This window comes from Mustela putorius, unplaced genomic scaffold, assembly GCF_011764305.1.
Source record: "Mustela putorius furo isolate JIRA1106 unplaced genomic scaffold, ASM1176430v1.1 tig00003853_pilon_pilon_pilon, whole genome shotgun sequence".
NCBI classification, from domain to species: Eukaryota; Metazoa; Chordata; class Mammalia; order Carnivora; family Mustelidae; genus Mustela; species Mustela putorius.
This window is the reverse complement of record NW_025422005.1, coordinates 69832822-69904910: the sequence shown is the minus strand read 5'-3', so window position 1 is coordinate 69904910 and position 72089 is coordinate 69832822.

Sequence of the window (72089 nt, the reverse complement as noted above, 5' to 3'; positions counted from 1 at the left end):
TTTATTATAAAATAGTAAATTTATTTTATTATAAAAATAATAACATTAAAGGAAATTTTCGGAGAAAACAGTTTTGCTTTACTATAATTTTATCACTGCAACATGTTTTGCATTTTCATCATGTTTTGTCCATAAATATTAGTATTTTTGCATACACACAATTTGGAACATTTTCCATTTTGCTACTTGGTCTTTTTAATGATCACTTTTAATGCTACATTAGTATTCCATCTCGTTAATTTACTATAATTTATTTAACTATTCCCTTCCTACTGGATATTTCAAGTGTTTCTAAATTTTGCAATGATAAATACCTCTGCTTTTAAAATTAGCAGACACAAATATAATGCAACAAGTAATTTTAAAAACTACTTACTTCCATAATTTTTACAAATGCACGAGCCATAAATACATCTGAAATCTCAGAATAATGAAGTTTTGAGCTCTGCTTGGAAAGAGGGGAGAGGCCTGTGGCAGCTGCTTCTCCTCACACTTTGATCTCTCTACACCATGTTGAGAATGTGGACTCCTTCGTGGAAACTTTTTATCTGGAAGGCTTGGTAGAGTGTCACCTCATAGTAGGCATTCAAGAAATGTTGCTGCATAACATAATTTAATAATAATAATAATAATAATAATAGAATATTGGGAGACAGGAACAATGACGGACAAATCTAGATGGTCCTGGAGGCACATTTTCTTCCTGTTTAGGTAGCTTAGCAGAGAGCTGTTTCGACTTAATCAGAGAAAAGACATTTGTTTGTTAGTGATCCTGCCAGCCAAAGCTGTTCCCAGGGACCTCAGAATAAAGTATATGACCTCGGTCCATGTACTTCTAAGCAATGTTTCTGACCTGAAGATCCTTCCCCACCCTTCTTAGAGATCTTATTTAGAGAAGCTAGGTGTTCTTTAGCTCTTCCTAGGCTAACCTATAAACATATACCACAGTGTGGGGCAAAGCTTGTTCTGTCTTGCTATGCTGCTTGGGAGAAAGCCCAGCCTGCTGGCTGAGGCAGGCCCTGCTTCCCTGGAACCTTGTTGTTTTCATACAAACGTATTTATGGACTAGACATGGATTCAGGGGAGTATGCACTCTGCTGCTTATCTGCTTCTAAGTATTTTCCAGATAAACCCCATATATTATCTGTGCACTGGGTGCCATTAGAGACCCCCTTGTATTACAGAGAGAGAGAGAAATAAAGTCATAGAAGAGAAATAGTTGCACTTGAGAGATAGGTTCAGACAAGAATCAGATCTAGAGACAAAAAAGAAAAACCAACAAAATCACGGAAAGGAGAAAGATAATCCTATGAAGATATTAAAATTAGTGAGGGTTGAAGTTATACCAATAGGTAGCAAGACTCGGGGTGTGGTATTTGTGCCAAGCTGGACAAATAGAGAAATAAAATGGAATAAAAAAATGCAGAAACATACCATACCAATGTATGGCCACCTACTCTATAACCAAGGGGTCATTGTGGGTTGGTAGAGGAAGGATGGTTCTATCAGTAAAGGATGAAATGGGATATCAGTATGGAAAAATAATCTATGTGAGACAGATAGACCTAAATGTGAAAGATAAAGCAATAAAGTTTCTAGAAGAAAACACAGAAGCATGTCATGACCTTGGAATAGGCTCTTGTTTCTTAAAGAGGACACAAAACTCACTAACCATAAAAATGATGGATACATTGAACTTCAATAAAATTTAAGACTCTTTTAATCAAAAACACCATTAAGAAAGTGAAAATGCAGGCCACAGAGAGAAGAAATTGTCAATACATAGCTGAGTGTTCAGTTAGAACTTGTATCCATGATGCATTATAAATTCCTTCTAATTCAATTTAAAAACAGGGACAGACAACCCAGTGAAGGGTTGGACAGAAAAATTAAACAGGCACTTCACAAATGAGAATACTGGAAAGGTCGAGAGGGCTACAAAACCTTGTGCAATATCATCTGGGAAATGCCAGTCAAAACTACAGTGAGATGCCGCTACACACCATGACCGGTACAGCTAAACAGACTGATGATACCACGTGTTGACAAGGATGTGGTGTAATTGGAACACATTCATTTTTTAATGGGAATGTAACTTAGTACAACCACTTAGGAAAATTGCTTGGCAATATATTTTGAGTCTAAAGATCTGTCTATTTCATGACTCAACAATTCCAGTCTTCATTAAAGGCCCAGAGACTTTACTGAGTTAATAGGACATGTACTGTCATGAACTATGTTGTTTATAGCAGCTCTAGCATTCTCATATCATCTTCCTCCTCATCAAATCAAAAAACAACTCCAAGTCCATCAACCACCGAATGGATAAACTGCAATATATTCCTACAATATAATACTACACAGCAATCAAACTATACGCAATTGCTACCTGCAACACCATGAATAAGTAACATGGATACAATAATGAGCAGAAGAAGCCAGATACACAAGAATATGTATCTTTGTATATCATCGTATATCATTGTGTATCATTGTATATCAACTGAGGTTCGAGAACAGCAAGACTGACTTACGGTGACAGAAATCAGAATGGTGACTATCTCTGGGGGTAGATTATTGACTGTGAAAGGGCATGAGGGAGACTTTGGTGATGAGGGAAATGTCCCATATGTTCATCTTGGTGATGATTATGTAATTTATAAGTAAAAATTTATTGTCCTATTACTTAAGATTTTCGTGTTTACTGTATATATGTTATACCTCAACAACAATAACAAAAGTTGTAGGTTTTTCTTAATCACATATTATAAATGTTCATTAATGAAGAACACCAAAGATGGAAATTGCCTGCCTTGTTCTGATCCCCATCTAAAGATACCACTGCAGAACATAGCAGCTACCTGGGTGTGCAGGTGAAGTAGCAGGTGATTCAGGGAAGATAACTAGTGGCTTAGTAAAAAACTTGCCCATTAAAAAAACAAAAAACAAAAAACAAAAAACCCAGAACAACACAACAACAACAACAACAGAGGAAACAAAACTTGGCTGTGCCTATAATGAACTCCTGATCCAGACAAGGTCCCAACAAATCCAGAGGGTGGGGAGATACTGGGTACATCATTTTAGTTAATGTTTGACTCTGACCTCTTCTCCCTCTGTCATTAGGACTATGCCCTCTGCTGACCTTTGCCAGATTCCTGCTACCTCCAACTCCAGCCCCAAGTTACGAATTCAACTGATAGTTCTACCGACAGATTCCTCAGTGAATTCCACACACCGTCTTCCTGCAGCCCCCATGTACAGTACGGGTGTTGTATTCTCTTCTTTTAATATTGTTTAACCATCTGTTAACCAGCCTTCTGCCCAAGGGGATTTGTGGGGCAGAATGATTTGAAGTTTCTGCCGAAGTGCTTTACAGTTGGGGATAGTCCATTAATTGTTGATTTTGTTTGTATTCAGCATTCTGCTTCTATCTGTGGTCTTAATTGATGTGAATGTGCCCAGGGGGTTGCGCTGGACCCAGCTGTATAAATCAAACAAATAAATAAATAAATGAATGAGTGAATAAATAGATAAACAAATAAAAAAATGAAGTAAATCTCCCCTGGAATAAATAGTTAACGCAGCTTTCTCAATCTCCCCCCCACCCCCAACAGTGCTTGTGAATGAGCCCTGGGGCTTATTTGTGAGAAATGTATCCAAAGTTTAAAGACATAAATAATAAGCATGCAGAGCTAAAGATGCAATCACAAAACTGTCTACACCCGTTCATTGTAGCATGGATGCTATGGGGAGATTTGGAACATTTCCTTTTACTTTGTTTCGCTTGCCCCTTTATTTCAGATTGTCCCGAGATTGCCATTTCCTCTGATAGTTTCTTTCACAGGTAAAACAAAAGCGAAACAAAATGAACAGGAGAATAGTTAAAGGAAATAAAATCTCAGTGGAGCAGCCCCATCCATGGGGCAATGGAAAATTTGTAAGAAGTGATTTTTTTCTCTACCAGTGGAATGGCTGAAATCTATCGCCATTCAAGTGTAGGCTGCTGAGTGGGCCCAGCTCGGAGTGTGAGCAAATACAATGAAACAGAGGCTTTCCACATGCATTGGGGCTTCTGGCCCCACCCAAAAAACACGCCCGGCCAGCGGCTGCTCCCTGAACTTGCACCCCAGAATGAGAAGCGAGGTGAGGCCGTCAGATCCTTCTAGTCCTCAGACCCCGGGGTGAGAAATAAAGGTTTGCTGTTGTGAACCACAGATGTGCAGGGGTGTGTTTGCAGGAAAAGCCACCTGATGTGGAGACCCTGGCTTCTGCAATTTTCCAGAGATGGACTCATGAAGCCTCAGAATAAGTAGTTTTGCTTATGGCATCTGATATCCACTGTCCCTCCCTGGGGTTCGTCACGCTTTGTTTCTGGAGGAAATTTCTGACTGTTAGAATCCCCTTTAAGTTGATGGCTGTATGTTGGGGAGGCAGTTTCTTTGTAAAGAACCTGGGCTTCAAAATTGGACAGGACTTTGAAGAGTGGGCTATCACTAACTAGCTGTGAGACCTTGGACACTGAACCCCAACTTCCTGATGTGGTAGAATAGAAACACTACTATACTTCAGCAGAGTCAGTGGGGTGCCTGACACCCAGTAAGGACTCAAGGAATGGCTCTCACTCTTCTTCCCTTGGACTTCATAATCTAACCCATCTTCTATAGCATGAACATCCAACTATCAGCACACCCTTTTTCAGCCACTGGTTTTGTACAATTGGTTCTTTGTGCCTTTGTTTAATTTTGTCCAGATTAAATCTGTTCTGGCTAGGTGTGGCTCACCAGGCCAGCCGGCGACTAGCTTTTTGGATCCTAATTCTACCACCTCTTGTATTCCCTGTAACTCTTGGCTTTGCCTCAGCCACAAATTTGATCAGTATGTTGTCCATTTCCTCATCTTAATTGTTAATAAATATACTGCAGGTGTTTCATTAGACAGGCTCTCGGAGTCCTTTGGAGTTGTAAGCTCACATGCGTTCACGCAACACTCAGATGTTCAAAGAAAATGTGGTTTCTTTGTTTCCAATAACTGATCTAATCTTGCTTATGAGCTTCTCATCCCAGTGTGTTACAGGTAAAAATAGCTTTATTTTAAACTTTTTCAGTTTTTGTGAGTGTAAGTGGTCATGTTCTGAGCTCAGTCTGGAGGCTGTGAATGCTCAGACTTTCAGATTTGTGGCTCTTCATTCAGGTGGCACCTGGGTAGCTTATGTGGCCTTGCAGAATTGGGATAAAGGGCTTGGAGCCTCCAAACCTCATGCTGGTCCTTGGGCTGGTCTCTCCAGTGGTGGTAGTTGGGGGTGGCTGTCCTCTGAGGTGTGCGTTGGTGTCCACACTGAAGTTAATGGCTGATGGAATTCAATGTCTCTTCTCTAGCATGGTTAAGATTCCCAGAGAGCTTGGTCACCTCCCTTGTCAACTTGGACCCATTTTACTTCACTTCAGCTCTATGTACCCTCTAAGCTCTGGCTCTGACTCCCACTGGGTCTCAACTTTGGAGACCTGTACACTATGGTCACAGGGTCACCGTGTCCCTGTTGCTCAATCCCCAGCCAGATTTTCAGCTAAAGTCTAAATCTCTTACAAGAGAAATTAAAGAAATGTTCATTAACAGCCAACTAGAGTAGATTTGATGTCCAGCTGTGTCATTTACCAGCTTAGTGAGATAAGAAAAGCTACATACACTATTCGCTCCTCCGTCAAATGGGGTTGTTAATAATACCTACCTTCTGGTTAGGAGCCTGATGAGGGTTCCAGGAGTTACTACATGGAAAGCGCTTAGAATTGTGCTTGGCAAGCACAGGGTACGTGCTTGGTGAGTATTTCCTAGTAGAAAATGAGGAAAGAGGATGTGGCAAGTTACTTAACCTCTCTATGCCTAAGTGTTCCCATATGTAAAACAAAGATCATAATAACTCCCTCATAGCTTTCTGTGAAAATTAAATGACTTAATATGTAAAGAAATTAGAACACAGTTTAGTACAACATAAGCCTTATCGCTGTTACTTTGCTGTCTTTCCTAGGCCACAGAAGAGCCCATGGCAACTCACTTCACTCTCCAGCTCAGCCTCACTGTCTGTGCACCCATGCTACAGCTGGCCAGCTCTTGAGAACAGGACAAAAGCCCCTTCTCTGTGTGGATTCAGCTTTCCCTTCCATCTGCCAGGCGTCACTCCCCTCCGAGACATCCTCCTCAGTCATGCGTCTCCCGGGCCACTTCTACTTTCTGCCTCCTGTTTCCCTTTTCCACCGACCAGACGGGATAAGCTCTCCTCTTCATTCTCTTTCTGGAAGGCACCTACCTTGTGTCATACTCTATTGTCAAGTTGCTTGTGTCTGTCTCTGTTTGTTGGTTAATTAAAACTTAATAAGATTAGGATTTCCCCTTTCTCTATATACAAATTTGATTCTCAGGTCTTTTTCCAGCCTGCTGACTCAAAACGGAAACCAGCTTTGAAATGATCACCCTCAGGTGGATAAATATCATTGATTCAATGAGGGGGATTTATAAGACAACAGGATAAATGGAAGATATAATATATGTGAAAGTATTTTTAAAATATCCCAGTGTGACTGACCACAGTGTCACTTAAGGAGCCTTCTGACATCTACTTTCTGGCTGCTGCTGATCACTACTTGGGAAATGTGCCCTAGAATAGCTGACCAAGGAGAGGGGTGAGGTTTATAGTGACAGGGTATCTGAGGATCAGGATTTATTTCCTGTTCCTGCCATAAAGAAACTGAAACTAATATTGGGCATCTGATTGGTGTCAAGCACTATACTTGGGGTTTTACACATATTCAGTAATTCAGGATCATGCATTGAGTCCCCTATACATTCCACGTGAGTTATAAAGTAGAAGGGATGTAGTGATGAGAAAAATACGTTCCCATAGAACTAACAATAGCTCAAATGATTGTCTTTGTTTACAGAGTGGAGAGATGAATGAACATTAAGTGAAGTTCATTGACTTGGTTAATTTCACGGCGTCCATCTAACTGCCAGGTCCGTGCTCTTTCCACAAGGTGTAGCAGTAAGCTTGACTATTGCACCAGGTTGACACAGACTCCAGGGACTTCTGTTCTGGAATCTATGGAAGGGTTGACTAAGAATTGGGGAAAAAAAAAACCCTCCAAAATTGAATGCAAAATTATGCTTCTGTGATGATATATATATATATTATATGTAAAATAATATATATATATATATATATATATATATATATATATAAATTTTTTTTTTCCTGAAGAGAGGGTCTCTAGCTTTCATCAGATTCTCAAGGAAGCTCTGTTAACACAGAGCTGCACTTCTCTGGGCTGTTTGTGGATAACTTCCCCTTGGCCTTACCACTGTTCTAAATGGGTATTTTCCCAGGCTCAGCTCCAAGCACAGCTCCAAGCAAATGAGGTTGCTGGACAATAATGGAGAAGCGCAGAAGTGGGGAGAAAGTGGCTTCAGAAGTTGATGCCGAGATGAAGCCCCGAGTCTTTCATACAGTCGATTGCCCCCCAGCCAAAGGGCAGCCCCTTGTCTTCCAAGTGCCACCTACTTGAATGCTGCCCTCGATGCTCACTGGAGCCCTGTCCCCCTCTGTAGACAACTGCCGATGTGTGTGGTAATTTGCAGTGATGATGAAAAGAACAACAGTCGCACTCCCTTTCTGTCCTCTACAGGCTGGCTCTGCCCTACATCCTAGCAACTTCACGACCCGCGCGAATGAGGCTCATCGGAAAAAAGAAAGAGGGTATGTCTGGGGCAAATGACCAGGGGCAGCCGGCTGCTGGTTCTGCTCAGGTTGCCAACACCTGCCTACTCAGCATGTGAAAGAGATTACCCATGCTCTCTGTAGTACTATTCTGTCTGTGGACTGGCATCAGGGGCTACTCAGGGAGGTGAAGGGAATAATCATTTCTGTTCTGAGGGGGGGCAGCCATGTCTGTAAGGTTCCAGGTGGAAAGAAAACAGTAGAGCTGATTATATACCCCTGGGTGCCCTGCCAGTAACCCTATAGTGACTCGTTTATTATTATCATTAGACTTTACATTTTCCTATTTCTTCCTTTCCCAGAAGCCTAAATATTCGTGGGTCATCTTCATGCATTGCCAACTGACTTGTGACATTGTCTATAATATTTTTTAATCCAGATATTATATCCCTTGAATGCTGAATATATTAGTTTGGTTGGATAACTTTTAAAAACGATATTTCTGTAGTCTTCTCCAAGCACCTCTAAATATAGAGGACAGCAACAACAAAACCTTCATCTCTTTTATTCTTGGAAATAGGATTTAACCAAGCCAATGTTTATTGTAGCATAAGATCTAGAAACAATTAGAGATGTCACATATATTTGCATTTTTGATGACATTTGCAATGTAAATGATAGAATAATGGAAGACTTTGGGAGAGACATTTGTTCCCCTCTGTGCCCCGTGTACATCTTTCCCACAGAGGACACTGATTTAAGGAAAGCAGCTCCAAAAACAGAATAGATAATAGAGGTGAGAATGTTATTTTAATTTTAGATTTATGCATTTCTCTTTTATTGGATGAGGTAGAAAGGCATAGAATAAATGTCACCCAAATGACAGGTGTTAAATGCTCTTAACGTGTGTGTGTGTGTGTGTATTTGTCTGAGCATGTGTCAGTGGTGGGGGGTGTTTTTAGGGGTATGTTCAAGTCTCAGGGTGTCTATGGCTGTTCTGTGTGTGTCTTTGGATGCATGTCTGTGGCTGTGCAGGTGGTAAGGGGATGGTTCTTGGGGAGCATCTGGGGGAATTATTTTCTGGGGTATCTGTGTGCACTGATGGTGGTGGCATTTTATGTATATGTATTTTTTTTTCTATGGGTGCATGAGTGGGTGCTTTTTTGGGAATGAGAATTTAAAATCAGAATCTCTTATAATTAGAGGGAGCTTTACAGGTCATCGAATGCAACAACTGATGTAGAAATCTCCTGTCTGTTGGGAAGATAAAAGATTAAGCTGGAATAAATGACCAAAAGGTCAGCACTACTCAGTGAATGGACATTTGATAAACACCAACCGTATATCAGGCACAATTCTTGACAAGGCTGATGCAATGATGAATGGAGTAGTCCCGGGCGTCAGGAAAGTTTATAATCTAGGGAAGAAGACAGTTATTCAACAAAAAAAAATCAATTATTTAATTTTGTGTCTGAAGAGCCATGGAGGAAAAGTAAGATATTCTAAGGATGCATATAAGAGGAGACCCAACTAGCGTGGGATTAGGAAAGCTTAAGAAAGGACGTGATGTTTAAATCAAGAAATCTCCAGTCACGCCACATGGCAGTGTTGTTCAATGTCCGCCCTCTCTCTCTCTCTCTCTCTCTCACACACACACACACACACACACGCACACACACGCACACACACACACACCCGTGGGAGTGGTGACCAAGGCCGTTCTCTAGCCCCTGCCCCTGATAGTGGGAATCAATGCCCCCCGCCCCGCTTGCCCTCTGCATTATGGTCGTAGTCTTCCATGCCAAGTCCTCAGTTACCTTCTGCCCCCCACACCCGAGCATCCATCTTCTTTCATCATCTAAGTGAAGAGCTTAAGTGTCTTCAGGGTACGCTGAATGCCAAAGCAAATGACAAGCTAAAAATTCACAATGGAAGTTGATTTCTTGTTTATGCAACAATTCAAAATAGGCGTTCCTGCTTTGACGCTCCCTTGAATGGCTCTCCGTTCACAGGAATGCAGGCTCAGGTTCCTTCCATATTAAGCTCCTGCCCCCTCACAATTCTCCGCTTTACTTGTAGGCAGAAGACAAGGACCGAGAACGGTGTATGCCTGCAGGAGGTTTTGTGGGCTGAGCCTTGGAGGGGAGCACATGCTGTTGGCTCAGGACTCCTCGGCCAGAATTCAGTCACATGCCCTAGACAACTTCAGGGAAGTGTGCCGATATAGCCGAGCTGCTTGCATAGTAGGAAGAGAGTTTGGGTGACTACTTGGCAGTCTTCACCACACTATGGCTGTTTCTGTGCAATGCCCCAGGGAGACTGTAGCAGCGCCATCAGTCTGGAATGGAGAGCCGGGTGTCCACTTTTTAGCAGGGGGAAGTGGATGACACAGGAAATCACAGGTAGATAAAAGACTTTTGGTGCACTAAGACCTGAACTAATTGCTGTGACAGTATAGATATTATCTTATCTTTCAAAGGACTTTTATTCTGTTCTGTACTTTGTAGATATTAAAATCTTTGGAGAAGAAAACATAATCATTTGTGTTTCAAAATTGTGATACATCTGAGAATCTGCTGGGGAAAAAATCCACTACAGATAGTTTCTTCTTCTTCTTCTTTTTTTTTTTAAGATTTTATTTATTTATTAGAGAGAGGGAGTATAAGCGAGGGGAGTGGTAGGGAGAGGGAGAAGCAGGCTCCCACTGAGCAGAGAGTATGGGGGGCGGGGGGGCTGGATCTCAGGACCCTGGGGTCATGACCTGTGCTGAAGGCAGATGCTTAACCGACTGAGCCACCCACATGCACCCAGATAAAGTTCCTATATTAATATTCCATGAGTTATGTTATAAATCCTATTATCAATTCACATCCTACCCATTTCTCATCTCTCCCTCTCTTTCTTTTTTCCCTGTTTATCAGGATTTTGGCATACACATAAACCATTCCTCCATACGTCTGGTTTAAAAGTATTTCAAAGAAATATTGAAATGTTGATAAATAGCCATGACCCTCAGAAGGAAGATGCCTTGTTCTGATAAGCAGCAGAATTTTCATGCACTCAACTATTAGGTGGCACAGTATTTAATAAACTATTTATAAACTATGGTTAATAAACCATAGTTTATTGTTTAACATGATAATGTCACTGCTAAGAGAGAAAACAAGTTCCTCCCAAAGCACCTGGAAAGCAACATTCATTATGCAAGTATCAGTTCATTGTCTCTTTGTCAAACCTCTTTTGATCCATTTGGGCCAAGGTGAGCATTCCCTCCTTTGTGCTTGCATTGTTTCTGGAACATGTGGGATTGTAATGATTTATATCTGTATTCACAATCAACACCAGAGCTCTCTGACAACAGGGAAAGTGTTCTTATTCCCCATTTAATATTTCAAATTCCTCCTTTGAGGATTGAGTCCCCTTTCAGATGACTATTACAGCAGGGGCTCAGGAGATATTTGAGGAATAAAGGAGCGAGCTGGTGAATGCAATAGACTGGTTTACGTGTAGCTTTAATTAGAGGAAATAAGAGCATCTCAAATGTTCAGCCCTGCACCTGCCTTCTCCAGGCTCCCTTGTTTCTTTGGGTGCTGGAGCTGAGATGGAAGCATCTGCAGGTTTCCCCAGCCAGCTGGTAGACCTGCATTCCTGGCTTGCCTCACCTGTGCAAACAAACACACTTACAGCAGCTCTGCGGCCGCTTACGTGGCCCTACCTGGGAAACCACGTTCTAGAAGTTTGGCTTCACTGGGAGGACACCACGGCAAAGAAAAATGCAGGGAGTGTGGCCTCTTGTCTGAAGATTTTTCTTTCAAGACAGTCAGTGAGGTCTTGTCAGATTTGCATGGCTTCTACCATGAAAATAGTAACCCCCAGCATAGGGTAACGTGAAAATGAATCCACGTAAAAGTTTAGCATAAAACTTGGCGTAAAGCGCTCATTCTGTCAATGCTGGCCGTTCTTCTGACGCTGTCACCACTGCTTGCTTTATCAGAGTCAGGTCAACATCATTCCATCCAGCACACCCTGATTCTGGAGAATGGGGAGAGGGCAGTCAGTTTCCTCCACCGTGGTCCTTCAGGTTTTATGAGCATTGGTTATTGACCACACTGGCGTTCTTTATGTACTACAGAGAGGTTCTCTCGATAACGGGAGGAAGATCTCAGCTTCCTGATAGCCATCCATTGGACCTCCCATTTAACACGCTGAAACAAGAAGTTGGCCATTCAGAATCCCATAAAGTGGTTGTCCCTGGGTAGTCTGTGATTGTGTTGAAATATAGAAACTCTAGCAAGACCCAAAGTTAATAAAATTGTGGGACACATAAAGCTCTATGATGGATGGCAACCAATAGTCCAATACTGTTTTATTCTCTCTAATATACTGTTTCTCTGCAAAGGCCAAGAAATTAAAGAACAGTTTTATTCTCCCCTTCCAGCCTGTGCAGGGTAATTATGTATTATTAATAATGCAGCAGCACAAATGATATTAAATGAACTACATTTGTTAATGCAGATCTTATCTAACTGCTTTTTCCATCAGTGGACTGTTTCTCATCAGGGGGCACTAATTAGCTGTAATATGTAGAAAGATGGGACAGAAATCCAATCAGATAAATGGGATCTATTTGGAGAGATCCAGGAAGGAGGAAGAAAGGCATATTCATGATTCTGTGAGAATTACTACAAGTGGAAAAGATGAAACTTTCTGCTGTTTCAACTTCATTTACATTTTGTGGCCACAGAAGTTAAAACGCGGGGCCGCTGGGTTACTCACGCTGCAAAGGCCTGCAAATAATTTCATTTATCATGACTGTAACGGTGTTGTCTTTTGCAGTAATAAAAGGGCATATGGCTCTATAAAAATCCAGCATGGTTTACATGGCCCTTGCAAACATTAAACCTAATGTATTAGGGTAAACACTGATGTTCTCCAGCTTTCCTTAACTAATGTGAGCTTACAGGAAACACTCGGGCTCTAAACTTTTTTTCTTAGAGAAGGATCACCTGAAGCCCTCAGATGATATATTCTTGATAAGTCCCAGGCTACCTATAAACCTACCTGCCAGATTCTCACCCCCCATAAATCTCCCGGGTAAGTCCCCATGTTGAAGGGTGGAGAAGTTAGATCCTTTTCAGATTTCCCATCAGCTCAGTTGGGGGGACAGGTGGCCCATCTCAGATATTAGGGTAGCACAGTTCATCCTGTCTGCTTACCTGAGCCGGGTCCGTACTCACCAGTGTCTGGGCCCCATCAGTGATCCATTTACAAATGATGTGCCTTACCAACCCGACAACATATTTATTACCGCTCTTGGGGGATTGTGGTCTCTTTAGGCCACCTTGAGTGAGCTGGTGGGGACTCAGGGAGGGACACGTATTCTCACTGTGAAAACAGATGTAAATATGAATTATTTCATGTTGGCTAGCTGAATTCCTCAAATGTAGAGTAAGTCTTGCCTGCTCAAAAGCTTGCTAAGAGGCAGGAAGGCTGATCATGGAAGGTAACTTTTATTTTATTTTATTTTATTTTATGTATTTTATTTTTTTAAAAGATTTTATTTATTTATTTGATAGAACACAAGCAGGGGTAGTGGCAGGCAGAGGGAGAGAGAGAGAGAGAGGAGCAGGGAGCCTGATGCAGAATTCAATCTCAGGACCCTAGGATTATGACCTGAACCAAAGGCAGCTGCCCAACTGACTGAGCCACCCAGGTGCCCTGGAAGGTAATTTTTAGATGAAGCACCCCCCCCAACATTTTTTGTTTTGTTTTGTTTTGTTTTGCCTGCCCCTTTAAGACAATTAGAACTTTCTAAATCCTAACCCAATAGGCACCTCAACATTTGAATCCCATGTATTAAAAAGATATATTTCTGGGAACTGCTGTCTCATTATAGGAACCTCCTGATCCAAACCGCAATGAGCACAACGAATGCCTAACGCTCCCGGGACAATAGTAATACACCGGGACCTCTGAGTAGCCGAACTTGCTTTATGAATCCTTAAAAATTATCAATTGAAAACATTGACTTTTTTCAGTTCTCAGTGGCTGTGCAAAAATGGCACGGCAACGTTTTGAAAAAAATTAGGACTCATGCTTTAACCGCCTTTAAAATGTGACATCATCGTCATCAGTTGGAACAGAATCGGGATGGACATGGAAGATTTTACGAGGCGAGATCCCACTGATCATTGGAAATGAATGAAATGTGACCTGGTCAGACAGGATGAGACCCGATGTCTCAGCGATCTGCAAATATTCACCACCTTTTTAGCAAAGTAATCATGAAAATTCAGGAGGCGTCATTATAATATAAAATCATCCCAGCATCAAGGGAAATATATTTGTATACCTCATGACAAAAGTTGAGTGGAAGCTCAGGAGGACTATTTACATTTATATATACTTATATCATGTAATTAAAGCCAACAGATAAACACATCAATATGTTAAAACAGATGTAAAAATATATAGATAGACAAATTGCACCGAAACCTTGATATTGCATCCAAATGAAATCCTGTATTCCAAATATGCCCCGTAGGAGTTTTGCTCAAGGCTATGCTTAGGTATACTCAAAAATTCCCGATAGTGAGTCACCAGGGAAAACATGTTCTTTTACAGATAATTGCTACTGGCAGCCAGAGACCTAGAGAATTTGATGTGCAGTAATGTGACCTGACTATGTATTAAACTTTTTTGAAGGACATGTGTAAAGTAATTTTTATGTCTCTCACACACCTTGGGTTTTTTTTTTTTTCCCCACTTGCTAGCACATTTTTAAACAACTTTCCTATTTTTAATATATCTGTTAGATTTTTGTCCTAATAGTTTTCAAGCATAAAAGATGTAGGTATTGTTTTCTTCCTTAAAAAGAGAAAGCAATCTGGAGACAAGTTAAAAATCCCATCTGAGTTGTAAAGAATATGTAAACAAAGCGAGGTTATTTTATTGGTAATGAACTTCAGGAAAAGCATGAGAAATAGTAGTTGCTTGTTCCCAGACAAGAGACATTAGAGATGAACTGATTTCTGTAAGGTTGGGAGGCATCTCTGCTGCTATTTAAGGCACTAATCACTAGCTTTTCATTAAGTCTAGGGACGTTTAGGAGATGGCTCTTGAGGTATTTTAAAAAGATACTGCTTAGAAGCTATAATTAATAACTCGAAAAAATTATAAATTGGCAAATACACATATGTGCAATGATACAATTCAATGAACAAATATCACTGCTGCTAATTACTTCGGTTCTATTGTGTGTGTGTGTGTGTGTGTGTGTGTTATTACACTGTTCTCATTTTATCGTTCAGTATTAACATGTAAACCTTAATTAAGCATAGCGTCAGAAGGTTCCAGGAATATAGCTAAAGATTTCACAAGGTAGTTCAGAGGCTTGTTTGGAAGAAATCCTTGGATCAACCAGGGAGTGTTATCTGTAAATAATGTGCTTTTGTGTTGAGAGTTACATGAATCATTACGAGCTGACACTGGAAATTAGCTTTTAAGAACAAAAATCCAAGGGGAGAAAAATGAACTCAAACCAGCATGTAGTACAAGAATCAGGTATGGGGACGGGCTGCAGAGGCTGGGAATGTCACATCAGTTCCTTTATGACAGGCGACGGCTCATAGATTTACATGCTTGTATTATGGTGCCAGGAAGATGAATATCCAAAATGACAACTTATCAGGAAAATGATGTATTTCTAGTTTCCATTAAGATCATTAAAAGCCACATTCCTTCTTCAGATATGCAAATGGATTTTCTATAGAAATCCATGAACAAGAGTAAGATTTGGCCTATGCTCACTAAAGTGCTGTAAAGAAAAAAATATAGATAGATAGAGAAAATTCTAGTTGATGGATTTTCTAGGCCACATCTTGATACCATTTTTTCTCTTGTGTTCTAGTTTTTTTAAGGTCAGTTCATATTAATGCAAAGGAAAACAGGATGAAACTAAGGTGAATAATTTCATCACATATTAGATTGTTGTAAAGGATGTAGTGGGATAAAATCAAGGGGAAAGCAAAATTTAGTCCCTCGAATTTCAGGTGACGCTCTAAGTGTAGCAGGGAAAACCAGGATGTAGTCGTTATGATGAATCATCTGCATCCCCTCAGTGAAACAGCGTGGGGTGAAAAGTCCACCTTTGCGGCCAGAATGCTCACGTCCATCACAACTCCCTACTCCCGCGCTCCGTAGCTGTGTGACCCAGGACAATTTGCTTCGCCTCTCTATGCCTCAGGTTCCTGTAACATGAGCATAAATATTGTGTCTGCCTTACGGAATTCTTGTGTTGTACGAGATCTTAAATACAAAGTATTTACTGGTACCCAGTACATAGTAGGTGCTGTAGAAATGCTTACTATTTCTTTTTTTTTTTTTAATTTTTAAAAGATTTTATTTATTTATTTGACAGACAGAGATCACAAGTAGGCAGAGAGGTGGGCAGAGGGGGTGGGCAGCAGGCTCCCTACTGAGCAGAGAGCCTGATGCAGGGATCAATCCCAGGACCCTGGGATCATGACCTGAGCCAAAGGCAGAGGCTTTAACCCACTGAGCCACCCAGGTGCCCCTGCTTACTATTTCTATTTTTCGAATCCTGAAAAACATCCTTCAGGACCTCACAAATTGGTGATTTGTGCCCATAGGTTTCATCTTCAGCGATGAAGTCACAGTGTTCTTTTTGGTTAAACTTTGTTAGGAAAAAATCTCTGTCAAAAAACATACAATATATGATGGGAATTTAATCTATGTCATACCCCCTTTTCCTTTTTAATGTTTAAAACTTGGTCTATTAAAATTCTATAAACAGAGGAAGTTTGACTTTGCCAGGTTTTGTTCATTAAGAGTATATCCTCCTTGAGGGCAGGGACTATATAATTTTATAAGTTCTTGTACAAACTGGGAGTGCCTCATAAATGTAAAACTGATCTCAAAACAGATTGTGTTGGATGAAGCAGTAGTATTTAAAGGAAAGACCAGTGCATAAAAAGGGAAAGCAGCCTTTTAAAAAGAGGTTAACTGACTTCATTATAAATGTATCCAAATTTTATGAAAACTCCATTTCTAGTGACCCAACCATGTCAAATCTCTTGAAAAACGTCTGAAGAATAATCTATTCCTGAATTTGTGTTCTAAAATTGTTTTTTCAGAGTGGTGGAAAAGCAAAAATCTTAAGTGTCTTTTTTTTTTTTTTTTAAGATTGTATTTATTTATTTGAGAGAGAGAGAGGCAGGAGAGAGGCAGAGGAGGAGGGAGAGGAAGAAGGAGAGAATCCCAAGCAAACGCCTTGCTGAGCACAGAGCCTGAGGCAGGCCTTAATCCCAGGACCTGAGATCAAGACCTGAGTTGAAATCGAGAGTCGAACATTCACCAGCAGCTACCCAGGTGCCCCTCAGGTGTCATTTCTTACCCAAGTTCTAGAATAGCAATGTCCAATAGAAATATCAGTTCATTTTAAGTTCTCTATTAGTGTATTGAAAAAAAGTAAAAAGAAACTAGAAGCTAGCAAAATTCATTTTAAGTAACATATTTTATTTAACTCAGTATGTCCCAAATGTTTCCATTTCACATGCAATCGAGGTAAGAAATTGTCCATGAGCTATTTATTCCATGTTCATCCTTTCCCATGCTACATCTTTTTTTTTTTTTTTTTTAAAAGATTTTATTTATTTATTTGACAGACAGAGATCACAAGTAGGCAGAGAGGCAGTCAGAGAGAGAGAGAGGAGGCGGACGCAGGCTCCCTGCAGAGCAGAGAGCCCGACATGAGGCTCGATCCCAGGACCCTGGGATCATGACCTGAGCTGAAGGCAGAGGCTTTAACCCACTGAGCCACCCAGGCGCCCCTCTCATACTACATCTTTGAGGTCTGGTGTGCATTTTCCAGTCACAGCGCCTCTCCACCTGCTCTGGCCACATTTCAAGTGCTCCTACTTTCCTGCGGTGAGAGGTTACCAGACTGCACATCCATGTTCTAGAACAAAGGATGCGGGGACTGTGCTTTAGAAAGGCAGCAAGATGGCATCTGTTGGCCTTGGTAAGAGCTGCGTTTCGAGTCTCTACTTACAAAGAAACATTCGTAGGGCCTTCGGCTTTTGGTGTCATTGGTATTGGACACATCAACGTTTCTGTTTGTTAATTTTTCTTTCAAGCATGTGCAGAGTACTCGTGTGCCTTTCTGATGTCTTGTGGCGAGGTCTGTTCTTATAGAACAAATGGAAATCGGCTTTGGAATTCATGTGCCTGAAGAAAACTCATCTCGACAGCTGCTGGGGCAGAGTCAAGCACACACAAGGTGAAAGAAAGCCACCTGGGATTTTTTTTTTTTTTTTTTAAAATATTGGAGGTGGAATAGGGAGATGGAGGGATGCCTCTTGGAGTGCTGGATGAGACAAACAAGTGGCACAAGGAAGGAACAAAGGATGCAGGGACAGCAGCAGGTTAAGGCCTCAGGCAGAGCAAATACAAGATTCAGCTGCTGCAGGTTCAAGCCTGAGGCAGGATAATAGAGCTGACTGTGGCAGAAAGAAAATCAGACTGTCAACAGTGCAGTTCATCCAGGAATGTAGACGGGTAGAAGAAGGTAGAAGGAATGAGCACCCTCTTAGCATCAATGTTCAGCTTCACTGCCCATGAAAGCCACCCTTCCCTCAGGAAGAAGTTCAAGACCCCTCCATTATGAATCAGGCCATACCTACCTCCGTCATGTCATGATGGGGACCCTGAAAGCTTCCTATTATTTACCTTTTTCTTTTCTAACTTGGCACACCAAAGGGATACAGGCGGCTGACCCCCAAAGCAAGCAAACACACCGTAAATGAAAAAAATATGAAGAGAAATAAAAACGTTTCTAAAAATATTCCTCTGTGAGGGGCCCTACGTATAAATGAGGAGAAACCAATAACGTCTCTCTTCCACAAAACAAATCGTCAGAGAGCCACCCCAATGCCTTCTGAAATGAAGCCCAACACTAAGAAAAATAAATCCTTAAGAAATAGAAAATATGTGGAAAACTGATCATACATCAGGGAGAAAAGCATGTTTCTCTTTTCCTTCTAGTAGTTACTTCCTTCACATCCACACACACTCAAGGGATGCAGGAATGTAAACTGCAGAGAACTGGTGAGAAAGCACTGATGGGAACAGCCTCAGAGAGCTGCAAGGCCTTCCCTCCCCTCAGGAAACCCAACAATGTGGAGTCAACACTGATGTGCTTCTGAATTGCCCTCACCAAATTTCATGGCGAAACAGTTCTTCAAAAGGCCCCCAGATAAAGTATGCTTGGCATAAAACTTAGAGAAATTACCTGATCTCACAGTAAAGAAAGAGTAGTATTGAGCTTTGAAATGAGTCCAAATATCATGCATGGAATTAGTTATGTTCCTGTTGCTGTTTCTTTCTCTAAATCTCTCTGTCCCCCTAACCACTCCCCACCCTCAAAGGAAAAAAAGAGAGACAGAGAAAGGAAGGAAGAAAGAAAGAGAGAAAAAAGGGGGTGGGGTGGGGTGGGGCACAAAATCTGCCTGACAGTAACTAGTTGACTTCCCAATTCTACTGCACTTCTTTTCGCTGAGGCCTTCCCTTGTAAGAATGACCTCTGAGGAGTTTTCTCAGTTTAATTCATGAGCCCCAAGATGAGAGACTCTAAAGTCATCACACAGCCTTGCAAGAGAAGAGGCCCTTTTATCTGCAGCAATAGGGGGAGGGGTGGTTTTACTCCCACTCAGAGGCCTATCAGAAGAGAATGGGGGAAAACTGAGCAAAAGGTTTGCCTGCATCTCAGATGAGAGGGGCCAATATGTCACTGATGCCTTGTTGCTCCACCTCAGGACTCAGTAACCAGCCAGCATCTTTGCTTCCTACGTCTCCTTATGTAGAGCAATGAAGGTGCCTCACACCCTTTCCCTGTAATCCCAACATTTTACAGTTGGCTTCTATCGTTCGGATCAACCTTTCTTACAGGTAAGAAAATGGAAGTACAGTGACTGCTATAAAGTCACCGCATTCTTCGTTTCCAGGATCTGGATCATAGGACCTCTGTGTCTCCCATTGCCCCTTCAAAGTACATCGTGTCTAAGCAAAGTGAGCAAAACACTTGGCAGTGGGTAGAAGTGGGGAGTAATGTCAAATAAAAGAGAAGAAAGATCAGATGAAAGCTAGAAAGACCCAATATAGATAGAATAATGATCTGGGCATACCCTTAATCCTAGGAATTGTTCTCTTACTTTGCAAGAGGATTTGCAAATATGATTAAGGTTAAGGGCCTTGAGATGCGTTGATTCTGGATTATGTGGGTGGGCTGAATCTGAGCCACGTAAATCCTCACAGAGAACCTTTTCAGGCTGCACAGAACCAGAGAAATGGCAGCATAAGAGAGAGTTTTGACTCTGCTGACTTTGAAGATGGAAGAAGGGAATAGTCTCTAGAAGATGGAAAAGACCAGGAGATCCACCTCCCCTTGAGCTTCCAGAAGAGAACATAACCTGCTCACACTTTCCTTTTAGCCCAGAGGAAACCCAGGTTAGAATTTTCCATCCTACATGGCTAAAGAGAATTAATTTGTATTGTTCAAAGGACCAAATTAGTGATAATTTGTTACAGCAGCAGCAGGAGACTCATACAGATGGATTTTCTCATAGCAAATATCTTCTCACTGAGCAATTCTAACTTTTAACAGTGCCGTCGGACCAGTGCTGGCAAAGGAGGTCCTGGGTGAGGGGATGGAGAGTGACAGGTGTGGAAAGGCCAGGAGGGAGGGGCCTGGGAATTTGGGAGGGTAGTAAGAGCAAGCAAACATAGTAACTGCAGTTTAAATCTATTGCCTGCAGAGCTGGGAGAACAGAGTGTTGGGGTTACCAGAAACTAGAAGCTCAGCAGAGGGCCCATGGAGCTGGGACGCATGCCCTGGAAACTAGGGCTGCTTCCTTACAGGGATGTGACGGTCTGGTCCTGGGTGTTTTGGTGAAAGAGCTGGAGCCTGGGAGGACTGCTGTGATTAGGGGGCATTGGGTGGTAAGGGTCCTGCTGGGGTGGTCCTGAAGGAGCGGCAAGCACCCAGAGGAAGCAATTCCCCCCTCATGGCCCTTATCTGCAGCTTCTCTAATGCCGTTCAAGCTGCCACAATAAAAACCACCACAGACTGGGTGGTTTACACCACAGACATTTATTTTCCCATGGGTCTGGAGGCCAGGAAGACAAGATCAAGTGTAGGCTGATCTGGCTTCTTCCTTGGTCTGTCTCCTTGGCTTGCAGACAGCTACCTCCTCACTGGTTCCTGAGAGGACCTTTCCTCTGTGTGCAAGAGAGAGACCCTGGGGTCTCTCTGTGTGTTCAAATTTCCTCCCTTTATTAGGGTAGCATGAAGACTGAATTGGAGCCCATTCTAAAGGCGTCATTTTGACATAATTACCTTTTAAAGGCCCTACCTCCAAATATAGTCACATTCTGAGATATAGGGCATTAGGACTTCAATGCACACATTTGGAAGGGGGCGGGAGAGGGGGACCAAATTCAGTCCAGAATAGTCTCCCTCTAGAAATTTCTGTTGGCGAAATTTAGCAGGGTGCCAGCTGACAAGTGAGAAATGTAGTTTCCAGAGTCCCAGCATCACAAAGGCAGAGTTATAAACAGGTGGGATTTGGAGATTAGCAACTGGCCAAGGAAGGGGCCGACAATGGAGAACAGCCTTGGGAAAACTGACCTTTGGATAGTGAGGTGGAAAAGCAACCATGCAGACCCAAGTGGGATCTATGCATATCTGGTGAATCATGGGACATATGTGACTGTGGGGGACAGCTGGCTGTTTCTATCCTACCCTTTCCCCCGTTGGAGGCCAGGCTTGGAGAAGCAGGGGTAAGAGTAGCAGTGCCGGTCCCCTAACCATGGCTCTCTGTGGAGCCAGATGGTGATTGCCGAGGAAGAGTTCGAATGGTCATGGGCAGGAAAGTGGGCCATCAAAGCAAGGAGTCAGCATCTGAAGCTGGCCCAGCAGCCCAGCAGCATGTCAGCAGATGGGAGAGAGGAGTCTCCTCGAAGCCCTGGACAGATGTGGATGTCAGCAGTCACTGCTGAAGTGGTTTCCATGGGCATCAGAAGAGGTCAGCCAGAGGAGGGAAGGCAGGCCCTTTGAGGTTAAACACAGCAGACAGATAGAAGAAGCGAGAGGATATGCACCGAAATCCATGTTGGTCCACTTTGCTCACTGCTTCTTAAAGGTGCCCCAAATGAGAGAGGAAGGTGACCCTCTTCCTTTTCCTTTTTTTCCTTTCTTTTTCCTCCTCGCTTTCCTCCCTCCCTCCCTCCCCCTTTCTTTCTTTCTCTTTCTTTTCTCTCTCTCTCTCTTTCTTTCTTTCTTTCTTTTTCTTTCTCTCTCTCTCTTTCTCCTTCCTTCCTTCCTTTCCTCCTTCCTTCCTTCCTAGAAGGGGAATCTAGAAGAGTTAAAGAAAAATCTAAAATAAGTTGTAGCCCCTGAAAAATCTTTGAGGGACTCTAGGCTCTAGAATTCCATGGAAAATACATGACAGATATCAGTCTTGGGCATGAGACCACTTTTCCCAATGTCATCGCCACTGCTTCTGTGTGCAGACCTCACAAATGACTAGATATTGTAGAGAATATCAGGTATAAAGTTTTAGACTAAGCTTATTTTTAAAAAGATCGAGAAGGAGGAATACAAACTTTGGTTCAATAGGATAAGCCTCTCATTCTACAAAATAAATGCCCTCTTGCAGGCAAAAAAAAAATAAATGTTGAACTTTTATTCATTTATTCAACCAACCTTTACTGAGTGACTACTATGTGCCAGCTACAGTGCAGACAGCTTCTTTCTTCTCTGCTGTCTACTTAAGGAACAGTTACTCTGATGACAGAAGGCTAAAAATAATAGCAGCTAACATTTCTTGAAAATATGCTACGTGCATACGTGCCATGTGGTTATCATGCTAAGGACTTTACATACATTACCTCATTTCATCCTCAGAATAACCCATGGAGATAGGTATAATTCCCACCCTTTTCCATTTGGCACTCTGAGAGTTTAATCTAACTGCTCAAAGTCACAGAGCAACTAAATATCAGAGTTAGAATCCAAAGTAGGTTTGTGTAATTCCAAAGTCCATGCTCTCAACTCAGCCCTTTTTCTTCCTCTATTATGGTTTCCTGGGCAGTGGTCCCCATGGTTTTTCATGGTAGTAACTACTACATTTAAACACCATACTTACATGTGAACTAGGGATGGCCAAGAATGGTCCACATGAAAGTTGCTAGACATAGGCTGCCAAATGCAAAATACATTCTAGAGAACACAGTTTTCTGGAGATGGGGTAGAATCCAGGGAGGGGAGAAGGGCGGGAGGGAGAAATCCCAAGCTAGGAAGAAATGTTTAACAGTACTGGATATATGCATGATCGTGATGGTGGTAATGATCTCGTGGGTCTATTCACATGTCAAAACTTATTAATTGTACATTTAAAATATGTGAAGAAAAAAAAAAGGCCACAGTACTGCAAAAAGACTGTAAAAAAGATAACGGCTATATAACAGTTGGCTATCATTGCCTAACATGTCACCCCTAACCTCAGTGGCTTGAAACAATAATCATTATTTTTATAGCTTATGTGACTGGGAGTTGTGTCTGGAGATTGACTGTTTGGGGCTGGGCTCAGTGGGGGCAGCTCTGTGTCAGTGTCTCATCCTACTTGCACCAACCACACTAGCTGGGTCTAGACTTCTCATGGTCATACAGAAGTACACAAGGTCAAGCAGCAACATAGGAGGTCTTTAAGGCCTTGGACCTGGCTTAGTGTTACTTCCACCTGCATGACAGTGGTCAAAACCAAATCCTGTGGCTGAGCTCGAAGTCAGAGGTGGGGGAAATGTCCTTCCCACAGTGAGGCCAAGACAGGAATGCAGATGCAGAAAGCGGTCAAGAATTGGGACCAATCATTCAATCTATCACGAAACATCAGAAACTTGCAGTGGTGGCTTGGAGATGGGAGTCTAGAGACAGTCATCTGCTTTTCTACATGTCAGTGTTTGAGGATGTCTCTGGCCAGCGGGAAACAAGATTCAGAAATAACAACCGATTAGGGGACTGTTCATATAGGGCTTTGCTGTTTCCAAAGGAGTCACTGGTATCTCAGAAAAGTGATGGACTCCCCCGAGAGCCAAGCCATCATACGGAACCAAGCGCTGGGGCAGAACACAAGTCCATTTGGAGAAAGAGCACTAAAGTGTTATTGTCTCAGAAATGTGATGAGTAAAATGCATTATCAAAGGTAATTAAAACAACATGAAGGAACCAACTTCCCTTGGTTAATTTATTCCAAGCAAAGAGAAAATCTCAGAACTAAATTTAGTGTTGGAGCCTTTTAAGTCAGCCTGCCTTTCTTCAACTGAAGCTAATTTGGAGAGTTTGGATTGTCCCGAAAGTTCTCATTGTCATCAGTGACTTAAAAATACTGCTACTGGGCAAGAGAAATCAATGATCTCTACATTGCAGGCTGAGTAATTACATAATAATGATTTGCATTAATGAAAAGACAAGTTGGTCCAGATCCAGATGTGCCAGTGACCATAGTTCCCTGCAACGTCTGAGCAGAATGCTGAGGTCGGAGAAATTTCAGCGTCAGTTGTGAGACAAAATGACTGGTTAAAAAGTCTCTCCTAATCAACATCACTTAATAGCGCTTTAATGACTGACTCATCATTTTTCTCCAAGTAAAAGTAAATTTAAATTTCAAAATAAAGCAAATTTTACTTATATCTTTGGCACAGGAGCAGATGTTTTCCTGACATGTGCACACAAGCTGTTGACTGTGACCTTGCAGGATAAAGCAGTTTTGAAAATTAGATTTTATCTCCCAATCTGGGGAAAACAATGCTGCAGCGAAGATTTAATAAAAAGTCATAGCTTCTCGCAGCAGTTTATTTCAGCAAAGTAAACTATTAATTAAAATAACAAATGTCAGCTGTTTTGGAGGCTGACAGTTAACACAACGCAGCATTTGCTTACCTTGACATACAGGATGCATGGGACACTGGAAGGATCCATAATTCATCCTAGGTACGGCTCTCTCATGTCCTAATATAGTGATAACAGCGTGATAAATTAGCTCCCGTTCAGCAGTTTCGTTAGCAAAAGCACGCGGGGACTTGGGGAAAACCCACCTAGAGAGGGCCTTTTGGCAGGCTGAAGGAATGAGTGCTGGAACAGATTGAGTGAAAGTTTCGTGGCATTCCCAGAAAACTCGGGTACCAAGAAAAACAGGTGGGGAAAATGTAAAACTAGGTGAGAGAAAGAGCAAAAGCGGTGCATGACAATCTGCTCTTGGCCACAGTGGGGGGTGGGGGGGGGCACTGCTAAGGGGAGGAGGGATTCTATCACCCCCAGGAGACCAGGTAAAGAGAGGTTAGAGGGAAAAGAGAGGGTGGGATTTCAGACTGAGGAGAGAACCCGGAGTGAAGTCAGGAAGGGGGATTGACAAACATCCTCCACTATCTCTAACGTCAACAACTTAAACTCTAAGCTGTTTCCTAATATGATTACACAGGTGAGAATAATACATATAAAAAGCTATTCTGATTCTCATGAGGCACACTGGTAGGGAAGTCGGTTATAGGGCTTTTCTATTCCACCAGCTCAGCAATACATCTATTATAAAAGTAGAGAGAAGAAAAGCCCTTTTGGTTAGGGCGCCCTGTAAAAGTGTATATAGGGAAGCCTGAGGAGGTGCGATGTAGAAATGGTAAGGAAATGCCTGGGCAGAGCAGATTAATTGGGCGGTAGGAGTGGTGTGGGTGTGGTGGGTGGCGTTGAGGGAAAAGCAGTTGACAATTTAGGTAGCTGAACTTAGGGAAATGCAAATCGCTTCAAGTAAAAATAGTTCTGCTACTTCTCTCTGTGTTGCAGAAAACAGAACAAAAGCAGGGATTCAGGGAGTCCATGCTTCTCTTTTAAAAGAAAAGAAAAAAATAATGACTACACAGGACCCGATTAAATTAGGAGATGGCCACAGGAGGTACCTGCTATTTTCTCTTTTATAAATCCCATGATGGGCCAGTGAGGGTTTCATTTTCTCCCCCATTTCTGGGATTGTTTTACTATGTTGTTACAGTAGAGACATCTTTATTTTCAAACTCACTTATTATCATTTCTACTGGAGTCAAAACTTAATGCATCGTTAAGCATGATCCAGTTCACTGGCCCAAAATGAACCAATAACGGTTCGAGTCCAGAACAACCCTTGTGCATCATTCCTGTTCCTCATTATTCTCTCTTTCCTCATTGGCTCAGGGACTTTAGCTAAGGTATGGGTTGTAGAGGAAAGGTATTTGGCATTCATAAAAATGAAGAACATCAGAGGCATATAAACAAGTCCTTTGGTCACGGACGTGGGCTTCAATCAAGCTAAAAGCCTGCCCCAAATTAATGACAGAAATCGACATGCAAGGCAGAAAGGAGGGTGAGCCAGTTTGGATGAAATCCTATCTGACCCTTTGTGAAAAATACAAAGCAAGCAGAATCTTTTCAAATGATCCAAGACAGTCAGCAACCTTCAACTCAGATGTTTCTTCTTGGCAGCCAGAATTCTTCGGTCCTGGGTCATGCCGTCTTGCTTAAGTGTGATAGAGCCGGCCCTGGGTGCTCTCTCCCAGGAGGTCTTCTCCAGTCACCGATCACGAGCAGGCTTTGCAGACCCACCTGCTAGCTTTGGCTTCCCCAGGCGGCGAGCTCAACTTTGCACCCACTGTGAATCTTACATGGGCTTCACGCCCACCTCCAAAAAGACCCCAAAAGAAGCCCCTTCAGTGCGAAGCTCTCGTTTCTCCCTTTCCTATTGCTAACACACCATGGAAGTTCCACACCATGGAAGAGTTGGGTCGGGATGGTGTTGTTACAAACTTCTCGAGCACCAGAGAAAATCTGCGTTCCCGTACGCATCTCCTGAAAGCCGCCTGAATCAAGGGTGGCCGGTATGGGATGATTTCTGCTTTCTCCCTTTCTTTTCCCCCTGCAAATGCTTCTGCAACACTAAGTTATCCCATTTGATGGGCAATTTGCTTCTGTGCTGTGCTGCCATTAGCACTTGTCTCTGAAGCGCTGCTTCTCCCTCAAGGGGCTTTTCCACCGGAGTTCAAATCTGTGGCAAAGTGCTGGCTGCAACCTTAAGTTTAATGCTTGTGTAAGATATGCAAGAAGGAAAAAATAAAAATAAAGGCTGGAATACCATCGAAAAACTAGGACATGAATCTTTGTATTGCGTTTATTTAGGGAGGAAAACTGAATTCTGTCCCTGCTGCAGTTTGCGGATGCTTTCCCTCTGTGTAATCGCTGAGGAATTAATGTGATTTAATAGCCACAACAATAAATATAGCCTTGACAAGGTGATTATCCCATAAGACTAAACTCATGATATAGCATAAATCAATACCAGCCCTAAGTATGTCTCCGAAAGGGGTATATATGTCTACATTCACTGCTAGATGTTGAACTAATTTTGGAATTAGAAGCTGTATGAAATGCAAAAGCTATTTTTCTAAGTGAAAAATTACAGAATATGTATGACGATCACTCAGAATATATATTGCTCATAAAATGAGTAGAAGGAAATGAGTAGGTGGGAGTAGTCAAACTTTTAAAGCTCGCTCAAGTTCAAATCTCTGCCCCTCAGGGCGTACTGCTCTCGATGCCAAACCCACTCAGTTGGGCTGGGGCCCCTGACCGCCCTGTTCTGCGCTGCCCTTGGACCCTCGGCCCATCTGAGAGACCCTTCCTGCAGGGACTAGTCATCTCAGCCGGTGCCGGTGAAGCAAGTCAATCGCATCCCTTGCTTGAGAGAGCTAGCTCTGCCTTGTGCCATGACCTCTTAGAGTCTCTGTGGCTGGAGATGAGTCATACAGAAGGGGGTATTCATCAGGAGCAATGTGACTTAGCTCTTCAGGGGACGTTTCCCCAGGGATCCAGGCACTTCCCAGTTTTTGAAGGTCAGCGTGAGTGACTCTGAACTGTCCTCTTCCTGAGATAATCCCAGTTGAGCTGGCTTTTCTGGAGGCCTGAATCTGTGCATTTTAACAGCCCCCCCCCCCAGGGAATTTGGGTGGAAACTTACTTGGAGGCCAACGGCCCCTCAGCCCTGTCAGTCCTGTTCAGACACACGGAACCCTCCCACGCCTGGCTGCCGCCGAGGGGCCTCTGCCCGGCTGGAGAACACTGGTGCGTGCCAGACCTCTCCCAGCCTCCGGAGCAGCTCTCGCGTGGTGAAGAGGGCCCTAAAAAAACTATTTAAAGCCTTAATATATGAAGTGCCTTCTCTGAGAGCTGAGTTTCCCACTGCCAGATAAGTACCGCCTTAACTACATTTTTGTGAAGTAGCTGCAGTGGCACTCCATGCTTGATTATGTTAATCCTTTAGGGATATTCGAGAAAATATCTGCAGATTCTTCCTATAGGAGAGTAATCAAGATTTGATTCAGGTATCAGCCACCCGACAGGCTTTCTAACTGACATGTTCTCAGTGTGCCACATATTGTATTTTCACTTTTCAACGGTGTACATTTTTTCCTTTTTGTGCCCCCCTCCCGCCGTGCACACAAAGATTTCCTTAGTCACAAAGGATTAAATAATTCACCTATGAAGAATCCTTTTAAAGCATCAGTGCCTGTCTCGAAAATTGCTTCCCCTCCCTGACTTTTTTTTTTTCTTGCAGAACAAAGAAAAGTGTTAATCTTTTGATAATTGACTCTATTTTTACTGGAATTTCTCTTGTGATTATTTAATACATCTCCAGTCAATTTCAAACAGTATCTGTTTTCAGCATACATCTCTAACCAGAGACAAGTTGTCCAAGCAGGGTGCTGGGGAGGGCTGGTTTGGCAGAAACAAAACCCTAACACAATAATGAATGCAGCCCGAGCATACTGTTTGAAAATGAAATTGGCATTACTTATTTAGACAAAGAGACAAATGCACTTGTAGCTTCATTTACCACACAGAGCTCTTACAGAGACTGTCTGCAAAGGGACAGAGAACTTCCTACTCTGGTAGTCATATCAGTAGGGATTTTATTTGTGTCTTCCTGTAAACGCAGGAGAGCTCAGCTATTGATGACTTTCATTCTACAGGCACCGTGGTCTGTAGTTAGCCTGAGAAATAACATTAGGCGAGCTGATCGAATGGGCCCCGAAAGGTTTAGCAGTGCTTCGAACGGACTGGTGTACAATGTGACTACAGGCTCGCTCACTCGTTCTGGAACCTCTTCCTTTTCGCACCACAACCCACCCCCCCACCAGGCCCTCGCCCCCTGCCATTCTTTATACAAATGCGGAAAATTCAACAGATGTACACGAGTTCCTTCATTATTTAGGCTAATGCTGCACTATCAGTTCAGTCTGTGCTGTCGAGGCTGTGAAAATCTGTATTAACACATGGGTTAAATGGGAAAATATTTATTTAATGTTTTTGTTTACTCTTCTTCCTGTTCCTGACCCAGGGAAACACACAGGGACAGGAGAGGCCCCAGCCAGGGCTCTGTCTGGCTCCTTCCTGGGTTAATCACATTTCACACATCCCTGTTTCTGGCAGATGCAGCACCTGACCTCCCCTTTGTCCCTCTCTGGATGAAAGTGTGAGGCTCCGTAATTTCCCTCAGGCACAAGAACAGTTTGCTTTCCTGCTGGAGGTGAAACTGACTCCCTGAGAAGGCACAGCTGGGGCTTTTATCTACCCTTCAGCCAGGACCCAGCGGCTGATCTCTTTCACTTTGCATGAAAATAAGGCTGAGGTTGGAGCTGCTTAATTTGGCTCTTCACAAAGTCCGGGGCAGGGGTGGGGGAGCCGTGAACCTCGGGGGCTTGGTTCACAGTGCAGGAATTAGTCTGGGAATGGAGCCCGCTCCTTGGGAAGGAGGTGGCAAGGCTCCCGACGGGGGCCGCGCTGGGCGGCTTAAGCCACAGCAGCAAATGAAACGTGCTTTGCAGGAGTGAAAAGTGTTGGCACAGCTGTGAGAGCGGCAGGAACTGCCTTCAGGGTAGGAGGTGGAAGGGACAGGTCCCTGACAGGAACTTGCAGAGCACCACCGATCAGGAGCTGGCTTACAAGGGCACCCCTCACCTGGGACAGCTCGGTGATTTATCTGAGAGGCACTTCTCTCCCTTCTTCCTTCCCACTGTTTTAAACACTCGGTAGGCTGGCTGACCCTTGCTCTCCGTGGGTTGGCCTGCTGCGAAGTCAGTAGCAGTTCTCTGTGGGACTGAAGTCAGCAGATCCATTAGGTTGACTAATGGTGATGGAAGGATCCGTGGCCATTGGGTTAGGGTGACATTTATATCTGGACACCCTATTATTACTGGCAGGCCCCTGGGTTGCATGCAAAATGTTCTGGGAGCTGGGGCTGTGGAACACCTCCCCGGGAGGGTGGCAGGGGTGAGAGGCAAACCATGACAGGGAATGAGCCCAAGTGGCAGCGTGGCACTGGAGACGGTGCCGAGTGGCAGCCGCTCGCAGGCGCCTGGCAGCGGAAGGCCATGTCCTAAGGTGTTCTGCCGACATCCACCAGAGCAGCTGGCGCCTGGTGGAAGGCAGATGGTGTTGGATCCCCCAAGTGTCGCTGTCTAGCAAGATGCCATGTCCACTGATTAAAAATAATTAAACATTCCTTCCTCCAGTGAAGGAGAATGGCACGCGCGCCAGGCAGGGAGGTTGACAATGGCATTACGCGGAAAGACATGGCAGCAGCAGCGAGCGCCCAGGGTAGCAGGTGCGCCTGGCTTGGAGAAGGTGGAGTGGGGAGTGGGGCGCCCGGTTTAGCAGTGACAGCAGGAAGAGTTTAGTGAGAATGCATATGCATGAGGGATGTGTGAACAGGATCATATTGGATGACTTTCTCCGGCTCAGCTAGTTTATGGAGAACATTTGCTAATTTCTAAATGGAAATAACCAATTTTCTGTTCATGACCTAATCAATATGCCCTGATCACCTGGTAGGTGTCTCTGGGCCAGGTGCCACGTACAGAATATACTAACAGAGGACAGCGTCCCTATCCTTGTTATCCTTACTTCAGTTGAATTTGCTCACTTGGTTTCTCCATGTATGTTTTTTTCTTCTGCAGTAAGAGAGGCCCGGAAAGTTTGACAGAAGGGTCAGTGATTCAGTTGTATTGTCGTGAATAAGACAGTTTCGAAAATCTATGCAGGCTTATAAACATCCCTCTTCTGCCACCTTCCCACACTACATCTCATCCCCGTACGGGGCCTCTCCCTGCTACAGGTAGGTTCCGAAATGTTCTCAGGAATCTACTGAAAAGGCAGGTCAATTTATTGTGCATTTGTCGATTATTTTGAATTTATAAATGGCTGACTCATTTTCCCAAGTTTCTAAGGCATGGGAAAGATTTCAGTCTGGACTGAAGGAATTCGATTTCACGCCAACGGACATGTTCTAAGTTTCTGTTCGCTCTGAAAGAAGGTTTCCTCTCCCTCTTAACTTATTTGTATTTGAAGCGATCGGTATTGATTTAGTAAATATCAGTTGTGTGAGCATGACATGCCGCTCCACGGCGATGGGCGGGGGTGGGGGGGTTTGCAAGTACAATGTGACATGTATATGGACGCAAGAGTCAGTTCTTGTCAAACCAACATCACTTAGCCAGTGGAGAAAGGAGTTTGGGATTGGCGTGATTACAGTATAGGAGTGTTATTTAGGGAGTAAGCTGGCTCTTGAAATCTGGGGTTGCACACATATTTGTGGTGAAGTATAGGAGAGTTTCCCAGGAAAGTTTTCAGCAAAGGCAGGAAGAAAGGAATGAGGGAACTGTAAGTTCGACTTGGCTAACGGAGGGAGCCCACATTTGTTAAAGGAGACCAGGGAGAGAGTACTTCCCTGAATCTTAGCCGAATAAGGACAACGCTCTACCCAATAAGGCATTCTTGCAGTGTTCTCTAAAGACTGAGGGAGAGACACTGGACTGTTGGAATCTCAGAATTCCCTCCCAGTGGAATCTTTGGCTTTGCAGCTCCCAGGCTCTACAGTTTCCTAGCATGATTCCTACTTCACACTCATTTGGAAAACTAAAACTTATATTTCTCCAAGTCTTTTTCAGCTAAATTTTACGCATGCTCTAACTAGTGCCGAATAGATGTGTTCTCGTGGGACTTAGAAGGGGGCGATGAACTCTATGAGGCAGGGGATGCTGGAGGCGAGAGCCAGTCGCCAGGGAAGCCCAATGATGGGAGTGTCTGGTCCTTTAGGGAAGGCAGGCTAGAAGTTCTAGAGTTGCTACCAAGTGGTTAAGCAGAGAGTGCCAAGCAGGCAGGTTGGGCAGCAGTGGTGTTTCTCTAGAAGTGTCCTTAGTGAGTAGATGTTTTTCTCAGCTGCTCTGTTTCCAGTGGTAAATCTTCCAAGCCAGGGTTTCTGGTTTTACTTGAGATTTTATAAGCTAGGATACCTTTTACTGAAACTTTCTCTTAAACCTTAAATTAGTCATTGTTGCCCACAAATAGGAAGACTGATTATTATAGCTTCCTTATGAGTGTCCCTTCTACATGGTTCTAACTGAATGAAGAAATGTGAAGGTACATGTAAGTGAACCATGTGACACCCCACCCCACCTTGGACACAACTGATGAGATCAGAGGACACCTGGCCCAAAGGGCGAATTGATTGGTTGAGTAGTAGCTGAAGGGGTGGTCTTAAAAGAGATTTGCCCATGTTGCATCATGGAGGCTTAAGTGGGTAGAAGAAGAATAAATGAAACAAGATGGGATTGGGAGGGAGACAAACCATAAGTGACTCTTAATCTCACAAAACAAACTGAGGGTTGCCGGGGGGAGGGGGTTTGGGAGAAGGGGGTGGGATTATGGACATTGGGGAGGGTATGTGCTTTGGTGAGTGCTGTGAAGTGTGTAAACCTGGTGATTCACAGACCTGTACCCCTGGGGATAAAAATATATGTTTAAAAAAATAAAAAATTAAAAAAAAAAAAAAAAAAAAAAAAAAGAGATTTGCCCAGTGGGGGAATCCTTACAAACAGGACCAGCCCGATCCTCTCTATCAAGAGTTTGAACTGCAAATATGAAAAACGTCAGTTGACAGACAGGAAAGAAAATATAAACGTACAGAAAGTACAGACGTACAGAAAAGAATGTAAGACGGTGTAACAAGAAACTAAAAGCACACGCAGAACATAGTGCTCTTTGCTTAGCAGTAGCAAGATTAGTAAAATAATGTTAATGTTTTTAAGGGCATGTCAAACATGGAGCCTCCTATACATACCTAACCTTCCCTTCTAGATGCTTCTACCCCGTGCATACCCTCCTGCTTTCAGGAAGCAGGGCTAGTCCATTCTTTGTTCAAAGACAGCCATGAAATTAGACTGGGGAGATGGGGGTGAGGGGAGTTGGAGAGGGTGGGGGGGTTAGAGGAGGGTGGGGGGCATCTGTAGGCTAACAGGTAATTTATGGGATCACTGGTTTGAAGTAATAGTAACCAAACCAACCAGACCAGTTTATTTTGGGTTGGGTTGGCAAGATAGTACAGAGAGGAGAACAGAGCAACACCAAGGAAAAAGCAGAAATACACAAGGAGAGACAGAAAACGAATGAAGCTGATTCCTAAGCAGCTTCTCTCTGACACGGATGTTCCATTCTAGTCCATGGATATCTCTGGGCTAGGCAGTCCCCTCCCTGGCCCTTTGCTGAACGGGAGCATGGGGTAAGGGAGGCAACTTTTCCAGCCTGATGGGATTTCTGAGCCCATGACCATAGTCACAATGGGGTCAGTTTGCAGGAGGGCACTGGATCCCAACTAACTGCCCAACCTCCCAGCTTTCCTGGCTCAGCAAGACCAGCTCCATGACGCTTTCTGACAACCTGCTGATTTAGCTTTCTATGATTTTTTTGGTTTCTCTTTTTCTTTTCTTTTCTTTTTCTTTCTTTCTTTCTTTCTTTCTTTCTTTCTTTCTTTCTTTCTTTTTCTTTCTTTCTTTCTCTTTCTTTCTTCCTCTCTCTATTTTATTTTATTTATTTATTTTTGAGACCTGGCTCCCCATCTGTGATTCTTGCCCTGTTATCATAAAAATACCTGAGGTTCTGCTCCCACCCCACTCACAACACTTAGGATACCTTGAGAGTCTTTTTCATGCATCCTAATGAGCCCAGATAACACAGTACATTCAACATTAAAAAAAAAAAAAAAAGACCATTGTTCTTCTGCCTTACTCTCTTAGAGATTTCTGAAGTGGAAAAAGGACAAAGGAGGACATCCTTGACTTGGATGTAAGAAAACCTGAAATGATTTGATTTTAATTCTTTTGCATTTAAATGCAGGTGAATAACCTCTGAAAACAGACCATTGCCCAACTGATACGTGGGCCACCGCCCCAGTCACACTTTAAATGTAGTGCTTGATTACCACGCCTCCTGAATAAGAGCTTACAACCAACATTATCATCAATAGAAGCCACATGAGCAGATCTCGACACAAGAGTAGTAATATACCCCCAAATTAAACTATTTTGGCCTCTTTGAAAGTCAAACCATTTTTAGAAAGTGCTTTCTGAAGCCTCATTATTATTATGACTGGTACTAATTTATACATATATAATGCACTCTGCCTTATTGTATTCTGAAAATTGCATTTCAGAATAATTTTACCCACCTGGAGAGAAGCACAACAGCTATTCCAGAACACTCGGCAATGTCTCGGGCCTGGCAATGCACAGAGGAAATGGCTGTAAATATGCCATTTACAACAGAGAGGTGGATCGTTCTTTCAAAAGGGAGTTTGGCTTTGATAGGTAGCTCCCCCTCTCTGGGAGGATTATATTTCTTACCCCCACCTGTCATTCATGCTGGCCTTGTTGTGTGCAGAAAGACACCCATCAGTGATTTTTAACTTTGACTGAACAGTCAAATCTCCTGGGAAATTTTATGAGATATCTATGCCTCGGTTTTCGTCTGCCCAACTGGAACTATCTCTGCATGTAACCAGGGTTTCTGTATTGGAAACTTCACAGATGAGTCCAATGGACAACTAAATTGAAGAACCACCGATCTACAACACTGTTTTTCAAATTTTGGTTTCCGTCATAATCACTGGGGAGGATGCTACCCATACTTACTGAATCACATGATTCTGATGCACACTAAAGTAGGCAAACCATGGATTTACACAGAAAAAATATGGTTCTTTCTGCCTCAACGCTGCTGCTTCCCTCTCTCCCCAATTATCTCACTCCAGTCCTGGCGATAGCTACCATTATGTATCCTGGTTAACATGCAATAATGTCGATTGAAGCCATAACATATCACACTAATCAGTCATCATGAGAATGTTCTTGAAAGAGGGCAGAGCCCTCTGTAAATGTTGCAGATACTAAGAGAATTCTGATGCTCTGTGCTCTGGACTTGACTGGGTTCATAACACACCCACTTGACTGGGTTCATAACACACCCAGCAATCACTGTTCTCCACAATCAAGCACTGAGTCATGGCTCTTGTTCTCCTTGCAAAAATAGAAAAAATACTTGTTATTTATTAAGGGTTTAATCCCATACGAGAATTATTTCATTCTCTTCTTAGCCTAATCTCATGAGGCATGTCTAATTATCCAGATGAGAAATCTGAATTTCAGAGAAAGCCAACACTTGTCTGAGGGCCTCTAACTGGTGAGTGCCTTTTTGAAGATCAGACTTTGGGCCCCTACACCAAGGCTGTTCTCTTGACTTTTGTAAAATCTTCATCTGGCCAACATTATAAATAGAGAAGAAATCTGGGTTCAAGTTTTTAAAGAGCTGCCCTGCAGAGGAAGCAGACCTAGGCTTTGTTGCTCCAGAGAATAGAATATGGTTCAGTAGGTAGAAGTCAAGAGGGATGTATTTCATCTTAATCTATTATAATTAATATCAGTTAAAGTGCTAACGATTGCTATTTCTTGAACACTTTGTTCAGCACTGAATTTTAAATTAGTGCATCTCATCTGAGAGTCACAACAACCCTGTGGTGATGGAGGAACGGTTATTAACCTGATTTTGTAGGTCAGGGAATAGAGTCTCAGAGAAATTAAAGAAATCATATAACCTACACTGGTGGCTATAATGATAGACTCAGATGCAGTGTGAGAGGGAAAAGGGGCTTGATCCAAGATCCTCGGGTCTTTCAGAACATGAAGTCAGAGTTACCATCTAAGCCATCATTCCTCGTTGCTAAGTTGGACATTTCTAACAAGAGGACTGTCAAACAATGGGTTGAACTACTTTGTGAAATCATGAGCTTCCTGTCAGTCCCTGGAAATGCTCAAGTAAAGATGAATGACTGACTGTTAGCCACTCTGGCTTCACTTCCTTGCTGATTTCCCGAACGCAGGTAGCTGGACCCAGAGTGGGGTGTCTTCCTCAAGAATTCGAACTTCATACCGAGAGTGAGTTAATCTCTCTAAAATGAGTAAGTTTGGTTGTTGTGGGTCCTTTCTTCCAGTTACCCTACTGGATGAGTATTCTTGTGGTAGGTTTTTCCTTTTTAAATTCAGCTAGCTTAAAGGAATTTCTGTTTGAATCAGTCTGCAGGAGTATGGATCTCATGAAAGACAGAACTTGAAACGAGATATAAATATGGTAGACCTTCCCAATGCCCAAATCTGAGTGCTTGCCAGCTCACAATAGTGTGAGTGCTATCTGCTATTTTAGTAACAATCTCTGCTATCCTTAACATTGGACTCAATCCTTATAATAAAGCCCTCCCAGACCTTGGTGATCTGTCTAATACACAGGTGCAGGTTGAACAATCTTTTACCAAGAATTGTAAATGCACTCTTGGCTTCTGTTGAGAGATTATAATCCCAGGGTGGCTTCCCATCATGTTCTCTGTCTTGTGGAGAAAGTCTGTGTGAAGTGCAGTTCCAGAGGAGTGAAAGTGAAAGATGGCTGGAGATGGAGGGAGGGTGAGAGAGGAGCAGACAGGGGAGGGGAAGAAGCTGAGAACACCGACTCCACTGGAGGAGAAGGCTGTCTAGCCGGAGGGGAAAGGTCCCTGAAGAATCAGCCACTGTGTTCTGGTGGCTCCTAATTCTCCCGGGTGCCCTCCCCACTTTCTGACTTGACAGCAGCACTCTAGTGCCTTCTCCCTAGGCCATCGAGTACTTTTCATGCCACAGTCATGTCCCTTGATCATCATGTCTCTCACAAAGAACCATTTTCCTTATTATTCAGGCTCCTCAGAATATGCAACAAAGGAAATTCTGTAATGTGGAGCTTTGTGACCTGGAGGAGTTCCCCCATTGATCAAATGTCCAGTAGCATTCGGGAAGTTGAGCAAGCAGAGTGTTCCGGGAAGGGTTACCTGCATTCACATTCATCCTGGGACACACAGTACCATTCTGTGCACTGAAGAACAGGTAGAGCAGGAGACTTCATGGTGGTATCCAAGGGGCATAGAACCTATACCTGCCCTCCTCTCTCAATGTGTGTTTCTATCATCTTGCCACAGGTGATTCCAACCTGTTCACTCAGGGCTTTCCAAACTTTTTGGACAGCATACCTAAATGTATGTGGAATGAGTGACTCTCAGTGACTGCCAGAAGTAAGATATTTTCCAAAAACTAGTGTTCAATTTAAAACGTCCTTATGAATTTTCCCCCATGTAAAATATCTACATGTGCTTTATTATGATAAGAATGTTCTTTTCTGGGGTGCCTGGGTGGTTCGGTCAGTTAGGCATCTGTCTTTAGTTCAGGTCATGATCCCAGGGTCCTGGGATTAAGCCCCACATCGTGTTCCCAATCAGTGGAGAGCCTCCTCTCTCTCCCTCTGCCTGCTGCTCTACTTGTGCTCTCTCTGTCAAATAAGTAAATAAAATCTTTAAAAAAAAAATGTTCTTTTCTGCTACTTTTGCATAAAACATATCTGTCAACATCTATGTCTTTTTTTTTTTTTTTTTTTGGTCAGTGTACCCCTGATAGGTCAAAACTTAACTGGGAGTTAGCATGGTTAGTGTTTAAGATACTGTATCTTGCTGAGTATTCTGTGAAAATGCTAAGTTTCTGGGGGAGATGCAGCAGTAAGGTTAACACTTTGGCCTAAATCTACTTTTATTTTTCTAAGGTAATTTTTGTGTTTGCCAAAATATAACATATACATCACTAAAAATATTAAATACTAAGAAAATCCCGAACCCCTCTTCACCATGGGTTTTTTCCTGGACAGTCCTGTTGATTCTACTAAATAATAACCTCTTAGAATTATTTCCCTGCCAATAGGGAAGCTACACATTCCTGACAGTTCTGAATTATGTTTTATCCCTGTGTAAATGATTATAGTTATTTCACTCCAAAGTATCCCGATTTGGACGTAAAATGACATGGTCACTGTACTTCCCTAGGGGCTGCCACTCTGTCTTTATTTTCTCGCAGTCACCTCCTTGTGTTTAAATTTATGGTTATGCCCTTGTTTCTTGATACTGCATCTAATTTAGGCATTTCCCACTGACTTCCTGCTCTCCTGATTAAGTATTTTGCTCACATATGCCACCATCTCTTCTCCTTACTTCCTCTGAATAAATACATTGCTCTTTAGCTCCTCTGTTCATTACCTTTGTAACTCTATTTCTTGTTTCATTAATTATAGATAATTTCTCTTGAGTTTCTAGCTTATAGGATAGAGATACTAGCCCATCCCCCCTTTCCTTTGCCTGTCTACTCTCTCTCACCCAAGTCCTGTGCTTTGACCTTTATGTCATTAAAGTTGATAGCATTTATATTCTGTACAATAACCAAATATTAATCTTGTGTATAATCAATAGGATGACTCTGAATGTTGAAGATTGGTTGGTAGCATTTATGCTATTAGGTTCATATCTTTCCTCTCTTGTATTCTCTGTCTTTATCTGAATTTACTTCTAAATTCTTTCTTTCTGTTTTTTTTTTTTTTAAAGATCTATTTATTTGAGAGAGAGGGAGAGAGAGAGAGCAAGAGCACATGTGTGAGTAGAGCGAGAGGCAGGGGGAGAGACTCTCAAGCAGGCTCCCCACTGAGTGTGGAGCCTGATGTGGGGTTTGATCTCATGACTCTGAAATCATGACTTAAGCAGAAACCAAGAGTCAGCCACTTAACAGACCAAGCCACCCAGGTGCCCCCTAAATTCTTTCAGTGTGTCCAGTGCACCATCCATTCTCTGAAATCATCCCTTTCCTCCAAGTTCTCCCTTCGGGAATCACCCATGCCCCTGCTCCAGTCTGAACTCTGTGCTCACTAGATCTGCTATAAAGTCTTCATCCTGAGACTTGCCTTTGAAGCTCTTCTGACTTTGATGCACCATTCCATGGATTTCACATCTCCCTCCTTCTTGGTTTACACTCTTGTTGTGGTGGGCATTATGATGGCCATGCAAACATTTAGGTCATCCATCTCCATTGTGTAGCACACAGACAGTCTGAGAGGGATTTCTCTCAGTCCCAGTTTCAGAGGTTGACCTTAACTGGTTTAAACCAAACAGGGTAATCCCATTCCTCTTGGTCGCAGTGATAGTTTCAAGAGGCACAGGCTGAATCTCCAGGCTTGTGGAATGTCCTGCCTGTTAAGAATGTCTTTGGCCACCAGACAGTCTAGTAATGTGATTTATGACTTATTATGGGGGCTTTGGTGACATGGCATCAATTCCCACCTTTGAATGGACTAGAAATCGGTCTGACCTCTTAAAAGCCTGGAGAATAAAGGTCCATGATGTAGGCACTATGTGGTCGAGCCCCAGTAAAATCTCTGGACATTGAAGGCTTGGATGAGCTTTTCTGATGGGCAATACTTGTGTATTGTCACATATTGTAGCCAGAAAGAATGAACACTCCCCATAACTCCACAGGGAGAGGATGACTGGAAGCTCTACATCTGATATTTCCATGGACCCTGCCCTATTCATTTCTTCCCCTGGCTGGTATTAATTTGTATCCTTTTCTTGTTTTAAACATAATAAGTGGTAACCATGAGCATCACAGCTTTCAATGAGTTCTGTGAGTCTTTCTAGTGAGTTATAGAAATGGAGGGATTTTTGAGAATCCCCCAAATTTGCCCTTGGTATCAGAAGTGAGGGCAGTCTGGTGGACTAACTTCACAAGGGACTAAACTGCAGGTGGTTTTAGAGGCGAGGGCCATCCTGGAGACCATGCCTCCCAGCTCTCTCTGAGTTCTAACCTAATAAGGCTATGTGTTCCACTGGACCCAAGGTGGCCTAATTAGTGTAAAGCTTATAATTTTATTTTAGTACAATGTTTGAGGCAAGTCACATTTCCTTTTCTCCTGGATATTGCTGAAGGAGCATGTAGCCACCAAAGCTTACTACAGGCAACTTAGAGCCTCGAGAGAAGTCAGCCTCAGGATAAAGCCAGGGAAGGCAGACTGAAAAGCTATGGGGAGGCACAGTTAGAACTCTGAATGAACCTCAAGTTTTTTCTGCTTCCAATCTTTCAGTTATATAAAGTAGTGAATCAGCTTTATTACTTTATATCAGTTTGTCTTGAGTTTTCAGTTATCACTGAGAGCATCCTGACAAATCACTAATTCAACTCATCTATGTCCTGAAATAATTTCCTAAGAAAGTGTACAAATGGGGTGAACTATTTTTCCTGTCTTGGAATTTTTTTTTTTTTTTTTTTTTTTACTTATTCAACAAAGACAGATAGGACGCTTACTTTGTGCCATTTTTTTTTTTAAAGTGCTTTTATGAAAACTAATTTCATTTGAGCAACATTTAACTAGGGGGCTACTATGATCTCCTTTTGACAGTGAAGGTAACTGAGGCACAGAAAGGTTCAGTTATTTTCCCAAAAGCAAAACTATTACTCACAGTAATAAAATTTGAGCACAGAAGCTGGTTCCAGAGTCAGTGCTCATTTTGTCACCCTTCTGAGCTACTGCTCAATGGCTAACACACCTTTACTCTTCGCTTTTGCCCTAAATGCAATGTTACTGATGAAAAGTCTGATGTCAATCTGGTTGTTGTTCCTCTGGTTGTTGTTCATTTATCAATGTTACTTCTCTCCTCCAATCTCTATTCCTTTCCTATGAGTTGCCTTTAAGATATTCTCTTTATTGTTAGTATTCTGAAATTCTACAATAAATTGCTTAAGTATGGGTCTCTTTTTCCTACACTTTGATCATTATTACATAGTCCTTTGAATTGGAAGATTCACATCCCTCTTCAATTGTGGGAAATTATTTTTGTTCTTTTCATTGAAAATGCTTTGTCCTCACTGTCTCTCACATCTCCTTCTAGAATTCTCATTAATCGCATATTGAATCTACCATGACTCTTACATCTCTTATCTTTTATCATGTCTCTTTGTTCTTTCATTTGTTTTATTTTACTTTATCTTATATTTTAATTTTTTTATTATGTTCACTTAGCCAGCATATAGTACATCATAAGATTTTTGTTGTAGTGTTCAGTGATTCATTAATTGCATATAATACCCAGTGCTCAACCCAACGCATACCTTTTTCATTTATTTTAATCCCAGAAATACTATATGAGCACATTACATCTAAGCAAGGGACACAGAAATTAAAGAAGTAAGAAAATAAATAATCTTTTAGAAAGAGATAATTATATAAAGAAAACAAAGCACAATATTTGGGGTCACTTGTATTTTTGCTTTACCAACTGTGAGATTTCCTATGCCTTATCCATTGTTGTATGGAATATTTTACTTTGGCAATCATAGTTTAGTTTCCAAAAGTTCCCTTATGTTCTTTTTCAAAGGTATCTATTTTGTTTTATAAATATAATGATTTCTTAAATATGGTGATGTCAAATCTCTAAGAATAACAATACAGATATTGTGAAACCTCTTTTTAATTCCTAAATCATCTCCACTTTATTTTTCTCCCTTCTTATTTTTCTTATCATGATACTTCTCTTTCATATTTCTACCTTTTCTTAAATGTCTTGACTTTCCATTTATTTTTTAAAAACAAGGTTGCAAAGAGGCTGCCTGGGATTGTCAATGGGCAGGTCACGGAATAAAGTAAGCATGAATGCTAGGATGCCTGAGAATTTTTATCTGGGACACTGGAACTTATGCCATATGCCTCGTCTTTTCAAATAATGTGTTCAATTTATTTCAAGAATATCCTTCCAGTTTAATGATGACTGAGATATAATCTTGTGGTTTTGAATCATCCTGTGCACATAAGTGAGGAGGGGATGTCAGAGGTGGTTCTGTTCCAAATTAACTCCCATTCTCTACCTCTCTTTTCACTCCTGCGCTCAACTATAATAACTACCTTTGCACATGATGCCTCGTCAGAATTCTTCTCAGCAAGTGGGCTGCCTCTTTGCTGTGCCTCTGACATCAAGGAACCACAGCTTCTTCCACTCTGTTTCCAAGTTTCCAGCTACTAAACCATTTGAAAAATCTCTCATTTTTATGGCCACCCACTTTTTAATTTTTTCATTGACCATACATATATTGGAATTTTAGAAGTGATAGGATAAAAATATATCTGTTCAGCTTATCATCAAGTTCTCATAAGTACTTTTAGAAGTGGTATTACAAGGGAGAGTTTTATGAGCACAGGAATATGAGGGAATAGTTCTGGGAGAGGAGATTTTGGTGAAAAAAATAAAGCATAGAAAGTTAGATATGAAGAAAGACTTCTGGGGAGGGAGAAACTGATTTTAAGGGATTTTATGGTTCTCAGGGAGCCAATTGTTTTGCACTGAACTGTGTCCCTCCAAGTTTGTATATTGAAGTTCTAACTCCCAATGTGACTGCATGGGGAGAAAGGGTCTTTAGGAAGTAATTAAAGTTGAAGAGGCTATCAGGAGGGTTGTAATCTGAAAGGACCATAGCTGAAGAAGAAGAAGAAGAAGAAGAAGAAGAAGAAGAAGAAGAAGAAGAAGGAGGAGGAGGAGGAGGAGGAGGACAAGGAGAAGGATAAGGAGAAGAAGAAGAAGAAGAAGAAGAAGAAGAAGAAGAAGAAGAAGAAGAAGAAGAAGAAGAAGGAGGAGGAGGAGGAGTTGTTGTTGGGGGGGAGGAGGAGGACAAGGAGGAGGAGGAGAAGGAGAAGAAGAAAGAGAAGGAGAAGAAGAAGGAGGGGGAGGAGGAGGAGAAGGAGGAGGGGAAGGAGAAGGAGGAGGGGAAGGAGAAGAAGGAGGAGGAGGAGGAGGGGAGGAAGAAAGGAAGAAGGGGAAGAGGAGAAGAAGGAGGAAGAATTGGAAGGACTCTTTCTCCACAATGTATAGACGCAGTGAGAAGGTATCTATACACAAGCCAAGAGGTAGCCCTCACCAGGGACCCAATCAGTTAGCACCTTGATCTTGGATGTTCCATTCTCCAGAACCCCAAGAAAATCAATTTCAGTTGTTTAAGCCGCCAGACTTTGAAATTTTGTTATGGTAGCCTGAGCTGATGTATACACCAATGATTAGCACAAAGTTCTAAGGAGAAGGCACAAGAAAAGTTTTTGACATGTTTACTGAGGTTCAAGGTACTCTTAATGAAAGCACTGAATTTGAGCCAAGGGACCTGCTGAACAAAATTCTGGCCCTGCTATTAACTTGAGTGACTTGGGCAATCACCTAACCCACTCGGCCATAATTTTCTAATCTATAGAGTGAAGCTAATAATTCTTATCTCCTGAGCCCTGGCATGAGTATTAAATGCTATATTTTACCATAATCCTTTATTATACCTAATTATTTATTCATAGTTGGTTTCCTTGACTGATCCATAACAGTCTTAGCTGTTGAATCTGTGAGATAGGAAGAACAAAGTATTAATGAGCATGGCAAGCATGGTGCCTAGCACTCAGTAGGTGCTCACTAAATTCAAACGTAAACCTGTGTATAACTGGGTGGTCATAAAAGTCTGTGGCTTTATGGTGGTGATTTTCCCCTAGGAAAGCTCATGGAGATCATGGAAGCAGCTTTTCTTTGGAAGGCTTGAAACTCCTGTCACTATTTTGCCCTTGGCCAGTCCAAGACAACGCCCTTGGCATCACCACTGCTAATTGTCCTAACTCAGCCTTCTGTATTCCTGGGAACTCTGATCCCTGTCTAATATTTAGCGTTTTTTATCAAAGTGATCTAGTTAACATTTATGTCCTTCTTTCTAGGCTGAGATCTTCTCAAGGGTGTGGACTATATCTGAATTATTTTTATTCCCAACATGTAGTCCCATTGCCCATCAAACAGTAGGCACTCAACACGTCTTTGTTTCACTGGGAATTCTTATCTGGGAGATATCAGGACTTTGGCTTCCGGTTGCTTGCTCTTTAGAACTGTTTGAGGTCCCTCTATGCTCATCCATCTTCCCGCCTATGTCTAGGACAATGGGTCTCATTTCTAGTCGCACTGACTTAAATGAGATCCGACTGCGTGACTCTAGGGCCATGTTACTGCCATTTTCAACTTTATATTTGATGTGAATTATGGCACAGTGGGGGATTCTTTTGAGACTGTTGAAGAAGCTATATGTGTCATGTGTGGCAGCATCTGGTCCCATTGCCATAGACCACATTGAACACAACTGCTATGTGATTGACCTTTAATCTGAGTCTGGAGATGAAAGCCATGTTGACACTATGCTTTGTCAGCTATTCTCCTGAAGAACATCCTGGCCTAGCGCTACTATTTCCCACTTTGAATATAACACATAATCTGTCATTGTTCTCTCAAGGAAGTGAGAGCAGAAACAAGATTCAAGTCTCTATTTCTAACAGCAATATTGAACTTTTTAGTGTTAAGTGGTACATAATGTTAGTTTCTTAGATAATTAGAGTATGACACATTATGGTCTGCAAGCTGGTTCAGAATTGACTAGTTTGTCTCTGGTGTTTATTATTTCAGAACATTGCCGACAACTCTAATAAGCAAACTCTTTCATTTGTAGTCTTTTGTTCATCAAACATTAATAAAGACCCTTCTTTGTCAGGTAAAGTGTCAACTTCTGACCTTATGAAACTTACCTTTCAGCTGAGTTAAGGCTAAAGCTCACCTTTTAGCTGATGATGTTCTCAAGCCATTAAGTGGAAAAAACAAATAGTACAACACGTGGCTACTTTTAACATTAGCGCTCAGCTTGTTTCTGGGTAGTAATGCTAATATATTGTGTTGAAGTACATTTGCATAAGTATATTCATGCACATATATATGTATATATATATTGCTAATGTTAATATCTCAAAAAGCGCATGATGTTTTTTTGATTAATAAAGTACTTAAGCACATTTTTTTCTTTTAAACCAACCTGATCTTCAGTAACTCTGAGAGGTATTCAGGATACTTGGCATTTCCACATGACTAAATAGGTTGCAGAGTAGATAATAAATTGCCCACGGGTATTGCACCAGTAAGTGGCAGAGCTGGGCGAAGTCCATTATTAAGGTGGTCTTTGTTTTACTTGAGTGATGGTTTAGATGTTATTTAAGACATGCTTGCCCACACTAGTCAGTTGAACACTGCTTGGCGGTGTGTAATTACACTCCCATTATATATATAAAAAAAAAAAATGCAACACGTTCAGAGACAAAGCAGAGCGGTGCTGGCTAGAATGATCTAAGAGGTTCATGGAGAGAGGGTAGATCCAGAAGAAAATACAGACTTGGGGTGAGGAAATAAAATGGGTTCACTATTGAGAAGAGAATGTCTTGAATATCACGCTGAGAAATAGGGAGCTTTATTCTGTGATTAGCAGTGATGCAGAAAAGGTATGTGAATGGATAAGTGGCTTGGCACAATAAATAGCTTCTCTGTGACAATTTGTAGAAAGGATGAGAGTAAAAAGATTGTGGAGATTTTTGAGTTTTGTTGTATTGGAGAATAGTGACGATGTTGTGCTGCGGAGTTCTTAATCTTTTCTAACTCCCCTTGATCCACAACTGGGACCATATGGGGCCTGCTCTGTCTGCTGAGCCCTGCCTGGCTCTGGTGAAAGGCTGTGTTTGGGTCTCCGCCCTCTGAGTGTGCTCATTCCTGGTCAGTGAACCAGAGTGAGCTTGTGTCTGCCTGAAATATGACGGTGCCATGGACTCTGTCTATAAATACTAAGACAGCTCAAGTCTCAGTGTCTTGATGAGCTGCTCTAAGCATCCAGGCTAATTTACTAGCTGATAGATTCTTAATCTATCACTACTGACAAATATGACAAGTACACAAGCTTCAACATATTTTTGGTAGGTCTTATTCAAATGAATCCTAGCAGGATCTTTTCAAAATTTAATATTGCAGGATTTCCCCAGTATTACTTCAGTCAGCTTAATTTTCTTTTTTCTCTTTAAAGATAACAATCCAATATTCTCAAACACTGGGGGCATCTGTGTTGCACTGATTTGCTAAAGAACGCTGTGAACATATATCTAAGTAATCCCTGTCAGTTCCTGGAAGTTTTTAGTCAGCAGAGCTCATTTGTTCCGTATGGAGATGTGGCAAGGAGAGGGGTCCTCAAGTAAACAATTCTGCTATCACAATCTGGGGTGATGAGTGTTGGACTTGACCCATGTAGGACCTGTCGGTTTACATGGAGAGGGACAGTGGTAATAGAGGACCTCAGACAGGTGTGTCATGGGGTAATAGTACTATCAGATTGGCTTTTAGAAATCACTCCAGGTTGTGTGGATGAGGAAATAGAGAGGGGTAACAGGGAAGGGGTCTGAAAGCAGGAGACCAGTTAGGGGCTGTATTTGTTCTGGTTCTCCAGAGAGACAGAACCAATAGGATGTGTGTGTGCACGCGTGTGCTTGTGGGTGCATGTGTGTAGGTGAGACTGGCAAACTAGAGACCCAGGGAAGAGTTGAGGTTTCTGATGAGTCCAAAGTCAGTCTGGAGACAGAATTCCTTCTTTGGGGGGTTTCAGTCTTTTTTCTCTTATGGCCTTCAACTGATTGGTCTACGCAAACTATTGGAGGTGAATCTGCTTAACCAAAGCATACTGACATAAATGTTAACCTCATCTAAAAAAAAAAAAAAAAAACCTTTGCAGCAACATCCAGACTGGTGTTCAACCAAACAACTGGGTACCATAGCCTAGCTACATTGACACAAAGAATTAAACACCAGAAGAGCCAGTGAAACTTTATCCTCCAGGTGGGAGAAGAATCATACCAGCATTTAATTGGGTGAACTTGCTGAGCAATTGGACGAACATTGGGAGAAAGCAATCTGAGCATCTGGGGAATGGATCCCTGAAACAGACAATTTCCTGCCAATTTATCCACAGAGATGATCCAGCATCCCTTCCCCCTTCCTCAGTTCCCTTATTCTGTCCATTTAATGAGCAATCATGTGCTGGGCAGTCTGCTGGGAGCTGGAGACCCAAGTTGATGGAACACCCTGCTTACCTTAAAGGGGGCTGCGGTCGACTCATAGTTCTTCATCGCAGCTTTGCAGACCAGACTAAGAGCCACTTCACACATTCAACCATTCTTCACGCCACTCAGGCCTTTCCTGGAAATGACGGCAAAGCATGCATGGTGAAACAAGAGTGGTAACAAAACCACACAAGCAAACCAAAAGCAACTCAACTTCATTTCTGCTGCTTCCAGTACCTTCTTGTATTTCCAGTGAGGGTGGCGCCTGCTTTGCTTGCTCTTAGCAAGATGGTCACAGACTCATTCCTCATGCAGGGAAGAGCCACCATGGGGTCTGACCCACTTATGCCTCCTCACTCCTGACAAAAAACCAGGCTTACTCACTGAAACAGGGGTCATGAGGTAGGGTTCTATGCGTTTTCTATAAAAATGGAACCTCCACAAACTCTTTCATCCTTGTCCCTAAAAGGCTTGTAGAATTTGCAATCAGAATGACAAGAATAGGAGCTAAGAAAAAAAAAAAAAAGCTTCTTTGGGGAAAGATATACTTTAAAACGTTTAGTATAATATTATATGGGATTCCACATCTGGTTTTTCCACATTTATCATACCAATAAAACATGCACCTGTTAGTTTTTCATCACAAGCCATATTTCTCATCTGTCTTGTTTGACCTTGTCGCAAGGCATTTCCCTTTTAGCACTCACTTGGATTTTTTTTTTTTCACTTGGATTTTTGTACTGAGTAGAAGTTGGAAGTGATTGCAAAGGGAGGCAATTTCTTTTGACATCTAGTATATGACCCATTTATCTCCTTATAGAATATAGGGAAAGTATTAGAGGGGAGCAGTAGAGAATAAGATATATTTGTACGAATATATAGGTCTCCGGTCTCCTCTCAGGTCTGTCTTTGTGATCTTAGCCAAAATATATGGTGTGGTTGTGTGGATGTTTGGATCTGGAGATTTGTCTTACGGAGTATGCCTTATTGGGGGACAGAGTAAGAGGCAACTATTTTCTGATTCCTAGGGATAGGCCTTTTTAAATTCTGTTTTTCATTTTTATTATAGAAAATTTCAAACATACAGGAAAGTAGAGCGAGAAGTCTAAAGTACCTCATGTACCCATCATCTGGCTTCAAATAGTCATCAACAAAGGGATAAACTTATTTAATCTATACCCCTTTTCCTCCCCAATCCCCTAAGCAGAATTTTGAAGCAAATCCTAAATATGTAATTTCATCTGAAAAAAAAAAATGTGTGAGTATATAGGTATACACACAGAGAGAGACATATACATACATACAAACACACACACACATACCCTAAAAGATAAGTACCTTTAAAAAAAGTTTTTATTCATTTATTTGACAGAGAGCGAGATCACATGTAGATGGCGGGTGGGGGGTGGGGGGGAGTGGGCAGCAGGAGGGAAGCTGGCTCCCTGCTGAGCAGAGAGTCAGATATAGAACTCCATCCTAGGGCCCTGAGATCATGACCTGAGCCGAAGGCAGCGGTTAACCCACTGAGCCACCCAGGTGCCCCTGAGATAAGTACTTTTTTATAGCAGAACTTTTTTTTATATCATCATCACACCTAAAACACAATTCCTTAATATCATTAAATATCTAGTCAATACTCAAATTTCCTTGATTGCATGATTTGTTCAAATCAGAATCCAAACAAGGTCCAGATGCTGCATGTAGTTCATATTTCTTAAGTGTCTTTAAATCTAACCCTTAATTTTTTTATCACCTTTTACTTTACATGTTGAAGAAACTGGGTCATTTGCCATGTAGAGCAACTCATACTCTTGATGGACTGATTGATCCTATGATGTCACAGAACGTATTTCTCTGTCTCCCTACCAACCCCCAAATTGTATTTCCTATAAAGTATAATCTGGAGGCTTGATCAGATTTGGGTTAGAGTTTATGACATGAATACTTCATAGGTGGTATGAGGAATGATCTACCGGCATCACATCAGGAGGATATACTGTCTCCCTGCCCCTCTTTGGGTGATATTAAGATTGACTGATGGATTTAGGTATTGTCAGGATGGTCCATTATTATCAAATTCCTTACTTAGCCTCTGCTAGATATATTTTCATTAGATACCGTGACATCATCATATATGATGTCTATCATTCCTTCTTTGGTCAGTGGCAGGCTGTGGTTGATTCCAAAATCTTTTTGATATGACAAAAAAATTTTTAACACAAAAATTAAAAGTTAAATATTTGAAAAGGATGGGAATCTACTCAACACTATCCCACAGGAAAAAAAAAAAAAAATCAAAAGTACTGATAGTTTCTTAAAGCAGTGATTTGACTTGCTGGGACTTCAGGGAAAATTCTAATTGTTGAATGTTAAATCCACAAATCAAGCAAAAGACAAAAAATGGGAAATAAGATGCTCACTGAAAAGAGGAACACTTGAAAAATAGTTCTAAGGGGGCGCCCGGGTGGCTCAGTGGGTTAAAGCCTCTGCCTTTGGCCCAGGTCATGATCCCAGTGTCCTGGGATTGAGCCCCACATCGGGCTGTCTGCTCAGCAGGGATCCTGCTTCCTCCTCTCTCTCTCTCTGCCTGCCTCTCTGCCAACTTGTGATCTCTGTCAAATAAATAAATAAAATCTTTAAAAAAATTAAAAGAAAAAGAAAAATAGTTCTAAGGCAAAATGCTGAGGGACATAGCTACTGAATTAAAAAATCAGCAACTCAAAATGGCTAACTGGTAATTCAATTTCAAGGTATTAAGCCAAATTAGAAAGATAAACATAAGACTATTTTTACCATACTCTTTTGATCCAACACAGTTTGTGTCTGGATAACTCTAAAACCAAGACACGTTTTTATTTGGTTTAAAAAAAATTAAAGGCTGAAATGTGTATATTTAGATAGTGATATCATATTTAGATATGATATAAAAGTAAGCATGATATACATGGCTTACTTTTACTTTTTGCCTTTCTAAGTGATTTCAATAATTGTGGCTCATCGACATGTAATACATCAGAGTGATTTCCTAAGGTTTATTCTCCTGACTTCCTAAATTTTTTTTTCAGTGTGGGAGCTGTTTACAAGATCTATCTGTGTGAACTTTCGCTAAAATGGAACCAAACCTTATTTGAATGTTCTTCTTCTTACAAGCAATTTATCAGTTGGGGGACAGTCCTTTAGGTTGCTGTTTAACACGTTACAGCCTGGTGGTCACATCTGCAGTGTTAAGAAATGACTTGTTCACTCTAACGTTGCGGAAGTTGGGGAGAGGGGGGGAAAGACAGAAAAGCTCGTCAGTAACTTTGAAGCTCCATGCATATTACATATTCATTTAATCTCCTCATATTTGGGTGGTTAGGTGTACATACGGATAACTTTTTATAAATATTACTAGATTTCCACTCTTGTTGGATATTCAACACCAAGTGTTGAAGTCATCGTAGAACTGTATTTGGTAAATATTGTTATAGTCATTTTGGAGACAAGGAAATTGAGACGAGGAGCGTAATCTGTGCAAGTGCAAATAGCTGACAAGGGACAGACCAGAATTTGAACCCACACATCTGTCCAACTCATAGGCCGCCTTTTTCCCCTATGTCATCTGCCTGCTAGCCATGTCCAAAACGGGGGTAATAAGCAAATTAGATCAATTTTCAGAAAAATGTGCTCTATTCATCATTTAGCATAGCTTTTATACTTACTGGATGTCACCATAAGCTTTTTTTCTTTGTAAAGAATACACTGTCTAGGAGATAGGATCTGCCAAGAAGGTGCACACTGCCTGAATTGTGCCCTCATTGGAAATATTATAGGATGTAGAATTATATAAAATAGGGGTAACTTGGTATGGTGTTAGGTGAAATGGAATTCTGTAAGCTCTGGCTCAAGCAAAAAGTCAATACATTAAGAGCCAGGAATCACCAAGGAGCAATGTGCTTGGAAACTCAATACGGTAATAAGTAACTCAGTATTGTGTCTGTGAAAGATCCCTTACTGTCCACCAAAAAATGTTAATGCACTGCTCCTTGGTGTCAGTCCTTTATCTTCAAATATCACAGAAAGATATCAGTGAGAGAATTTTTTCTTTCTTGAAATTTGCCACACAGCCTTGATCAAGGCAAAAACCCTATGGGATGATCTAACAATTTCGGATGCTTTTGTTGTAAAATTGAAAGTACATTGAGTCCATTCAGGATATGCATTTTTGTGTGAGGCTTATTGTCACACACCTATACTTAAAAATTAGAAGAGTATACAACAATGAAATCTTGCCATTTGTGACAGGAATGGATCTTGAGGGCATTTGCTAAGTGGAGTAAGTCAGATGAAGAAAGACAAATACTGTATCATCTTACTTACATGGGAAATCTAAAACAAACAAACAAACAAAAGAATGTTTAGATACAGAGAATAGATTGGTGGTTGCCAGAGGTGGGAGTTGGAGAATGGATGAAATAAGTGAGGGAGAAAAAGATACATACTTCTAGTTATAAACTAACTAGTCATAGAGATGTAATGTACAACACGGAGACTATAGTTAATATGACTGTCTTGCATATTTGGAAATTGGTAAGAGAATAAATCTCAACCCAAGTAAAAAAAAAATTCTGTGACTATGAATGGTGAAGAATGTGAACTAGATGTATTTTGGTGATCATTTTGCTACATGTACAAATGTTGAGTCATTATGTTGTATACCCTAAAACTGATATAATGTTATATGTCAATGATACCTCAATAAAAAAATAAACAAAATAGACTGGTTCTCCCTATACACAACACTTCATCTCTAGTGTTAAGTCAGCATATACATGATGATCGTGAACATAGCTGATAATGAGACCTTTCACATTTCATAGATTTGTACAGCCAGACACCAGCCTACCTTAATCAAGACTCTTGATTGGATTATCTTGATGATACAACGTGTTTAAGGAGTGCCTACTATATGCTAGGTTCCTGCTGGGCTGTGGGCAAACAATGAGGGATTAAGACAAACTGCTTCCTTGCCTTGGATCACACCTTATAGGTGAAGACAGCCATATGAACAATCTGTTACAGTATTATATAATAAATGTTTGACACTTTCAGAAAAATGTAACAGTCATCAAGTGTAGCCTGAGGCAGGAGTGAAGAGGGCTTTCTGAGAAGGTTTGTAGGAGAGAATGACACAAGTTATGAGAGAAGGAAATCTGGAGTGGGTCGGATGGGAGTGTGAGGTTAGAAGGGATAGGTGGGGAAGACATGCATGTACCAGACAAAGTGAGTAGCATCTTGGAAGGCCTAGAGGCTGGTGAGAGCATGGAGACAGTCAGGAAGGTGGGAAGGAAGGCAAGAGGAAATACACAGGGCTGGCCTGGGAGTAGTAAATGGAGAGATAATCAAGAAGACCTTGTTCAGATGACTGGACTGACTGTGAGGACAGCTGAAGGGAGGTGAGGAAGAAGGTGAGGTGATCCATTTGGTGTTTCAGAAGGGCCATCTGGCTGCTGGGGTGAGAATAAAGGGGGGCAGGTAGAACCACCTGGGAGGCTTTGCAGCAATCCAGGTGAAAGATGATGGTGGCCTCACAGGGAGGGCAGACAATGGTGAAGATAATGGGCAGAAATGGTCATATTTGGTAGTTGACAGGACATGGTGCTTGTTTGGATGAAGGTGGTGAGAAAGAAGACCAAGTCCATGGTGATGCCTGGTTCCTGACTTGGGGGACTAACTGAGGCAGTACAGCTAGAGAAAACAGGCTGAGCAACTGGAGGTGATGAGTTCACTTCTGGACAAGTTAGGTTTGAAATACCAGCGTATCAATCCTCTTCGTTTTCTAGTATTTTCTAAGGAACGAGCAGCAGTGTCCCTGTGAGACAACTGGGATAGACAAAGTCACCTGAGTGTCTATGTAGGAGCAATGGCATTCAGAAGTCACAAAAAAGCTGACTTTCTGATGCTACTCTTTTACACTGACCACAGGTACTAATGTGGGCCCTCAACGTTCATGAAGAATGGATTCGGATGGTCCTTTTGATAATTCTAGATGGCTAAGAATTATAAAAGTAGAAAAACTGGGGGGGGGGTGATAATCACTCAGGAATCACTGCTCCAGCAACCCACACCCCCTCTGCCTTTCTCTTCTTTTCCAGGGAAGATCAAGGGTTTGATTAGGAAAGACCCGGAATTACACTTAGGTGATTGTGACTCACTCCCAAGAACAGAGGAGGCTGTGGGGGCTCCGGAAGACAGTGACTGTTGGGTTTATTTATTTATTTATGTTAGATTTTATTTATTTACTTGGCACAGACAGACACAGTGAGAGAGGGAACACAAGCAGGGGGAGTGAGAAAGGGAGAAGCAGGCTTCCTGACGAGCAGGGAGCCTGATGTAGGGCTCAATCCCAGGACCCTGGGATCATGACTTGAGCCAAAGGCAGATGCTCAATGACTGAGCCACCCAAAAGCCCCAGGTTTATTTATTTTTTTAAATAGTTTTATTAAGATTTCATTCACATGCCATACAGTTCACACATGTATTTATTCAATTTTTATTTATTTATTTATTTTTATTAAGCCTTTTGTTTTAATTGCAGTAGTTAACATACATACAGTGTTATATTAGTTTCAGATGTACAATATAGTGATTCAGCAATTCCATACATTACTAAGTACTCAAAATCACATTAAGAGTATTCTTGATGCCCCTCACCTCTATAACCCATCCCCCTACCAACCTCTCCTCTGGTGACCTTTGTTCTCTGTAAAGAAGAGTCTGTTTCTTGGGCTCCTGGGTGGCTCAGTCTGTTAGGCATCTGCCTTTAGCTCAGGTCATGATCCCTGGGGATCCAGCCCCCCATCCGGCTCCCTGATCAGTGGGGAGTCTGCTTCCCCCCTCCCTCTCTCTCTCCCTCTGTGAGCTCTCTCTCTCTCTCAGTCTCTCTCAAATAATTAAATAAAGTCTTTTAAAAGAATCTGTTTCTTGGTTTGTCACTCTCTCTCTCTCTTTCTCTTTCTTTCCCTCCTTCGTTCTTTGTTTCTTGAATTCCCATATGAGTGAAATCATCGGGTATTTGTCTTTCTCTGACTGATCTAACTTAGCATTAAACTTTCTAGCTCCATTGATGTCATTGTGAATGACAAGGTTTCATGCTTTTTTATGGCAGGATATATATATATATATATATATATGCCACATTTTCTTTTTTCTTTATCTGCTCACCAGTTGATGGACACTTGGGCTGCATGCATAATTTGGTTATTGTGGATAAAGTTGCTATAAACACTGGTATGCATGTATCCCTTTGAATTAGTATTTTTGTATTCTTTGAGTAAATATCTAGTCGTGCAATTGTTGGATTGTAGGGTAGTTCTATTTTTAACTTTTTGAAGAACCTCCATACCATTCTCCAGAGCTCCTGCACCAACAGAGTAAGAGGGTCCCCTTTTTCCACATCCTCGCCAACAATCGCTGTCAGTTCACATGTTTAAAGTGCACAATTTAATGTTTTTTTAAAAAATCATTTATTTATTTATTTGACAGCCAGAGATCACAAGTAGGCAGAGAGGCAGGTAGAGAGTGGGGGGAAGCAGGCTCCCCGCTGAGCAGAGAGCCCGATGTGGGGCTCGATCCCAGGACCCTAGGAACATGACCTGAGCCAAAGGCAGAGGCTTTAACCCACTGAGCCACCCAGGTGCCCCAATTTAATGATTTTTATTATAGTCACCAGCACATGCAACAATGACTGCAGTCGCTTTTGGAACATTTTCATTACTTTAAGAACAAACCCCATATTTATTAAACTATCACCTCTTTATTGCCACTCTCCTCTAGCTTTAGGCAATCATTACTTTATTTTCCGTCTCTGTAGATTACCCTGTTCTGGAATTCAAATGGATGGAATCTTACCTCATGAGGTCTTTTGTGACCAGCCTCTCATTGAGCACGATGTCTTCAAGTTCATCTATGCTTTGGCATGTATCAGTACTTTATTTCCTTTTTTAATGGCCAAATAATATTCCATTGTAGAGGGATGCCACATTTTGCATATCTCTTTGTTGACAGACGTTTGGGTTGTTTCCACTTTTGGCTATCATGACTAGTGCTGCTACAAACATCTGTGTATTAGTTAACTGCTATTCATTCATCTGTATACCTCTAGGCTTAGCGTAAGGAAGAAAGGACTTTTCTGCCACTGATATCAACTCAGGGATCATCCTCAAAGTCAGCCATGGTCTGTGACTCTCAGGCAGCCTTCAGATTCTAGGCACAATTGTGAAGCAAGAACATTTACTCTTGTTTCTCGATTCCTTGAAGTATGTGTCCTTTTCTTGCCACCCCCCCCCCCGCATTCTTGTTTCTTTCAGTAACCTAGAAGTCAGAGGGAGTCTTGATTACTTATAAGAACTACTCTTTAGGTTCCCAAATGTCTGCCAGCCCAGCCTGCTCTAGTTCATACTGCCAGTCTTTTACAGTGGCTGGTAAATCCACATGGAGGTGTGAATGAGGCCTCAGACACAACAATTCTTTTACCTTTTCAAAGAGGAGCATTGGCTTGAACAAATCTGTTATTGTAAGAGGAGAGGTTTCTTTAAAATTTGAGTTTGGGGAGCTTCTAAGTTCTCCAGACTGTATCCAGAAACTCCCTTACCCTGTATCACTCAACCCCCCTTCTTTCTGATCCTTGTTAAGTCTGAGACTTAAACCCTGAGGCATTACTTGGCATGAGTGTCTAAGTAAATTTTATTAAAGAAGTAAATACTCCAAAGTCATAGATCATGAATCTGGGAATGCAACCAAAGTCTTTTACCATTTCAAATAATTAATAAAATGAAAATTGGATAATAATGGACCGTGTGTTTGTATGCATGCCATTATGAAAGCCACGACATATGTCCCTTGGAGAATGTCCCATTTACAGAGGTGCCCATCAGCTTTGCCTGAATGCGAAGGAAGATTTAGCAGGATTCCTGAAAGTGTAATCCGCGCACCAACTGCATCCAGAATCAGTTTGATTGTCCATTTCAGGGGCTTCATTCCAGCTACTAAAACAAAATCTCTTGGGGGTTGTCCTTTGAGCAATCTCCTCAGATGGTTCTTATACACATTCGTCTATCAGGCCCATTAAAAAATATCAGGGCTTCAGTTATATACCTGCTAGGTAAGTCGTGGTTACCATAACTATTTTCCATTGAAATGTTGGAGAATAAAAGGAGATGCTATTAATGGTCATGCAGAGAATGTAAGCATAAACCAGGACTACTCTGGAAAACCAGAACTACTCTGGAAAACCAGAATGCAAAGTGACCTTGCAAATACAAAAATGGCACCCTGTCCAAGTGAGAACTTACTCTACCTCTCCAATTCATCAGAGCCAACATTCTCGAAGCTTATTTTGTGAGTCTATACCTCCAAGCTTCCTACTTTTGCTGATTGCATGTCCCCTACATGCATGCAGTCAGCTTCACTGCGGTCGTCATCAGTGCTACTCCCTGGTCCCAGGGCCTCCTCTCTTTTTGATATAGAGGAGGCTGAACTTTCGGTCTGCCTCATCGTGTTTGGGTGCAGTCCCGGATTGGAAATGGAAGAAATGTTGAGTCACCATGGGAAATCCAGCAAAGTTCCCTATACTTGTAGTGCCGAAGAACTAGGGATATGAGGAGCATCTTTTCAATCCTGCCCAACCTGGCTGTATTACTGAACCTTATTTAGTGTTCAGTGTTCAGTATACGGCCATTAAGGGTCTAGTAAGACTCAGATGTAATTCTGAATTTGATATTATAGAGGCTAAATGTGCTATCCAGTATCACATACAGGGTCAGAATCGTACCTATTTCCCCCCAAGTGACTCCCTCTTTTCCCGTCTGTGTATAATTTACAGAGAATTTTCAGATACTTTGTTTTTTGGTATGTATATTAGTTCCCATGTCTTTTGTGACAAATCCCCATAAACTTGGTGGCTTAACAATGACAGAAATAAGACCTGTCACTGTTCAGAGGCCGAAGTCTGACATCAGTATCACTGGGTGGACGTCAAGGTGTCCGCAGGGCCACACTCCCTCTGAAGGTTGTAGGGAAGGATCTGTTTCTTGCCTCTTCCAGCTTCTGGTGGCTTCTAACACTTTCATGGAGCATCACTCTAGTCTGAAGCCAGCATCTTCAAATCCCTCTGTCCTCATCTTATATCCCACTCTTCTCTGTGTGTCTCATTTGTCTTTGCTTTACCCTTAGGAGGATATGTATGATTGCATTCAGGTTCCCCCATCCCTGCAGATAATCTGGGATAATCTCCCCATCTCAAGAGCCTTCCATTAATCACAACTTCATAGACACTTCCTTTAAATAAGATAATATTTATAGGTTCCCAGGATCAGGACTTGATATCCTTGGGGCCATGACCAGCTCACCACCACAATCAGCAAATCTTTGTGGATGGTGACAGCAGGTGTGTATCATCATCTTCATTTCACAGTCAATGTTGGAGTGGAGGTTCAGAAGATTTAAGTGACTACCATGAGGTCATGAGCCTGTCTGATGGCAGACAAGAAAGGAGAAATAACTGTGCCATTCCCTTTAAGCTGTGCTGATTCCCCAAGGGGGTCCAGAGGATAGAGGGCATACAGTCCATCTCCTTGTCTCCCTATGCACCATTGGACACTGTGCTTCAAAAGTCTAGCACAGGGACGCCTGGGTGGCTCAGTTGGTTAGACGACTGCCTTCGGCTCAGGTCATGATCCTGGAGTCCCGGGATCGAGTCCCACATCGGGCTCCCAGCTCCACCGGGAGTCTGCTTCTCTCTCTGACCTTCTCCTCGCTCATGATCTCTCTCACTGTCTCTCTCTCTCAAATAAATAAATAAAAAATCTTTAAAAAAGTCTAGCACAAAAAATGACTCTTGACGCTAACTTGATGATGGGAATCTTAGTCTGTGTAGGACTTTCCAGGCATCATTAGGAATCCGGAAAATGCCTGGTGTGGAAAGTTAGGTCCGGCTGTGCCATTAATGAGTTGTGTGAGCTTGGGAAAGTTTCTATGACTCTCTGCTTTTTAGATTCCCAATATTTAAGATAAAAGGAATGGGCTAGGAGATAATATGTTAAAATGCAGATACCACCGAATGCCCACAATGCACTTAGAATCTCTCTAAGAATTTGGCTTCAATCATTTCATATAGTCCTCACAAACAACCTGATGAGAGAGGCATGATTATTACACACATTTTACTGACAAGGCTTAGAAAGATCAGACAATTTGACCAAAGCCACACTGTAAGCCAGTGGTGGACCCAAATGTGATCTACCTGTCTGACTGCAAAGTCTTCTGACCATCAGCCCCTCATTCTCGCCATACTCCCCATCCACAGGACTGTGATAACCTGATGTCAGCACTGCACATGGGTCTGGACCATATAATGGCCACGTGTATAATATAACTCACTTGCCTCTGATACTTTCAGAGGAGCTATTTGATGGCTGGCAGCCAGATGCAAGATAGTCCTTTATTCAGGGTATTGTGTGAGAGAGATGCGGTTTTTTTTTTTTTTTATATTTTATTTATTTATTTGACAGAGAGAGAGATCACAAGTAGGCAAAGAGGCAGGCAGAGAGAGAGGAGGAAGCAGGCTCCCTGCTGAGCAGAGAGCCCGATGAGGGGCTCGATACCAGGACCCTGAGATCATGACCAGAGGCGAAGGCAGAGGCTTAACCCACTGAGCCACCCAGGCGCCCCAAGAGATGTGGTTCTAAGCAAAGCCAGAAATTTCCAGGGAAAAATTCCTCGTGGGAATGTCACAGGAAGTAGTGTTCTGTGGAATAGAGGCAAATAATGGTCTACTTTTATAAGTTAAACAGCTCATACTCAGTAAGCATTTGTGTCTGTTTTGGTCTATAAAACCTAGGTGATTTGTCCCTATGACTTCTGAGATAGCTTTGTAGAACCATTGCCTATCAGGGCTGGAAGGGGGCAAGGTAGTCTCACCTTTATACTTTGTATTTGAAGGAATGGAGGCATAATTAAAGGAAATTCATTTATCCAGCAAATATTTCGTGAGAACCTGTGTTTCAGATACAGTGCTAAACACCAGGACCCAGACATGAAACAAAAGGATCACTATTCTAGAATCTCTGTGCTTAGTGGGAGAGGCAAGCTCATAAACATACGATTTCAATAAATCTGGTAAACACTGCAATTGTGCTGAGAATTCTAGGGGATCCTGAGGGAGTCAACAGAGACTGATGTTTGAGCTAGAAGAGGAAAGTAGGAAAAGACACCACAGGCAAGGGAAACAGGATCCCAGAGGGGTCAAGTGTATTCAGAACAGTGAGTTGTTCCTGATGTTTAGAACCTGAGGTGATGTGAGAGGTCACAGGGGCTGGCGTGAGACTTGCCCAAGGTCAAATAACTCCGGGTCTGTTGAGATCGAAGCATTTCAGTCTATACCCTCAAGTAGGTTTTAATGACATTTTCCTTTCACAGGGTCTATTTTGTGCACCTTGGCTTTACAAGGCTAGACTTGGCACCCTTCACCAGGGACTCAGGATCACTTTCATGTGCTGCAGAACTTCTTAGGGCATCCCCCAGGTCTGCTGACCACATGGAATAGTTTTGTGATGTGTGGGAATCAACTCAGGCTCTCGTACCTTATTTTGTTTCTGTTTTTAGCCTGCAGCAGAGTCAGAGCCCCTGCCCAGCGTAGAGGCTTCAAGTTACACCGTGATCCGAGAGTACCTGGTACATCTGTGTGTGCACATAGTTGAAAATGCCTTCTGAATGAAGTCATTGTTTTTTAATCACCGAAGAAGAATAACTGAGAATTCAGATTTGCGACTGTTTTGTCTCCCAGAGAACAGAGAAGGAGGTCCTGCTCCTTCTGGGGATTTCAAGATTAATCCACTGCCCTTTGGATCCAGCTTCCAGGTGTTCCTTTAGAATTCACTGACCACAAGTTGGTTCCGCCATCTGCATGGTGCCCATGTATATTTGATGTACTTTTACTGGCTGGCTGAACAGTGTGGTGGAAATGAAGGTGAAGATCCACTGCCACTAGTGGTCCCACGACATCCCCTTGTCCCTTAAAATTGGTGGATCCTGCCAAATTCCTTTCCATTAATTATAATAACAATAATAACAAAAGCTTCTTTGGGGGTCTCCGCTCTGCCTCTATAATGCGGTTCTTTCTCTTCTATCTTCCCCTCAGGATATTCTCTACTTAATGAGATGCAGCGATACATACTCTTCCTTGCTGTTTCTCTTCTGGCTGAATGTGATTTTTTGTACCTACAAAGGCCCACAGTTTGAGTCCTGAGTGCCAAAAAAAGATTCCTTAAAGAAGAAGGAAAGCAAATACTGAGGCTGAAACTGTGAACTCTGGAGAACTATTATTTTCTCCCTGTAGCAGGTATCGATGGCCAACGATATCCTATGCTCGATTTTGAGGGCATAAAGATAAATCGGCTCATGTCCACAAGGAAGTGAGTTGCCAGCGGAAGGCTAATGGGTAAAGACCCAGATGCACAGAAAGGATGGGCATCCCCAGAAGGCTGCGGGAGCGTGGGGGAAGGGCCACGGCCACGGAGCCTGCGTGTGTGGAGGGCAAGAGAACAAAGGGAATCCATTTCTAGAGACACGCGGAGTTGCTTCTTAAAGAATAGCATTGAATAGATACAGAGTGAAAATTAGGAAGAAGTTGGAGGAGAGAAAACAGAGGGAACAGGAGACAGAGCACAAAGGACGTTGGAATAGAAGGGAACATCGTTTACAAAGAATGGGAGGTCAGGGACTGGGTGGCATGCAAGAGCCTGTGTGAAATGTCCTGTTAAGGAGAGGACAAAGATCTGGACTAGTATTCCTGAGAGCCTACTACGTAGCCCTTCATATACCATCGTCTCACAAATGGTGGGCTGAGTGCTGGCGGTCGAGGTCACTCTATCTAGAGCAGAGCACTCTAGGCAGAGGACACGAAGTCACTTTTGAAGTCCTCCAGCCACCGAGTAAGGGAAGGAGCTGGGATATGATTTCACACCTCTTGGTGTCTGGTCCACCCACCTCACAGCTGCCTCACGTGCATTTACAGAAGCCCTTGTCAGGCACTTTTCCAAAAGGAAGGCTGAGCCCTGTGATCGGAATTAGCAAACACATTCACTGGGACTTTCAGAAGACTTGGTAATGTGTGTGGTTATAGGTAAGAAGTTGAGGAAGCAGAAAAGGTAGCTCTTTAAAGGAAGGGTGCTGGATGAGTGAAAAAGAGAAACCAAAGATGAAGGAAGTTAAGGAAAGGAAGAAAGTAATTAGAGTTCAGTGAGCTAAAGATACGATTTAAAGACTTTACAGGAAGAAGTCAAGGTGGGAATGGAAGAGTTTAGATTGCAGGGTTTCTATGGGCTGGTGATAAAAGCTTTAGGGTAAATCAAAGGACTGTTACCCATTCAATAGAATTTTATATTATTTTGGGAAATCACGTAACAGTCCATGAACTGCAAAGCCCAGGATTAAGAAGAGAGCTAAAAGACAGGGAAAGTTCTGGAAACCTCATATATCTAAGAGCTTTGGCCCAAAAATACGTTGATGTGGAGTCACAGAGATCATCTCCCATGACTTCCTGACTTTGCAGTTGAGGAAACTGAGACCAGAGAAATGGTACTAATTCTATATGTGATGGAGCCCACCTCTTAAGCAGAGACTTGGTGACAAGCTGCCAACACTCAGTTCAGTGCTCTTTGCAAGAATATGGATTTCAGGCCAGGGCATGGGCTTCCAAAAGTTGTTAGAGCACCCTCTCTACTCACAGACCAATCAGAGAACATGGGGTGCAGAGTCGGGGACCTGAATTGCAAAGACCATTGGGAAGAGATACAGAAGTTGGACTCAGAAAAGCAAGCACTAGGAGGAAATGAAATCTCCACAGCAGACTGGGATGTGAAGAAAGGTCAAGTGGTGGTAAGGGTGAGGATGGAGAAACACGGAAGCAAGAAAAGGGGCTGGACTGTTGTTAGTCTATGGACCAGAGAGACTTTTTAGCTTTATGGAGAGTAAGTCCTCACTTATATTTTGTTAAAACATTTTCAAAACATATAAAATGTCGACCTTTTTACAGGATAAGACAGCATCGGCTGGCAGGGAGGTGGGGGGCTTTGACATGTGTCAATCCTGACTTGAACACTTGACTCTGACTCTGTGTCAGTGTTCAGTCAAGAAAACATGAACCACCGAGTTATCCTGACAGAGGTAATTTACTTTAGGAAAGCTGTTAAATAATATTGAAAGATAGAAAAACCTAAAAAGGAACACTGAGGAAACACCAAGCAACCGAAAGGAGCTATAGCTCCTTGGGTTGGGAGAACGAAGTGAAGGGGTGGGGAGGGGGAGGAGGTGGAGGAAGGGAGGGCTCTCACAGAGACTTCTGAGAAGTGGTCTGCTCAGCTGGTTTTGGGGCTTGTGCCCTGCAAAGCTGGGACTCAAGACCAGAGGATGCTGTACCACCTTCGTGGTTTTGATGTTGGCAATGGGGTTGGGAAGATGCTGTCTTCAGGAGTGGAGGGGAGAAAACACAGAGATATCAGAACCAATCACTGCTGCTCAGAGCAACTACTGAGAGGGTGAGGAAGTGATCCTGGAAGGCGTTGATGGGAGCAGTAAGAGAGGAGAGAGAGTGTGGAGCCTGGTCCTTTTCCCGTCCTCCAGACTCATTCTTAAGTCTCCTCATGGCAGCACTTAACAAAGAGCAATCTGAAATGGAAAAATATGGTTTGCAGAGTTTCAGTCCCAAATTTGATAAAGCAGAGTATAAAAAGGTGGGTTTGGTACCAAAAGGCTGTAGCTTAACACTAACAAGCCCCTTGGTAGCCCTGTGATCCCCGTCTGCTTAGATCTCTGATCCTGGAAACTAACCAGTCTCCCCTGATGCTATAATCCCTTCCGGTTCTGACCCCTTATCCCTCATTCCCTTTATGGAAAATTGCCTTAAAATGGTTGTCTGGCTTCAATGTCTCGACACTTCTCTTGAGACTTTTCCAATCAGGCTCCCATCTGTAGTGTTCCCTGGGGACCAACCCGTTTTCCATTCCAGAAAGCTATTCCTCATCTGGTGGCAATTCTCTGTTTTACCAATGGGATGGTTTTAGGGGGACATTGTTCTCAAAACTCACTGGTCTCTGAAGAAAACTATAGAGGTCAGAAGGTCAGAAAGAAGGGAAGACCTGATCAGAAAAGTTCATGAAGTAAAAAATACAAGACAAACCCATCCACTTTTTATTTCACACCATGTTTTTAGATTGGCAAAAGTATGTCATCCAGAAAGAAAATGTTCAGATTACTCAGAATATTATCCTGAGGAGAATGTTAACACTAGCCCTGAATGTTCAAATGGCTCATTTTTGGAGGCTGATTAGGGGTTCAGGGAAGTGAAGAAAAATCTGACCTTCCTTTTAGAAGGAAAAGTATTAATGATGAAACTTGTCTTTCATTCTGCTCCCTTTCTTTGACCACATCACCATCTCCTTGCTCTCCAATTTATCAGCAATTTAGGCTGCAGAGAAATCAGAATGACAAATAACTGCTGTTAGGGGTAAATCCTACAGTTTTAATCTCTGGTCCAGAAGATCCCACAAGATCCAAGCAGCACTAAAGTTGCTTTTAATCAACAAATGACACTAATCTGAGTTCTGTATTCATGGGGGCAAAACATAGTCATCCTGGAACCAGAAATACAGATATTTTCTTATAAGTAAATAGTTGAGTACAAAGTTTGAGAGGCTGGAGAAGATTTCTTTGGAAGAAAGCTTACAAACATCTTTTCTGCAAGAACAATCTGCATCCCCTTAAATCCTTCTGGAAACCTTCTCTTTCAACTCTTGTGAATTGTTGATTTAACACTATAGCTCAGATATTTGTCCCAAATCTTGGAAAGCATATCTTGAGTTCCATCACCTGTAGGAAATGAAGCTTAATGTAATAATTAAGATACTATTGTGAACATGGAAGCAACATAAGTGTCCATCTTTGGATGAATGGATAAAGAAACTGTCATTTTGTAACAGGGAATATTATTCGGCCATAAAAAAAGAGAAAATCTTGCTATTTGTAACCATATGGATGGACCTTGAGGACATCATGCTAAGTGAAATAGGGAAAGACAAATACTGTATGGTCTCACTATGTGTTGAATCTAAACAAGAACAAAAATGAAAGAGAAAAAAAAACACACCCTTCGCCAAAACAAAACAAAAAATCAAGTTCAGATACACTGAACAGATTGATAGATGCGAGGGGCAGAGGTTGGAGGTGGGCAAAATGGGTGAAGGTGGTCAAAGGTACCAATTTCTGGTTACAAAATAAATCAATCCCGGGGGCCTGATGTTCCACATGGCTACCATAGTTAATAATACTGTACTGTATATTTGAAAGTTGCTAAGAGAGTAGATCTTAAATGTTCTCATCACAAGAAAAATATGTTTAACTATGTGTGGTGATGGCTGTTAACTAGATTTGTGGTGATCATTTCATAATATATACAAATATTGAATCTTTATAGTATACATCTGAAACTAATATGATGTTAGATGCTAATTATGTCTCAATAAATATAAATAATGTTATGAAAGAAACTAAACAATTGGAAGCACTTGGTAGATGCTTGTTTATCCTAGCTGTAAAGCTGTATCCTGGTTTGCATGTTGACATGAATTTTAGGAGTCTGTGTATTGTCTTTGCTCCCAAAAAATCTTTAGGAAGGCTATTGGGCTTGGCTAGAGAGCCTCAGCTGACTGTCTGAGGACAGCCTGACAGCTCTGCATTTCCAGGGAGCTGTAGCCTCTTCAGGGGGAGAGGCTGTCCACATCAGGGCAACACCCCACTCTTTCTGTTTTTATTCAGGTACTGGGTAAGCTACCAAAGGCTTGCCACACTGCAATAAACAGACTCCTAAACTGGCCCACGATTGCTTCAGAAAATGAAAGCATTGACAGAGGTTCTGATGTCCTCATGGAGGTAAGTGACTCTGGTAAGGTGCAAGGTTGAACATGAGACAGTGTAACAGAATAAGAAAATGCATTTATTTCTTCCTATGGTTATAGGCATATGGACTTTTATTTTTTTATTTTTTTATTTTTTTTTATTTATTTTTTTATTTTTTTTTTTAATTTTTTATAAACATATATTTTTATCCCCAGGGGTACAGGTCTGTGAATCACCAGGTTTTTTATTTCTTTTCAGCATAACAGAATTCGTTGTTTTTTGCACCACACCCAGTGCTCCATGCAATCCATGCCCTCTCTAATACCCAACACCTGGTTCCCCCAACTCCCACCCCCCACCCCTTCAAAACCCTCAGGTTGTTTTTCAGAGTCCATAGTCTCTCATGGTTCACCTCCCCTTCCAATTTCCCTCAACTCCCTTCTCCTTTCCATCTCCCTATGTCCTCCATGTTATTTGTTATGCTCCACAAATAAGTGAAACCATATGATAATTGACTCTAGCTGCTTGACTTATTTCACTCAGCATAATCTCTTCCAGTCCCGTCCATGTTGCTACAAAAGTTGGGGATTCATCCTTTCTGATGGAGACATAATACTCCATAGTGTATATGGATCACATCTTCCTTATCCATTCGTTCGTTGAAGGGCATCTTAGTTCTTTCCACAGTTTGGCAATCGTGGCCGTTGCTGCTCTAAATATTGGGGTACAGATGGCCCTTCTTTTCACTACATCTGTATCTTTGGGGTAAATACCCAGTAAGCACATTGACTTTTAAAAATAGGGCTAAATTCTAGCTTGTGAACCATGATCAGAGCAATGCCAACCAGTTACCATTAAGAAATACAGAGCAGGGGTGCCTGGATGGCTCAGTGGGTTAAGCCTCTGCCTTCGGCTCAGGTCATGGTCCCAGGGTCCTGGGATCAAGCCCTGCATTGTGGGGGGGGGGGTCTCTGCCCAGCGGGGAGCCTGCTTCCTCCTCTCTCTGCCTGCCTCTCTGCCTACTTGTGATTTCTGTCTGTAAAATAAATAAATACATTCTTAAAAAAAAAAATACAGAACAACCAGCTTTAAGTACCCCAGATTAAAAAGCATCTTAAAATAATATGTAAGATTAATCTATTTCATTTTTTTAAAAATAATTGTGTCACAAACACTTCTATTGTACTGTGCAGGTCACCAGTGCTTCCAATCTTTCGACATTTACAGGATAAATTATTCAATTGGTGTTTTAATTACCACCACCCTCATTCAGGTCGATGGAAATATAATGTTTATAAGTCTCCTTAAAAAAAAAAATATATATATATATAAGACTCTTGAAAAAGCAGTCTAGAATTGACTCTAGTTATTTTGAAAGCTCTCTTGGTCAATATTCTTGGATTGCATTCCACAGATAATTTTAATCTTGTCATTTTTGTTCAAGGACCAGCAATAGCTCCCTATCGATCCTGATATTCGATACAAGTGTCTTCACCTACTGCCGATTGCTCAGCCTATCTTTCAAATCTAATTTTCATTATAACTCAACATTAACAGTCTGGTTTGTCAAGTTAACATGCTTCTTACTTCCTTAAAAGCTAATTACAAAATTAAAGAGTTTCTTTAGAAAGAACATCTGATTCTTTCACTCCCCTACTTTCAGATAAAGACAGGCTAAGACTGGCTGACTCAGATGGCTAGTGACTAACAGAAGGGGACTTGGGCCCAGGTCACCTTACAGTACCCTTAGTTATCACTCTCCCTGACTGTGCTACCTCCTGACTCTTGTTTTTTTTTTTTTTTTTTTTTTTTTTTAATTTTATTTATTTGACAGAGAGAACTCACAAGTAGGCAGAGAGGCAGGCAGAGAGAGAGAGAGGGGAGGGAACAGGCTCCTTGGGGAGCAGAGAGCCCAACGTGGGGCTCGATCCCAGGACCCTGGGATCATGACCTGAGCTGAAGGCAGAGGCTTTAACCCACTGAGCCACCCAGGTGCCCCCTGACTCTTGTTTTAAACTTTGTGCTCCTGATCATGAATGACACTGCCACAAAAGCCATCTATTTTCCTCTGAAGATGTATGTCTTTCCATTGTTCAGAACATGGCCTCAAAACTCAGCTCTTCTAGAACCCTTGTCTTTTAGCCCCAGATGACTCTTCCACAGCTTTATCTCATGTCAGAATCTTCTCCCATATTCTCCCAGCCTCTCCTGAAAATGCTTCATTCATGTCCAACTAATACAACTTTGGGTTATTTCACTTCCTAATGTTATTATGTGATTTTTGCTTCTGTAATCACGAACTCCTTGATAGACTCTTCTCCATCCATACCTCTTATCCTGGTGCCAAACACAGTGGTTCTTTACACAGATAGAGTTTGATATGTATTGACAGGAAAGCAGAAGGGCAGGGGCAATTCACATCATATTTCTACATCCTGTTGCTTTTAGAACATATAGAATTCTCTCTCTGTTGATGCAGTGCCTGTTCAAAGCTGTCCATAGTAGGCCAAATATATTCTATGTCAATTCCTCTTGGCCTTGGAGTGGTGATGTGGTTGAAAGGTATATTGTAAGTTAGCACTAATAATAGTGACAGCACTGACATTTGAAATGATTTACATATATTTTTAGACATGGAAAATTCAAAGTTATCTCCAGAATATTACACTTTCCACTTATGTACTTTAAAAAAAAAAAAAAAAGATTTTAATTATGTACTTGAGAGAGAGAGAAAAAGAGGGAGAGATAGATGTAAGTGGGGTTGGGGGAGGAGGTGGTGGTGCAGAGGGAGAGGGAGAAGCAGGCTCCCCACTGAGCAGGGAGCCCATCATGGGGCTTGATTCAGGCCATGACCTGAGCAGAAGGCAGACGTTTAACTGAGCCACCCTGGTGCCCCATCTCTTACATTCTTGTAAATTTACAAAGGGTTAGAGTTATAGCTTGAGATTAGCCACTCTTAAAGGTAACCTGGTAGAGTTCTCCTTTGATCTACCATACATTAATTCTTAGTCCAGTTTATTTACCATGTTTCTCCATTCATGGGATCATATAGTCGGTCAAAAATAGTGGAGGTGCTGAGATTCTGCCCTGTTTGCAAGCTCCCAAGTTAACCCACCACAGTTTCATGGATGCCAACAGAAGATAGGTGTTATAGCCATGATAAGAAAAGGACTCTGGCTAAATCTTTGCAACTGAAGGGAAGGAGGCAAGTGATACCTTGCTTAAAGAGGCAAAAGAAAGTCACTCATGAATGAGTTGCTATGAGTCAAGGCTCATTTCACCATTCAAATGAACAGGACCATGGTCCATGGAGCATAAATGTTAGTAATGAAGAGGAATGGTGAACTAACCCGCATGGAGAACAAAAAGAATTTTGAGGAGAAATGAAGATACATAGAAGGTGAAGTAGGGCACAGGTGAAGACATGTGGGCAGAAGTAAAATGTCAGTGGTTTAAAAAGCAAATGAAAACTCATTAGCTCTAGTTTTGTTTCCATCTCTCTCAAAGAGAATGATGCCTACAGTAGAGTTGATTATATCAGGGGTCAGCAAACTATGGTCTGTAGGCCACATCCTTCCTGCTGCTTATTTTTTGTAAATAAGGTTGTATTATAACACAGCCACACCCACACTTTTTTTTTTTAATATAGTTTATGGCTACTTTTTTATTACAATGACAGAACCGAGTGGATGTTACAGAGATCAAATGACCTCGAAGCCTGAATGTTTATTATCTGTCTTATTGTAGTAAAAGTTGGTAACCTTTGACTACCTGAAATTACTCAGATGGATTTGAATCTGGAATGGTTTGGACAGACTCTCTGGCAAAAAACAATTACTGACCCCCAATATTTATTCTCTTCTCTTTTGGGCACACAGCCAGCCCATTTTCCCAGATTCCCTCCTTGGTAAGTGAGGCCATGAATTTGAGCTCTCTCCATTGAAATGTAAAGAGATGTGCTGTGCCACTGTTTAGACTGGTTCATAAAACCTCCACACATAACTGCTCCTTTATTACCCCTCTTTTGGCTTCCTGGGACTTGAATAGCCAGCATAACCTTATGAGCCACATTGAAGACAGAGTTTGGGTCCCTGAACTTCACTCCCATCCCAAACACTTCCTTTGGACTATTAATTGAAAAAGAAATCATCTTCTTGTTGACTATGCTGCTATTGACTATGTTGTTGCATACTTTCGAAATGTCAATATATATTAGTTACAGACATAGATAATTTGATATATTACTGCAACCTCCTCTAACCCTAATTGAGAGAGAGCACATAGCCAAAATCCATTCTCAGTGTGCCCGTGGGAATGGCTTTTTTCCTAACATTTAATCTGAATATGGGGCATGGATATTTGTCTCTGTTGTTATTCTGTAGCACCCAAACAACCTTCGTACTTTAAGGGGAAAATCCCCAAAGAGATGGAATGCAGAGCCCTGTCTCAGTCTATGGATGCCAAAGTGGGCAGACAGTTCCTTTCTCCCATCTCTGACAGCCAATACAGGTGTACAGCCACAGCTTGACTAATCATACTTTTCTACCACTTGGAATTTTGAGCAAAGATGCGAGGTGTGAGGCTCCTCAGAGGTTTTTTATGGCACTTATCGTGTCAAGAATCTTATTGTGTGGCAGTGAATGACAAATGGTGATGAGTAGTGTTGCACGAGTAGTGTTGCTCCAGCAGTGTCCTTCCTTCTTCTGGAATGTTCTTGACCATGTTTTGCCTCTGTTTTTCATTTCTTGACTGTAGTAGTTTAGTGTTTACTGTTCAACTAAACTATGTTTCATGGAATTTTTTTTCTGTATGTAGTGGGTTATAGTGGGCAAAAGAAGAATTTATGTAAGACGAGGATATGGAAGGCAGAAGTGAAACAACAAACATTACTCTCTGAAAGTCTTCATGGCTAAATGCAGTCAGTAAAGGGACTGATAGGTTCCAGGCTCTACTTGCTCTCCTACCTCCCACCTCCAGCTCTTTTTCCCAACTCCTGACCCTTTGAGTAACAGCAGCCTCAGGACCACCACCAATCATCTAGTGTGTGGCTCACTGAAGAGAGACCCAGCTTGCTTAGATAATCCCTTAAGCCTTACAATCCCATTTTGGTGGCTAAACGTCCTTGGTGGCTGACTCCTTTCTGATCCTACTTCCTACTGGATGCTCACTTGCCCAGCAACTCCTATAATTGTGTTTAGTCTGATTTCCATAATAAATCCCTCATTATGAAACATACAATGGTTCTGCTTCTAACATCTCCCTGTTGATCTCTGAAAACATACTCTGTTTACCATGGCCAACAAGGCCTTCTGTGACCAATCCTCTGACTCTTTAGCATCATCTTGTGAAGCTCTGTGCTTCAAACAAAATTTCACTCTGGAATAGTCCAGCTTCTGCTTATCTTACATGGTTTCACACCTCTGTGCTTTTTGCTCATTCTGTTTTCCTCTCAAAATGCACACCTCCGGCACTTTCATGTAGTTAATTTCTGTTCATACCTCAAGCTTAGGCCCAGGTATTACCTCCTCTAAGAGTATCTGACTGTCACTGTAAACCAGGTTAAGTGCCCTTCCTCTGTGTCTCCATTGCCCTCTCCATGATGTTCCTCATACATGGTTTTGAACCCCTCTGTTTCCCCTCCTTGGACTATATGTTTCCTGGAGCCAGAAACTATGTCACATTTGTTTTTATATCCTTAGTGTCTGTACAGAGCCTAACACAAAATAGGCTTCAAAGATGTTTCTTAAAGTGAACAGAATTGGCTGTTCTAAATGAATTTGGCTTGATAAATTACATCTTGGCATCCTTAGAAAATCTACACAGCACAAGACACCGTGTATAAGAAAAACAAGCAAATGGAGGTAAACATAGTTGTAATTTTTTTTTTAAGATTTTATTTATTTTATTTGACAGACAGAGATTACAAGTAGGCAGAGAGGCAGACAGAGAGAGAGGAAGGGAAGCAGACTCCCTGCTGAGCAAAGAGCCCGATGCGGGGCTCGATCCCAAGACCCTGGGATCATGACCTGAGCCAAAGGCAGAGGCTTTAACCCACTGAGCCACCCAGGTGCACCCACAGTGTAATTTTTGAAGGAGAAAAATGTAGATGGTCTCAAACCGTAGATAACTGGGGGGTAAAGGAAGCTTTTAGAATGGGTTGGCATAGTGTTAGATTTTATTCAGCAGTAGATACAGAAGGAGTAGTCACTAGTAACTGATACACGGTCCCCAAGAAAATATTTGTTGGTTCACAATCATTTATGGAACATATTCTTTGGGCCAGGCACTGTATTAGACACCAAGAACACACAAGGTGGCTGATCCTAGCCCTGAAGAGATTTCAGGTTTCATGGGACAGCTGTACCTGAACAACCTCTGGTAGGTCAGTAAGAGTGAACCCTCTAGGCCACTTTATAACTCATGGAAAACTCTACCCCAGACCTGGTGACTAATAGATCAGTGTTTACCTAAAGATACATTTAACATGCCACACACTGATAGTTTTCCTTGTTTTAGATTTATCTACCTTTTTGTTAGTGATATGTATCATGATAACAGAGAGCTAGTGATACCAGTGACTGATCAAAGTTAGGAGAGATGGTAAATAGGGTCTGCAACTCTTTGCGGTCTTGCAGTAATAAAACTAAAATTCAATAAGATGAATGTAAAGTTCTGTACATGAGCCTTCAGGTGCAACGTTACTAGGTAGAGGAGACAGCAAGACCCATTCCAACAGGAAGGAACTTTTTAATAATCAGAGCCATTGTCCAGAAATGGAACAGACTCTCCTGGGAGACAATGCGTTGCCCTCCTTTGGAGCTTTCAGGCAAGGTCTGGAAACCGCCATGGACGCAATGAAATTTCACCATCGTATTGTTTCACACACCCTGTTTCACACATGAAGAAATCTTATTTGTCCGTTATCGGGTCAAATGATGTTCCCTACAGCTGTTGAGAATCTTGCTGCCTGGGTACACTAACAGGGCCTCTTTTACAGGAGCTATTAATACGGACTCTAAGTGTGTCGTGAGGCACAAGGCCAACAGCTGGATAGGAACGGCGGGTTCTGGGCCAGCTGAAACTCCACTTTCAAGTTTCGCATGTTGCACACACACACATAAACACACACATACATGTGCGCACAGGCATACACAC